This window comes from Vigna unguiculata, chromosome 2 (genome assembly GCF_004118075.2).
Source record: "Vigna unguiculata cultivar IT97K-499-35 chromosome 2, ASM411807v1, whole genome shotgun sequence".
NCBI lineage: Eukaryota > Viridiplantae > Streptophyta > Magnoliopsida > Fabales > Fabaceae > Vigna > Vigna unguiculata.
The window spans coordinates 20,607,850-20,679,938 of record NC_040280.1 but is presented as its reverse complement, the minus strand read 5'-3'; the positions used below and the strand labels follow the sequence as shown (position 1 = coordinate 20,679,938).

At 31.1% G+C, this 72,089-nt stretch overlaps 5 protein-coding genes and 2 long non-coding RNA genes across 11 annotated transcripts; 2 read left to right on the top strand and 5 right to left on the bottom strand.

Moving 5' to 3' along the window:
- Nucleotides 1–4,679: 4,679 nt before the first annotated feature.
- Nucleotides 4,680–6,431, bottom strand: LOC114166578 (60S ribosomal protein L34-like). The gene is made up of 4 exons (XM_028051329.1): nucleotides 6,199–6,431; nucleotides 6,002–6,081; nucleotides 5,129–5,238; nucleotides 4,680–5,020 (listed from the first exon to the last, which is right to left on the bottom strand). Exons 1-4 carry the CDS (start codon nucleotides 6,275–6,277, stop codon nucleotides 4,927–4,929), a joined length of 363 nt encoding a protein of 120 aa, XP_027907130.1. The 5' UTR covers nucleotides 6,278–6,431; the 3' UTR covers nucleotides 4,680–4,926.
- Nucleotides 6,432–12,717: 6,286 nt separating this feature from the next.
- LOC114173364 lies at nucleotides 12,718–17,235 on the bottom strand. Its single transcript, XM_028057702.1, has 5 exons — nucleotides 16,753–17,235; nucleotides 14,713–16,667; nucleotides 13,561–13,980; nucleotides 13,262–13,476; nucleotides 12,718–13,022 (listed from the first exon to the last, which is right to left on the bottom strand). Exons 1-5 carry the CDS (start codon nucleotides 16,920–16,922, stop codon nucleotides 12,768–12,770), a joined length of 3,015 nt encoding a protein of 1,004 aa, XP_027913503.1. The 5' UTR covers nucleotides 16,923–17,235; the 3' UTR covers nucleotides 12,718–12,767.
- Nucleotides 17,236–17,627: 392 nt separating this feature from the next.
- On the top strand, nucleotides 17,628–18,862 carry LOC114173366. Its single transcript, XR_003602497.1, has 3 exons — nucleotides 17,628–17,725; nucleotides 17,867–17,994; nucleotides 18,738–18,862. It is a non-coding gene; the product is annotated as an uncharacterized LOC114173366 (long non-coding RNA).
- A 5,588-nt stretch (nucleotides 18,863–24,450) lies between these two features.
- LOC114169647 lies at nucleotides 24,451–27,270 on the bottom strand. Of its 5 annotated transcripts, XR_003600978.1 has the most exons (3): nucleotides 26,288–27,270; nucleotides 24,799–25,622; nucleotides 24,451–24,690 (listed from the first exon to the last, which is right to left on the bottom strand). XR_003600978.1 is itself a non-coding variant. In XM_028054895.1 (2 exons), the coding sequence occupies exon 2, from the start codon at nucleotides 25,421–25,423 to the stop codon at nucleotides 24,812–24,814; it is 612 nt and encodes a 203-aa protein (XP_027910696.1). In that variant the 5' UTR covers nucleotides 25,424–25,622; nucleotides 26,288–27,267; the 3' UTR covers nucleotides 24,455–24,811. The 5 variants fall into 5 exon arrangements, 4 of the variants coding, with proteins under 4 accessions (XP_027910696.1, XP_027910712.1, XP_027910704.1 ...); XM_028054895.1 differs by having other exon boundaries at nucleotides 24,455–25,622; nucleotides 26,288–27,267; XM_028054911.1 differs by having other exon boundaries at nucleotides 24,455–25,622; nucleotides 26,352–27,267.
- A 4,373-nt stretch (nucleotides 27,271–31,643) lies between these two features.
- LOC114174566 (protein FAR1-RELATED SEQUENCE 5-like) lies at nucleotides 31,644–33,879 on the bottom strand. Its single transcript, XM_028059401.1, has 2 exons — nucleotides 32,955–33,879; nucleotides 31,644–31,753 (listed from the first exon to the last, which is right to left on the bottom strand). The coding sequence occupies exons 1-2, from the start codon at nucleotides 33,877–33,879 to the stop codon at nucleotides 31,644–31,646; spliced, it is 1,035 nt and encodes a 344-aa protein (XP_027915202.1).
- A 10,689-nt stretch (nucleotides 33,880–44,568) lies between these two features.
- Nucleotides 44,569–47,581, bottom strand: LOC114173093 (zinc-finger homeodomain protein 11-like). Its single transcript, XM_028057316.1, has 2 exons — nucleotides 45,804–47,581; nucleotides 44,569–45,277 (listed from the first exon to the last, which is right to left on the bottom strand). The coding sequence occupies exon 1, from the start codon at nucleotides 46,652–46,654 to the stop codon at nucleotides 45,815–45,817; it is 840 nt and encodes a 279-aa protein (XP_027913117.1). The 5' UTR covers nucleotides 46,655–47,581; the 3' UTR covers nucleotides 44,569–45,277; nucleotides 45,804–45,814.
- Nucleotides 47,582–58,151: 10,570 nt separating this feature from the next.
- Nucleotides 58,152–61,312, top strand: LOC114167054. Its single transcript, XR_003600095.1, has 2 exons — nucleotides 58,152–58,308; nucleotides 59,794–61,312. It is a non-coding gene; the product is annotated as an uncharacterized LOC114167054 (long non-coding RNA).
- The last annotated feature ends 10,777 nt before the right edge of the window (nucleotides 61,313–72,089 follow it).

The window sequence follows — 72,089 nt, the reverse complement described above, 5'->3', positions numbered from 1 at the left end:
GGTAAAAGAGAAAAGAAAAAAATGAATTTGAAAAGGCAAAAGAAATGATAAATGGAGATATTTGCTAAAACCATAATGACATAATAGAAAAGAAAGAAAAATAAAGTCATCTTAATTTTTAATAAATTCGATGAACTAACAATGAAAAAAAAAATACACACAAAAACCTTACATATAGAAACTAAAAAACAAGTTGACAGAAAAATTGTAAAGTGCTGTGGAAAAAAAAAAATACACATACACATACATTCTGATTAGGCCTTCTGCCTTAGTAAGTGAGAAATACACGGGGGTTTCTCCCTACACTTCCAAAGAGTTGTACTACACCCCAAAAATTTCAAAATTCCAATAGTATTCTTTTGAACCTTTCACTATTCAACGGTAAAAAAGTTAAATAGATTTGGATTGTGCACCGGTATTTGAAATCCGGTTAAGTGATTAAACGGAATTCAAATTCCGTTTTCTTTGTGTACCGACATTCGAAGTCCGGTTTAATTTTCTACCTGCATTCGAAGCTTGGTTTCGAAACTCGGTTAGGAAATTCAAAATCAGCTTCTTCTTTTTAACCGGCATTGGTAGTCCGCTAATGATTTAAATTTTTGTATTTTTTTATTCATTTGTTTATAAAATTTAATTTCTATTATTTTATAATTTATGTATTAATTATTTAATTTTAGATTATTTATATTTTATATAAGTACATTAAATAAAATTTTATTATTTTAAATTTTGTAGTTATTTTTACTTTATTAATTTTTAGTTAATAATAATAAAATTTTATTTAAAATATTTTACTTTATAATATGTAGATTAATTATATTTAATTATTTTCAAATAATTTTGACTTATTTATTATTTGTTAGCTTTTTAATGTATTTATTTATTTATTTATATGATTTTATTTATAAGATTTAATTTCAAATTTTTTATATTATATATTAATTATTTAATTTTAGATTTTATATTAAATAAAATTATATGCCGACGATGGAAATCCGGTACGTTAACTATTTTTTTATTTAAAATTGATATTTGTATACCGGTATTCCAATTCCGCTAACTTACTTCTTTTATTTATTTTACATATAAAATTTAATCTCATATTAGTATTATTAAGTTACTGTTTAATTATTTTAAGAATATATTTTATTAATATTTCTTATGTTTTTATTCATTTTATTACTTTAATTTTAATTTAATTTTTCATATATTTTTTTAGTTATATATTTTATAGTTATTTTTACTTTGTTAATTAATTAATAATGATAAATTTTTATTTAAAATATTTGCCTTTATAATATCTAGATTAATTATATTTAATTATTCTAAAGTTATTTTTACTTATTTATTAGTTGTTAGCTTTTAATGTTTTTATTTATTTATTTAATTTTATTTATAAGATTTAATTTCAATTTTTTATATTTATATATTATTTATTTAATTTTAGATTGTTTATATTATATATAATTATATTAAATAAAATTATATACCGGTAATCGAAGTCCGGTTGTTAAACTCAATTTTTGTTTAAAGTTACCGGCATTCTAATTCCGTTAATTTACTTTTTTTATGTATTTTACATATAAAATTTAGGTTTAATTACTCGGATCATACCCATTTTGGTTCGTAAATTTCAAAATGGTATCCACTTTGAACTTTGTCTCAATTTAGTACCCAATTTTGATTATTGCATCAATGTAGTACCCTCCGTTAAGTCTTCACAAACGACGTTAACTACCTTGCCACGTGTCAGCCTCTGGATTTTTTAATTTTTAAATTTTTTTTTTCAATTTTTAAAAAATTTTAAAATTTTTTTTTTGAATTTAAAAAAAAAATAAAATTACCACGTGTCAAATCCTTGATGTGCATGTGGCAAGGTATCGCCACGTGTCAAGGTATCGCCACGTGTCAAGGTACATGACAAGTGTCATTGTTTTCATTTCAACTTAGTCCCCACATGTGTCTATTTGTTTCAATTTAGTACCCATATATATTTATTTGTTTCAATTTAGTACCCAATTTATTTGTTTGAATTTTATTCAAATATTTTTTTTAAATGGAGAAATATTGTATCTCTTTTAAGACAAAATTTATTATTTATATAAATGTTATAGTGATATTTATAAAATTAAGTATTGAAATTTATATTAAAGTTAATAGTAAAAGTCATGAATAACATATTTGTAAGTCATTTTTAATAACAAATATAAATATAACATTTATATAAATAATAAATTTGGTCTTAAGGGAGACACAATATTTCTCTATTTTGTAAAAAATTATTCAGACAAAATTAAAACAAATAAATTGGGTACTAAATTGAAACCAATAAACATATAAGGGTACTAAATTGAAACAAATAGACACATGTGGGGACTAAGTTGAAATGAAGACAATGACACTTGCCAGGTACCATGACACTTGTCAGGTACCTTGACATGTGGCGATACCTTGCCACGTGTCATATCAAAAATTTGACATGTGACAATTTTATTTTTTTTAAATTCAAAAAAAAAAATAAAAATTAAAAAATTTAAAAAATTCAGAGGCTGACACGTGGCAAGGTAGTTAACGTCGTTTGTGAAGACTTAACGGAGGGTACTACATTGATGCAATAATCAAAATTGGGTACTAAATTGAGACAAAGTTCAAAGTAGGTACCATTTTGAAATTTTTGAACCAAAATAGGTATGACCCGAGTAATTAAGCCTAAAATTTAATTTCAATTTGATTAATATTATTTAGTTATTGTTTAATTGTTTTTAGAATATATTTTATTAATATTTATTATTTTTTGAATTTTAAACTTCAGCTTTTATGTATTTTTTTTATTTTTTTAAATTTGTTAATGTTTTTATTCATTTTATTACTTTATTTTTAATTTAATTTTTCATATATCTTTTAGTTATATATATTTATAGTTATTTTTACTTTGTTAATTTTTAATTAATAATGATAAATTTTTATTTAAAATATTTGTCTTTATAATATCTAGATTAATTATATTTAATTATTTTAATTAAATATAATTAATTTAAAAAAAATAACAAAAAAAATATTATTAAAAAACTATTTAACATTAAATTAAAAAGAAATTAAATTTTCAACCAATTGATAAAATTAAAAATAAAAATATAAAACAAATACGTTAAATAAATAAAATATTATACCTAAAGCTAACACAACACAACTAACAAAATATTCAAAATAATTGAAAAAAGCATTTCAAAAATATAAAAAAATTCAATAAAGCAAAATAAAAACCGTATTTCGATTTCCGGTTTGTGTAAAATGAATTCCGTGGTTATCCTTACACTGGAAGTTGGTTTGTATTAAAAACAAATTTAAAATGAAAAATTAAAGATTTAACAAAATATTTTACTTTTAAAAGTTGGAAAAAAATATAAATTAAATAAAATATATAATGAATCACAAAAAATATAAACAATTTTAAAATTTAACAATTGAACCGTTTTCATGAAAACCGGATATCGAAATTCGTTTAATTTGTGAAGCGGATTTCTAAATCCGTTTTCGGCAACCGGATGTCGAAAGCCGGTGAATGTGTACAAATTTGTTTTCTGGAAAATCGGATGTCAAAATCCGTTTAATTTTTGAACCGGATTTTTAAATCTGTTTTTGGGCAGAATCGGATGTCGAAACACCTAACGCAGTAACTATTTTAATTACTTTTACCTACTTAAGACAGAGGTGAGTCAAAAAGGGTAAAATGGACTGCGCAATTAATATTTGGGGGTGCAGTAGAAGTTTTTGGAGGTGTAAGGAGAAGCCCCCAAAATACACATACACTTACATTCTGATTAGGCCTTTATGCCTTAGTAAGTGATTGGGTTTTTTTTTCTGAGAAGCAATCTTCCCCTTGAATTACCAAAAACAAAAAGTTTCTGGAAAGCTTCCTGATGGGTGGATTTAAAATTTGACGGGGTGTAAGAAGCAACAGCCTCAGTTGCTCTTACCAATTTACAAGACAACAATGTTATAATTTTTACTTCATGAAAAGATTGGAAAAATTACTACAAAAACTCATTATTATCAGCATACTAGTTACCTTCATTCAAAAGTTTACCAAGTTCGTGGTGAGGTTCAAGTGACTACTTTTTTTACACTATGATAGCATAGTTGCTGATGATTCACCTTTTCATTTTAATGTATGTCAAGAAATCAACTCATATTAAGTGACAAAGACGGTGACCACATGGATTGGATCATGCGAAAAATGTAAGACAACATGTGAAAAATCTAAGTGACGTGAGATGGATCTCGAACACTTGAACAACTTTTTTTACATTAAACCCATCATTTGTGATAGATATTTTTTTTAAGAAATCCTTGTCTTTCTTTTTTTAATTATTTATTTTTGTATAAATTGATGAAACAACGGTTACCTATATATAGATCCAATAGTCTTGACACATGTTCAGGTTCAACAAGCCAACAGATACTAATTTTAAAGAATTTTTTTTATCTTTCCAATAGACCTTAAGATAACTATTTCTAAATAATTAACATGCATAAATGCTGCTAATCCAACAAACTGCAACACGAACTTCCACCGATTACGAACATCATGGAAATATTGTTTGCTATTGTTGCTAGCAAAAATTAAGCATCTAGATGACTACAACCGGATATGCAGTCAGAATTGAGATATATCACAATTCGAGTAGAATTTCGTAGTCCTATTGCAGAAACATGGTAAACATAAACCATCAAGAGAAAATTTGAGACAAACAAAACTGTATCACAATGGCATTGTCGACGAAGTTAACAATAGCTCTAGAATGAGTTCAAATCAAACCAAATAATAAAAGCACAATTAACATCTCTAATAAAACTTGTGATTTACTATAACCACTCAAACCTAACAGCCCTCCAAAAAGATGTGTCTCGTTTTGCTGTCCAAATTTAACCCTTCAAGGCCTGCTTTTCCTTGGCCTTCTGGATCTTCAAGACCTTCTTCACAATCTTCTGCTCCTCAACTAAGAAAGCTCGGATAATCCTGTTGAACCAGAGACAAATATAAGCAAGTTATAAGCTAACTCAGACCAAACAATTAAATCAAAAAAGTTATTATAAATATAACTAGCTGTTAAAAGTGAAGACAAACCTCTCCCTGACAGCACTTCCAGACAAAACTCCACCATATGCACGGTTTACAGTCCTACGGTTTCTAGGTAGCCTTGACCTCTTGTATTCCGCAGGCCTCAAATGTGGAATCTGCAATTATCAGGCAAAATTTAGAATTCAGAGCTAAAAGCTTATTCAATTTAATCAAAACTCAAGAAACATAACATGCTTCTATAATACAAAAAACACCTAGTAATCCAATGCTTAGAGATATACTTAAATAGAGTATTCACTAAGGATAAGATACATCGTACAGAACAGTCTGTATCATATATCCACGGAATGCCAACAAACTAAACTGAGACTGAACCACACATCATTCCACATTTCATCAACCAAATTACAATAAAAAATATTCATCACAAGCCAATCTTACAAGGTTTCAAACGCCCTAAAACAGTCATAACCCTGTTCACAGGCTTGGAAGGTAAAAAATAATATACGTGAAACTCTATTATAAACCATTTTCAAAGCAATAAAGAACATAAACCCATCTGGCCAAGCCAAACATTGAATACCTATCACATTACAATAACAATAAATCTGAACTATTTGACTCCAATTAAACACAAATAAAAATCCAAACTATGACCAAGTAGAAGTTCCACCCTTCTCCCCTATACGCACTAATGTCCAATAGTTCGTCGTTTAGCCCCACGAAGTTTCATTATATACACCACCTGGATTGAATCTAATAAGCCATCATTAACAATGTTTATAGCTAGTCCGACGCAAAGTAACATGTGAGAAGAGAGAGAAAAATAACGTCAAACAAACTAAGCCAATAACAGAACACTGAAAACTACACAACACAATAAAAAAGAAGGAATTGAAAGGGTAAAAGAAAGCACACCCCCTGGATCCTCTTGCCAGTGACGGGGCACTTGGGTCCGCTAGCCCTCTTCTTGGTGCTCTGATAAACGAGCTTCCCACCTGCATTATATCAACAACAGCGAACACAGACCCGTTAGAATCGAATTGAAATCGGAAACAAAAAGGTTTGGATCGGAAGCAGAATCAAAGAATGAATGTTCCAATGGGAAAAATTACCAGGGGTCTTGACAACCCTGTGTTGGTTGGACTTTGTGGCATAACTGTGCCTCTTGCGATAGGTGAGACGCTGCACCATCTTCTTCTTCGATCACTCTGCTCCTGCGTCTGTTTTTTTAGGGTTTTCCGAAGAAAGAAGAAGATGCGCCGCAAGAAGCTATAAAAGGGGATTGAGGGCTTCTGTTTAGATGCCCTACATCTAACGGCTCTAAAGACAAGGTCATCCGTCACCGTTCGATGAATTCTTCTATCCCAAAAGAAAAAATAATAACCTATTATAATTGCAAAATTACTGATAAAAACACAGATGATAATAAAAGGTAATAAAAATATTATTATTATTATTATAAAAATAAATTTAATAATTTTACTATAAATAGTTTTTTATTTATTTTATAGGTATTTTTGTAATTAAAAGTTAATTAATTGAAAATAAAATCAAATTAAAAGAATATAATAAATTTCATAATTTTATTATAAATAGTTTTTATTTATTTTATAGGTATTTTATAATTAAATAAATTAATTAAAAATAAATAAACTAAAAAATCTGTAAAAATAATAAAATAATTACTTTAATTTAAAAAAATATATTTTATAGGTATTTTCGTAATTAAAAATAATTAATTTTAAAAAATCAAATAAAAAAACTTTAAATTAATAAAATAATTATTTTAATTTAAAAAAATTATTTAAAGATGAATTTAAAAAACAAATATAGACTTAAAAAAATAATAGTAATACAAATGATAAAAAGAATATTGAATAATACAATCAAAATAAAATATTAGAATATATATATATATATATATATATATATAGGTTAAAATACTTCGTTGGTCCTCATTTTTGTTGCAGAATCTCAATTTCGTCCTCGTATTTTTATTAGTCTCAATTAGGTCCTCATTTTTGTAAATTAGTATCAATTAGGTCCTTTCCGTTAGTAGATAACTAACACCGTTAAGTAGGTGCCACGTGTCACCTTCTCGTTTTTTTGAATTTTTTGAATTTTTTTGAATTTTTTTTGAATTTTTTTGAATTTTTTTTTAAAATATTTATGCCATGTATCACTTCTGTAGTGCGCCACGTGTCAATCTAATATGGTGACACGTGTCAAATTAATGTATGAATCTCAATTTTGTCCTCATATTTGTTAAATTGATTTGATTTAAGTCCCAATTTTTTTAAAAAAATTTCAATTTTAGGCACTCCAAATTTAGACCAAATTTTACTTTTATATAATGTTATGATTATTTTTATTAAAATTGATATTTTTATTAAATATTTTAATTATATGAATTATATTTAATATTAAAATTTTAAATATATTTATTTAATTTTTTATAAAATTATTTAAAAATTTTACATTTGAATTTATAAAATTGTTATTTTTAAGCCAACTCTAAAATATTGTTGATATTGAATATTATACAAATATTTCGAATATAAATTTATTAATCTATATATTTATAATTTTAAAATAAAATTTAAATAAAGTTTAATGTAAAATATAAATTTAAATAAATTAAATGTTGCTAAAAATATGTAATAGAAATATCACTTGTAATAAAAGTATCATCATTACATTTATAAAAAAATTAAATTTGTTCTAAATTTGGAGCACATGAAATTAAAATTATTTTAAAAAAATTTGGGACTGAAATCAAATCAAATTAACAAATATGAGGACTAAATTGAGATTCATACAATAATTTGACATGTGTCACCATATTAGATTGATACGTGGCACACTACAAACTTGACACGTGGCATAAATATTTTCTTAAAAAAATTTAAAAAAAAAATTAAAAAAAAAATAAAAAATTCAAAAAAATTCAAAAAAACGAGAAGCTGACACGTGGCACCTACTTAACGGTGTTAGTTCTCTACTAACGGAAAGGACCTAATTGATACTAATTTACAAAAATGAGGACCTAATTGAGACTAATAAAAATACGAGGACCAAATTGAGATTTTGCTACAAAAACGAGGACCAACGGAGTATTTTAACCATATATATATATATATATATATATATATTAATTATTGAATGTTATTAAGTTCTTAAGTAAGCAATAAATTATTACTCCTATAAAAAAATCGTAGAATTATCAAAACTCCCATGATTAAAAGTAATTATTATGCATTTTAAATATTATGTCATATTTTATTATTGATATATAAAATGATGAATTAAGATAATAAGATTGTTCCTAAAATAAAATTATAATATTAATTATTTGAAATTGAAATAATGATTACATTAGCAAAAATGACAAAAATATTTAATTATTCGGATGATATCTATTTTGATAGTTTTGTTATTTTAATTTGGTATTCATGGCTAAAAAAGTGTCAATTATTTGGATGATATCTATTTTGATATCTTTTTTCATTCATTATACATCTTAATAGTATAAAGTTTTTTGAGAGCGATAAGTCTTTGTTATCGAGAGTTTTAAGGATTAAGATTTCTCTTGAAAAAGGTTTTATTTACGTGTATTCTTTCAAAATTAAGAATCCATTTTCCTATTTAATCTTTTTATGTTGGAAAGATCTTTTAAGGAAGCAAAACTTCTTCATGAAATTATTGATGACAAAACTTCTCATAGTGTAATCTTTTTAACCTCTTCTGATACAAATATCCATAACATTGAGTAATCAATTTCTTTATTCAATGACAATCGATCCAAATGAGTCTAGATCTATTTGATCTCCTCAAGGTTATTCTCTTCTAACACATTTAAAGAAGGAATTTCTATTTTCACATGGAGTAATTCCACCATCTTATACACTAATAGTGTGTTTGGTTGAGTCAATTTAAGAGGACAATTCATTTATTTAAAAAATTTGAAATTATTTGAAGAAAAATGATATGTTTGGATGAGGAAATTAAAAAAAATGAAATTGAGATTCTCCAAGTTGTAGAATTGCTCATTGGTTAGGACAATAGAAGTCTACAGATCCAAAAAGTTGAGTTGGGTCGTGCCGAAGGTCGAGTTAGGTCAAAGGTTGAGTCGGGTCGAGCCGAGTTGGACCAAATGTCGAGTTAGACGAAGGTCAAGTCGGACCAGGCCAAACCGAAGGTCGAGCCGAGTTGGGTCAGGCCAAAGGTTGAGCTTGGTCAGGTTAGACCAAAGGTCGAGCCAGGTCAGATCAAAGGTCTAGTTAGGTCGAGCTAGGCCGAGGGTTGAGTCAAGTCGGTCCCAATCGAAAGTCGAGTTGGGCCAAAGGTCAAGTCGAGTTAGGCCAAAAGTTGAGTCAAGTCGTCCTAGACCTAGGGTCGAACCGTCCCAACACAAGCCGAAGGTCGACTTGAACCAAAAATCAAGACGAATCGTACCGAATTGAAGGTCGAGCTAAGCTAAGATAGACTCAAAGGTATAATTGAGTTCACCGTAAAATAAAAATAAAATTGCTTTATCCAAATAAGAAAATTGAAATTGAAAATTTTCAACTACTTCATCCAAACTAATTATTTAAGAAATGAAGAAAATTCAATTGCAGGTAATTCAATTTCTATATATTGAAATTGTTGAAATCCTTCATCCAAACCCTAGGTTAAGGATGTGAAGTTTTCCCAATAGAAGTACAAACAAAAGTACAACCGTCATGTAACGTTAAAGGAAGAATCTCATGTCAATCACTATGCATTATCACCATCTTTTGGATAATCTTCTTAATGTTGTTATTTGTTGCTTCCACTACCTCATTCATCTTTAAGTGATACGGTGAAAAATTATGATGTTAAATCTTAAAATCATCACAACTATTTTATCATTTTGTTGTACAAATTGTTTTCATTGTTTGAAATTATCTTACTTGGCACGTAATGCCATTATATTTTTATTAATGAACTTGATCACTATATTATTTGTCACATTGACATATGATTTCACTCCGATCTATTAGGTGAAGTAATCAATGATAATCGAATGTCCATTTCATGCCTTAAGATTAATTGGGCCAATCACATCCATATCCCAAATTGTGAATGGTCATGGTATAGCCAAGACGATCAAAGATGTTTGAGGAACATGAAAATTATCATCATGTGTCTAACATTTACGACATATCCTTACATAATTACCAAAATAGACTTTTATACTTCATCAATAATACACATTCCTCAATATTTTTCTCTTTATTGCATATCCATATACGTGAGCTAAATTTGAAACTCTTCCATTTATCTTTACATCCTCGACTACATCAAGACATATGAGTAACATCATGTAATGATTTCTCTTATAAAATACACAATGTAACACTCCAACCACAATATAAATAATAATTATTTAATTAAAAATTGAGAATAAATTTTCTTTGTTAATGATGACTTTCTTATAAAAAAAATTAATCATAACATAATCGTAGACAGGTATGATAATTTGACAAGAGTGGTTGTTGAAAAAATTATAAATGGCAATGCTATAATTCGATTTCAATGTCCAAAAGGAAGTTCAATTATTGGGAATGATAATTTGAACATTTATGCACCTAATTAAAATAACTTTTCTTAAAAACAATTATATTTGATAAAAAAAATATGTTTTGTGATTAGAGATGATAAAAATACTTATGTTCGCGGGTATCCATATATAAAATTCATGACGGAATGTTAGTATTTGTGGATAGTGAATATTTTAATACCTGTTTATAAATGGGTCGAGTGTAGGTATCATACTACTCGTATTGGTGAGTATCCGTTACTAGCAAAAAAATAAAAATAAAAATAAATTTATATTTTATTAAGTTAAATTTAATTAAAACTAAATTTAACTTATATTTTATTAGGTTAAATTTAATTAAAATTATATTTATATTTATATTTTAATTTATTTATAACTTTTAAAAAATTTCAAAAAATTCAGGAAGTGACATGTGACATCACATTTAACGTTGTTACTATATCACTGATAGAAAGGACTTGATTGCATCAAATTTTCCAAAATAGAGACCAAATTGAGATAAAAAAAATAGAGGGACCAAATTGATATTTTGCTACGAAAATTAGAACCAAAAATATAATTTAACCAAAATTATTTTATTGCGTTGGGAAAAACACACCCATTTTTCTTACAAAATCACCTTACAAGTATATAAATAATAACACCACACTCAATATAAGATTAAAATGTGGAAACTCCAATTTAGAGAGAAAAACCACAATCAAGAATAATATTATTTAAAAAATCTTACAACACATAAATAATACTCTAAAACCTCAACCAAAGTACACTCATACTCTCCAAAACTAGAATTTAATTTAAAACCTCATAATATTCTACTACAACAATATAAGAAAAGTCAAATAAACTTAAAGTGTTTTTGACTTGAAACAAGAAATATCATGAACTTTTAAATTCATTAAATAATCACAGTCACTCGTACAAGACATATCTTAGATAATATGGACTTTAATAATCTATATTCATCAAATCAACACATTGTTACGTTAAAAAAAAAACTAAATCATATTATAACATATAATCTTGTACAAAGTACCAATAATAATATAATTTGTAATGCATTTATAATCATGGTTTAGAAAATTATACAATTGTCTCACAAGTGTAAATGTATGACCCACTGATGGATAACTATTTCCAGCATGCTAAGAATTTTCTTTATTATATTAGTTAACTGATTTTGCAACAACAACTCCTATAAGTATAAACTAAATTTTTAACAATAAATTAGGTATAATACTAAATGCACGTATAAGTAAGCAGATTGTTAATTTAAAGAAACAGAAACACCAAACTTTTATGGTGCGCAATACTTTTTTAACCATGAATGTTTTCTCTTATTGAAATTGAATTTTTTAGCTTATTATGGAAGTGGATAACTTACAATATATATTAAAGCAAGAGTAAAGGATTTTTTATTAAAATTAATACTGCTTTCTCTTGAAAGGAAAATAACTTCTAAGAATCACGAGATCAGACAAAACAATTTTAAAATTATTACATTGATAACGTAGAACAAATTTGGAAAGATATATATTATGCATTTTATTTCATTTATAATAACTTGGTTGGACTATATTATTAAATAAAGGTTGATTTTAACATTTATTTGTCACTAAAAATATTTAAGTTAGATTAAAGCATGTGTTTTATATAAATACAAGGCTTTATATTTACAAGGCTCTATATATTCCACTGAGCAAAATTTGTAAGAAAAATATTTAAATATAGACTTGTGTATCTTTGATGAACGATTTGAGATGACCCTTCTTGCATAGCAATACAAGTGACAAATTTAAATTTGTGAGAGAATTTTAAATAGCTATTTTTATGTTAAATACAAAATTTAGGACAAAAATAGAAAACAACTCACATATTCTGAAGTAACCAAGCTTGCCATTTATTATATTACCATGATGTATAAACTGCAACTTATGTATACATATATAAATATAAATATATACACTGAGAATTTTGTGATGTGTGTCCCAATTTCTGTGTAATCTAGGATAACATTTTCTGTGAAAAGGTATCCCTATCCCTATTCCTCTACCATTTTTTTTTCTTCCTCTACAATTCAGAACAAATTGATTTGAATCAACATGGAAAAAGCAAGAAGGAAGGTTCCACCTGCACAATCTTCCTGCTCAAAAACTTGATTCTGTGTAACTTTTCATTACACCATATTACCTGTTCTTTTTTCAATTTGGACATGTTTAACACCCTTGAAATCAATCTCAACCCCACTTGAGCAACCAATTGCTCATGATCAAGTTCATCTTCATGGTGCTTTTGGAACTTCTTCACTATGCAATTCCCGGTTCTCACTATGTCCTTCAACCTTCTCTCCTTCTGCAACATATAACCCAAGATAAGTGTTGCTTCCAAGATGTTTGTTTAATGTACAAGCATATTTGTATGGAGTAACTGAACTGAGTTAGAAAAAAAGTAGTTTTTATCATTTGTCTTTTTTTTCTTCTTCCTATCTGTTAAGGTTAAGGACTAGCATTGATCATGTTTTCTTAGTAACTAATATAACTAAATCATATACTGTTAAGGACCAAAAGAGGGTTAGTCATAAAAGAACATACTTTCTGTAGTTGTGCTTTAATCTCCACCATAAGACCAGGAATCATAGGGTCGTTAAGATCAATTCTGTGGTGCTGAGAAGCTTTAAAGATAACATTCCCATAATCTTTATCTGCTCGAACAAATTCCCAGAACACCCGCATTGATTCCTTGATGATCTCTGCCAACCTTCCACTTGCAATAGCAGCATCCTCTTCCTCATACCCTTTATCATCTTCTGCAAAACATTCACAACAGAAAGTAAGAATCTCACTCAAGTGGCACCTTGTGAAGGAATGAAACAATGGACCATTTTGTTCACCTTTAATGCCTGGAACATGGAGCAAGTTGCGAATCACGCATCTGTTCTTGACATAGTTCTGTAGCCTAGGGCCTTGAAATGGTTCATTCTCTATGAATCTCTGAACTAGGACTTGAAAAAGTTGAAACTCACCAGCTACGTGATTATACCTATGGCTATGAGACCCTTCTGAATCATATTGCTGTAACTCAAGGGCTTTCTTGTGTTGCCAACACAGGATTTCCCAAGAGAGGCAAACCTGGCCAACATATACCAACTCCAAATCTCTATGCAGTTCATGCGCCAACTTTATCAATGGGTCAGATGAGTTCTTTGATGCTTTGCGTGGCCACAAGTTCTGAGATATTACAGGTTTTGCACCTTGGATGGAGGATTTTGGTGTTGAAATTAATTTGAGAGGGTCTTTTAGTTGGAGCAGACCTGCAATTGACGACAAAGAAAATTACTTAATCATAATACAAACATGATCATTGCTAAATAAACAAGTTTTCTTTGCTTAGAGTGTAATATTAGAAACCATTAAGCAAACAAAAATTTCGAACATAGTCAAAACTCTAAAAGTAATATTGAAGGTTCCCTTAACTTTATTGAATGCTTTGTACAGTAGAAGATGGAGAATCGATCTTATTCGCTAATATTTTAATGTATAAAGTTGAACTCGAGGGAAAGTAGGGAAAAGATTGGTAGAGAATAGAATTGAAATTTATGATGCAGACTTCTCACTATCACTGGCTTTATTATTGAAAAATAAACAAGACAGGAATAGCTTTATGCCCACATAATTAGCAAATATGATGGGGTAATATATGCAATGGCCCACCATGTCATGATTGTATCCAGGAGCATTTTTAAAAAATTTCTTCCCGTTGATTGAATGTCACCAAATTCATGAAAAAATTTGTGTAATCATAAAATATTACAAGAATGACCAAGAACAAACTCCAATCTGCAGTCTTGGAAATCTGAGAAATAGAACTTCTAACTGGGCATAAGGGATCATCAGCTGGTGAAGATTGAAGATTGGAGACTCAAGACTTCATGTTCTTTATTTTAAGAAACTTGATTAAGAATTTACCAAAATATTGAAATTGTTCAAATCTGAAATGTTCTTCTGCAAGAGTTTAACATAGAAGAAGTTAATTTAGTTCTCACCTAATCCATGCATGGTCTGGTAATTCAAGATATCAAGTTTCTTCATCTTCTCTTCATAGCTCTTGTAAACCTTTAGAATTTCATCAATTTGATCCTTGTATTCAATCTTCTCTTCAATTTCCACTGGGTTTGGATCTTCAACCACTCTTGAGGATACTCTTTCCTCCTCCTCCTCCACCACCACCACCTCTTCCTCTTCTTTTTCCTCTTCATCTACCTCCTCTTCTTCTAAAATTGTGGCAAGCCCTCCTTGCCTTGAATTTTTCAATTCCAATCTCAGTTGTTCCACCAGATCATCATGCTCCCATTCAAAGTCACCCTCATCAGATTCTGAATAACTCAATTCATCCTCCCACCTAGTTTCTTCTCTTTTCTCCAATTCATTCCTGAATTCCTCTTCTTTTTTGTCTCTGACCACTACTTTGCCATGTGCATTGAAGGGCTTCAAACCCTTCATGCAGGGTTCCATTTCCACATACCTATCTTCAGAATAAATGCCATGAGCACTCAATTCTGAAATCTTTCCATCACATGAAGATTGTTTTGCCTCTGCATCTCCTTCCCTTTCCTCTCTCATTATCAGCTTCAGAATCTCAGGTTCAAACCCTTCACCCCCATTTTTACCACCCAGAAACTGGTACACAATTGAATCATCAATTTTGTTGCTGTTGCCCCAGATTACACCGCTTGAGCTTGATGACTCTGACTCTGAATCAGAAGTGACCGAGTTTTCGTTGTAAAGAAAATAATCTTCATCGGATGAATCGGATCCACCAAACATTTCACTCTCAAAGTGAAGTGGAATATGGGTGGAAGAAGCTGAAACCTGATCTTGAACAGAGTTCTCTGTCTGTGCTTGAGACACAGGGCCTTTCTCTGAACCAAACTCTGAAAATTCCTTGTCGGCAATAATTTCGGTGCTGGCATGTGCATTATCAGAAACGGCTAAAACATCTGGACCCATGTAAAATTCTCGAAAACTGAACCTCAACATTGTTGGTTCCTCCATGAACCCACTTATATCTTTTCCTGATAAGTACTCGCACTTACTTGTGGTTGTTACAGAGTTCGTGTTCAAAGATACACACCCATACGTTTCTTCTTCTTTTTCTTCTTTCACTGTATCATCACCATGAGCAATGGACTCTTGTTCCTCGAAAACAGAGCCCTCATTTTCTTTTGTTTTCTCCCCATCGCCATTTACAGTTTCTTCAGAGACATTCTCCATTAAAACATCACTGCTCGTTTCATTTCCATCGTTTTTCATCACTTCTTTATGAACAACAGGGTCAATCTCCCCTGACACAGGTTCTTCTATTTCTTCTTCTCTCTCCACTTCTCTCTCTACACTCCCTTGATCGAGATCAGAGTTATACTCTGTTGAAACAGAGATCTCGGATTCATCATCATCACCAAGCTTTTGAACATGTTGATGAACATCTGAGTTAGTTTCCATGGAAACAAACTCCTCTGTTTCTTTTTCTGTTTCCGTGCCATCTTCATGAGTAACAGAGTTGATGGAGCTATTTTTCATAAAAATATAACCCTCTTCTACTATTCCCTTACTCATACCAGCTTCACCAATGTCAAACTCAATTTCTTTTGAAACAAAGCTCTCCTCGGGCACCTCTGTTTTCACCCCATCTTCATGAACATCACAGTGGGTGTCCATCAGAACCGAGCACTTATTTTCTCCATCTCTTTTCTCACTTTCACGAGCAATCTCCATGGAAAAAACAGATTTCTCCGTTTTTCCACCTCTTCTCCCACTTTCAGGAGCAACCTCCATGGAAAAGGTAGAACACTCTGTTTCCTCAAAATCATCACTCCAAAACAGAAAACTTGCCAGCTCCTCTCGGAACCCATCAATCTCGGAATCAGAAAGCTGGTTCCTCTCAACATGTGGTACTTTCTGATCAATAGTCTCATCTTTTGCATCTCCCACATGAAGAAACCTGAAGTTAAGAAAAATTACTCATACTCATTAACTCTTATCATAACAGAAAACATTTCAAAAACAAAAACAGAAGTTAGCCAAACCTGAAGATGTATCTGAGCACCAATCCCAAAGCATAGAGCACATATTTACAAAGGAACATCCGCAGAGAACCAAAGGCCCACGACATGTTCACACAAACAAAATCATTCACAACTCGTAGGTTGATGGAATCAATGTGGGTCTTAGCCATAAAGAGTCTCCTTGTTCCCATCCAATCCAAATCAACCTTGGGAATTGAAAGGTCCTGTTTTCATGGCCTGGAAAATTCCAAACCAAATTACAAGGTAAAGAATACTTTGGTCATGGAAATTTCCATTTCAAACATTCATTGTTGGAGAGTGGACTCTTCCCACTTGAGGACAGTGAAATCAGTGGCAGAACGAGATCTGGGCAGTGATGATTTGTTTTTGGACCAAAAGAGCGGGATTTTGGGAGAAGATTGTGCTCTTTCTGTACACTGGATACTATTTTGTTCTAGTCTGATAAGACTTGTTATTCGAGAAAGATAAGATTATTAGGAATAATGTTCGAGTTAGATATAACAATTATCAACTAGACAAAGCTATAACATAGGAGCTTTTAGTAGACAACTAAAGAGAAATTTGATTGCACTTGTTTCGGTTTGGTAGCAGTTAAAGTAGTTTCCATAACAGTTATGTGGGTTTTCGTGGTGGTACGTGCTATTCTGCTTGACACGTGTGAGAGTCGAAGTGGACACTGTGCTTGTCTTTATGGCAATTTTTTTCTTTTCTGTATTTGTTCACTAACTTGGAATTAGTGGGTGGTGATCGGATTCTGTGAGTCAATTTCTTGCATGGTTAGCAACAATGAAAGTTTTTCTTCTTTGAGTTGGCAGGGATAAGAGGACTCAGGATTTGTTTTAGTTGTTAATATACCATAAATCCAAGTACAAATTTTGCTCTCACTGCCACTGATTTGTGGTTATGAAACCAAACCCACCTGCTAGAAGAAAAATAATAGAATGATGAATCGGTGTGAGAAGAAAGATCCTGGGTCAGTATGTCGATTCTTAATGCTTTTTTATTTATATAAAATGAAACGTGAAACGTTTAAATTTGGTCATTGATTAAACATGATTTGATTAATGAATCCATACTGTGCATGCAAATAATATATTTGTGCTTATGCGTGTAGTTGTTAAGACAAAAAACACGAACAACTTCAAATTATACCATGTGATCATGGATTCAGTGACTAACCAGACTTCTAAGAGTGTGAAGTGAAGATTTGGAATATAGCATCGTGTCTACAAATACGAAAAGGTTAGATAAACTTCATTATCAATGTTGAAGCCACGTTGTTTTGTTCTTTTATAAAATTGCATTATGTTATTTTATTATATGTTATTATAATTATTTCAAGATTCACATATATTTGTAAACCATGTTGCCAAACTTGAGAAAATGAAAACATAATAAGGTTTTGTATGGGAAAATAATTTTTAACAACTAAGTTTTGATAACTTTTTCTTACAATATGAGATGTCAGACATCTTTTAAACGGTTTTTCATTTTTTTATTTTTTTATTTTTCTATATTTTAAAATTATTTAGAAGATATCTGTCACCTCAGATTGTAAGAGAAAATTGTCAAAATTTAGTTATCAAAATATCATTACCCGTAAGAAAATGATTCCTTTTTTTCTTTAATTTCTTACAATTCACCAATAGCAAAAGGCTGTTAATTTTGGACGTGGTTATGCATAGTTAAGAAGTGGTTGTTTGTGGCGTGACGAAGGAAGATGACACACAATAGCTTTCTGAAAAGCTCATTCCACCTGCAAACAATATACACTTCAACTACACCATATCTGTTGTTGTAAATGTTTAATCGTGAAGGAAAACTTTAAATGAAGGGTTCTTAATTGTAGATTCTTCTTTGGTGTGAATGTGGACATGGAAAAAAAAATTAGGGTTCCTCTCGTCAATTTGTGGCATAATTCATGCGTAGTGCATGCTGAATTCCGTCATCTTATTCTCTTCTTTGGACGGTGTGTTTTTTGGCAGGTGGTGCGTGTCACTTTCAATGCATCAAAGTCTTAAGTGGTTTAACAATCATTTAATTTGTGAAAAACATGACTTAGTGGTAAGAAAAGAAAGTTTATGTGAAAAAAATTATCAAAATACAAAGTATATAGAAGCTAATTGATTTAGATCTTTCATTATTGTAAAGCTTTTTTTTTCTAACTTGGATTATAAGTTTCACATGTTTATTAAATTCCTTATCAACCAAGCTACCTTTTTCTTTCTGTTTTTTTTTCTTCAAAATTTGTTCAATAATTAGGAATTTAAGAAATGTAACTAAAAATTTGGTCTACGAAAAGTGGGTGACTAATGGTGCCGACTACACTAATTAGCATAATAAATCCAAATCTGAACGTGTTTTGGTGACGGTTCATGGGTCACATGAGACATGGAGTCAAAGGAAGAACTTTAGTTGCAGTTCCATAATACGACAGGGTTTGGGTGAAGACTCTTTAAAAAGGAAAAAATAGTTGCAATTGGAAGACTTTTTCTTTTGCTTTTTCTTTAAATTGGAAAGAAAAAGTTTTTGGAACTCGTTAGGAATGGGTTGACGAGTAAAGCACGCAGAGCAATTCAATTGATGAGGTCTTACTCATAACATGCGTAAAGAAGAAAAACAACTTCACTACCAACAATTATAACTATACTTTATCAAATTCTTACTTTCACAAAATATTAACGCTTTTAGTTTGTGCAAAAACATTAAGTATGGAAAGAGAAAAAAAAAGTTTCTAAAATGAAAAGTTAAAGTGACAATTTTAATAAAGTTTAAAGTAAAGTTGGTTATGCTTATGATCTTACTAAGTGAATCAGGGTCGAACAAAAAAATATCTAATAATTTATGAATTCAATACATCCTGTTTAGTAGAAAGACATATATTCCTTGCTAATTATCAGACAATTACTTATTCACACACCTTGTGGAGAGCTAATAGTTTACATTTCCCATCTCATGGAAAACCCTGGAAAACCCTTTTCGCTCCGCTTAGCCCTACCTCTCCCTAGTAGGAATATTTTAGTGATAGGTTCTATAGAAACTGGACGATCCTATTTGGTCAAATACCTAGCGACAAACTCCTAACAAAGATGACTGTTGTTACAAAAGTTTGATGAGTCTATCTCGTTAATTTCTTCAAATAAATAAAAGGAAAGAAAAATTGAAATTAACTTTTTTACAAGTTAAGATTAGTTTACAAATTTTTTTTTCTGTCTCAAAAGTTCTTATAAATAAATTAATCTAAAACAATATATATATATATATATATATATATATATATATATATATATATATGAATATTTTGAACCTCCTTGTTAACAATTTTATTTTATTGAATGTTTACGTTTTTTTTAGTTGAATCTTTACAAACTGCTGAGAGTGATGTGACAATTTAATTGTGTAGTCTTGAGAATAACATTACAAATTTTTACGATGAAAAAGAAGAAGAAAAGACATCGTTATTGTGTGTTTTTATGTGATTGATTTAATTTTGTTTTTGTATTTAATTTATAAAATGAAATGATGTTGCTTTTTTCTAAAGATAATTTGGATTTTATAACTTCATTTTTGTTTTATTATCCAACTTCATAGTATTACATTTGAGACACCAAAACCAAATCATCATATATCAACTAAATTGATCATAAAGACATGATTGATATTTATAAAAAGTTTAGATGTCCGATAAAGTATTTCTTTGAAATTTTGACCCAATTAAAGATATTTAAATTTATAAAAAACTTAAAATTTAATTAAATCATTTTATATTTTCCATTTGAAGATAGGAAAATCATAATAAATGCAAAGTAACAATTATGTTCCTCCAATCATATTTTCTTAAAAAATATATGTAAGCATAAACGCAGAATATGATCCTATTATTCATTCTAACAATTAATTATAAACAATATTCCATACTGATAATCATGCTGTAAAAGTAAACGGAAGCGTACCTGAATTGGCCATAACGATAATATTAGAGAACACTAATGATAAAGTGATTTTCCTCCTGTAAAGCACCTTTATTTCCCTTTGGTTTTCTCTCTTGATGGGGATAGGGAGAAAGGAACAGGAAAAGTACGTTATGACTCTCTCTGTGTGTGCTCTCAGAAGGGGACAACGACCATTTATAAACTGAATTACTTAAGTTTTAGTATTTCTAATTTGGCCCCTCATCAAATTAGAAATTACTAAATGGTCTCTCCAAAATATTTATTTTTATGACATATGCCTTTAGGCAAATGTTTAATTTAGTCAGATCACTTTATTATTTGGCTTTATAAATAATGGCCCTAACACATTTAATTATGTATCATATATATGCATGACCCAAAATTACTAACAATCTCCCACTGGTCACAAATATATATGTCTTTACAACCTTATAAATGTGTTAGACTTTATGAGCTCAAAATTGCCATTATATTACTCGAGCATACTCCAAAAGTCCCGTCCATTGATTATATCAGTATGTAGAACCAAACCAGTTTTTCATTGTATGAATCGCAACTAAAACCAACAATGATCACTAATCCTGACACAACCAGATGACATGGATTCATCATGAAATGTGTAGCATGAAAAATTATGTGAAGGTGATCTGTATATACACATCTATTTTCAACTGGTCCAAACTTTAACTTAATGAGATCAATATAAAAACTTAATGTACAAAGTGAAAAATTAAAACCACATATATAAATAACTAAATATGTCTGAAAGTTTAATGTATGCATGCAAGAAATTAAACATAGAACATAAAACATATAAAAATAACTATCTCCCACTAAACCTCAGATTCCTCAAACTGTAAAACACCCATGCGAGCAACATGCTCATGAAAGATCTTGGGTGGAAGTCCTTTAGTTAGAAGATCTGCAATAATGGAGTTTGTCCCTAAATGTTCTATGGAAATCTGTCCACTCTGTACTCTTTCTTTAACAACTAGGAACTTAATGTCGATGTGCTTCGACTTAGTCGAGCTCCTATTGTTGTTGGAATACAATACAGCTGATTTATTGTCACAATATAACTTAAGTGGTCTTTCAATGCTTTCCACAATTTTTAGCCCTGTAACAAAATTTCTCAGCCATATCCCGTGATTAGATGCCTCATAACATGCTACAAATTCTGCTGCCATGGTGGATGAAGCTGTAAGGGTTTGCTTGACACTGCGCCAAGAAACCGCACCACCTGCCAACATAAAAATGTAACCTGAAGTAGATTTTAAGCTATCTTGACATTCTGCAAAATCTGAGTCAGAAAACCCAGTGATCTCCAACTGGTCTGACCTCTTGTATGTGAGCATATAACCTCTTGTTCTCTTTAAATATCTCATGACCCTCTTTGCTGCTATCCAATGGTCCATTCCTGGATTGCTTAAGTATCTGCCTAGAACCCCAACTATGTATGCTATGTCTGGACACGTACATACTTGGGCATACATCAAACTCCCTACAGCTAACGTATAAAGAATCTTCTGCATTTCCTCAATTTCCAAATTTCCCTTTGGGCACTGATTGAGACTGAACTTGTCTCCCTTAGCAACTGAAGTATCCCCGGATTTACATTCATGCATGCTAAACCTTTTAAGAACTTTATCGATATATCTCCTTTGTGATAATCCTAGAATACCCCGAGATCGATCTCGATGTATCTGAATTCCTAATACAAAGGAGGCGTCACCAAGATCTTTCATTTCAAAATTCTTTGACAGAAATTTCTTAGTTTCGTGCAATATGCCTATATCATTAGTGGCAAGCAGAATGTCATCAACATACAAGATCAGGAAAATAAACTTGCTCCCCTTAAACTTGTGATACACACAATCATCAACAAGATTCATCTCGAAGCCAAATGAGAGAATTACTTGATGAAATTTATGGTACCATTGACGGGATGCTTGTTTTAGTCCATAAATAGATTTAGTCAATTTGCAAACCATATTCTTTGGGTCTCCTGACACAAAATTTTCTGGTTGCACCATATAGATCGTCTCGTCAATGCCACCATTGAGAAACGCCGTTTTGACATCCATTTGATGAAGCTCCAAATCATAATGTGCAACAAGAGTCATAATTGTTCTAAAAGAGTCTTTTGATGAAATTGGAGAAAAAGTCTCTTTAAAGTCAATCCCTTCTTTTTGAGTAAATCCCTTAGCTACAAGGCGAGCCTTATACCTCTCCACATTAGCGTTAGAATCCCGTTTGGTCTTAAATAACCATTTACAACCAATGGGTTTCACACCTTCTGGTAATGGGACAAGTTCCCAAACCTTATTGTCTTGCATGAATTTATACTCTTCCCTCATTGCTTCAATCAATTTTTCTGAATTAGGATACTGTATGGCTTGACGGACGGTGATTGGATCATCTTCCATCACACCATTGTTAGGATCTTCATTTTCTTGGAGAAATACAACATAATCATCTGAAATGGCACTTCTCCTTTCTCTCATGGATCTCCGCAAAGGTGCTGGCTCATGAAGCATAGGTTGTTGAGGATCTTGAGTTTGTTCTTCATGAAAAACCAAATCATCTTGAGTATGAGGTCCATCAGCAATGTTTTGTGGAGGTTCCGAACTTACTTCATTAAAAGTAATTGTTTGAATCGGTTCTGGAATTATTACCGATTCTTTATCCAAAACAAATTTCCTAATCTGATTCTTCTCCCCAAACTCAATATCCTCAAAGAATGTAGCAGTCTCTGTCTCAAAAATTGTCTTTAACATGGGATCATAAAATTTATATCCCCTAAATCTCTCAGAATAACCAATAAAGTAACTACTTACTGTTCGGGAGTCCAATTTCTTTTCATTTGGCTTATAAGGTCTTGCCTCAGCTGGACAACCCCACACATGGAAATGCTTTAGACTAGGCTTTCGTCCAATCCAAAGCTCATAAGGTGTTTTAGTAGCTGCTTTAGTTGGTACTCTGTTTAGAATATAAGCTGCCGTCTTTAGTGCCTCTCCCTAGAGTGACTCTGGTAAGGTGGAATGACAAATCATACTCCTTACCATATCCTTAAGAGTCCGGTTTCGTCTCTCAGCTACACCATTCATACTGGGTGATCCTGGCATGGTGTACTGTGGGACAATTCCACACTCCTCTAGGTACCTGGCAAAAGGTCCTAGACGCTGTTCACCTGATCCATCATATCTGCCATAGTACTCACCACCACGATCAGATCTAACAGACTTAATTCTTTTGTTGAGTTGATTTTCAACTTCAACTTTAAAAGATTTGAACACATCCAGAGACTGTGACTTTTCATGTATAAGAAATAAGTATGCATATCTTGAGTAATCTTCTATGAATGATATAAAGTATTGTTGACCATTCCAAGAAGGTGTAGGAAATGACCCACAAATATCCGTATGAATCAACTCTAAGACGTCTGAAGCTCTATATGCACCTAATCTCTTCGCTTTGGTCTGTTTGCCCTTAAAGCATTCAACACAAACATCAAAGTTTGTGAAGTCAATGGACTCTAAGATTCCATTGGACACAAGTCGTTCAACTCTATTTTTAGAGATGTGACCTAAGTGTTTGTGCCATAATGCTCCTGATTGAGTATTGTCAATTTTACGTTTAGTACCATGAGATTCCGTATTGAGGGTTTCATTATAGGTGATCACAGTATCAAGCAAATATAGATTATCATAAGCCAAAAGTGAACCAGTTCCAACAATATTTGAATTAAAAGACAAACTAAATTCATTGTTTCCAAATGAACAAGAATAACCGGATTTGTCCAAATAAGAAACTGAAATTAAATTTTGTCTAAATGACGGCACAACAAAAGTGTCTTTCAAATCCAAATAAAAACCAATACATAATAATAATCTAAAATGTCCAATAGCCTCCACCTCCACCGATTTGCCATCTCCAACATATATCCATCTTTCATAATCAATTGGCTTCCGGTAGTTTAGGGAACCTTTCATAGAAACACTGATGTTAGTAGTTGCACCTGAGTCTAACCACCAAGTGTTACTAGGTACTGACACTAAATTGACCTCAGAACAGACCAAAGTAAGAAACATACATTTCTTTGCACGCTAAGCATGATATTTGGCACATTTCTTCTTTATGTGTCCAGTCTTATTGCAAAAGAAACATTTGCTTTCCTGATATTGTTTCTTTTGTTCTGGACCCTTAGCAGCTTCCTTCTTGGGATCCTCCGATCTCTTTCTTTTGCCCTTAGCCTTTGAAGTGCTTGAAAAATGAGCCTTAGCCTTTGAAGTGCTTGAAAAATGAGCACTTTCTGTCTTGTCTTGCTTTTGTCTTTCTTCTTCTTGCACACAATATGAAATGAGCTCATTAAGAGACCATTTATCCTTTTGACAGTTATAAGATACTTTAAACTGATTAAACTGTGCAGGAAGAGAAATCAACACCAAATGAATGAGTAAGTCTTCTGAGATTTCAAGCTTTAGTGCCTTGAGTTTGAAGACAATATTAGACATGCTCATAATATATTCACTGATATTTCCTTTGCCTTGATATTTCATGGAGATCAAGTTCTGAAGAAGAGTACTTACCTCCGCCTTATCGCTTTTTGCAAAGCGCTTCTCAATCTCAGCAATGAATTCTTTGGCAGTTGTAATGTCTTCAAAAACGGTGCCCCTAAACACCTCTGGGATGCCGCGCCTAATGATCATTATGCTCATGCGGTTTGAGCGATCCCCCTTCTCATGATCCCTCCTCTGTTTAGGAGTACTATCCGTCGTAGGAGTAGGGGTTGCTCAGTCCTTAATGCAAGATCTAGATCCATGCAGCCAAGAATAATTTCAATATTCTCCTTCCAGTCCTTAAAATTTGTTCCATTGAGGATCGTAACAGAATTCACATTGGCAGATACAGAAGCAACTGAAGCGATATATAAAACAAGAAGAATAACTTATTATGCTCACATAATAAAATAAATCATTATAAAAAAAATTCAAATAATGGTTTAACCCATCCCAAAACACCCAATGCACCATTAATATCAAGTCTTTGGACAGTAATGTCAACTGCTAGAGGTATCTGGTTGTAATGATCAAACATTGATAATAAAGCACGTCCAACAACAAACCAATCTTTGGATTAATTTATCATCGACAAAGCAAATCCTTATAATTATCACACGTTTATCATCACATGTGTGTATGCAATTCGGCCAAATATTAATCTTCTTTTGGGCCGATCAATACTCGCATAAACGTAAATAAACACCAACATTTAACATTTTTCACGAACTATTTGCTCAAGAGAGGTCAATTTGGTGACTTCTTGATTCTATTAACTCATTTAAAATGTTAAATAAAACCAAAATTTGATTATTTATTTATTCCAAAATCAAATATATTTATTTTATATATTAAACAACCAAAAAAAATATATAAAATGAATAAAATTATTTATATTACAAAAATATAAATCCTTATGTATTTGAACCCAAAATAAAATTCAAAATTAATTTAATTAATTCAATTAGGTTTTTTTTTTTTTTATTATTATTATTATTATTATTATTATACTATCTCCTTCACCTCACACGAATAGAATCAGAAGAGAAACTCTAACCCTAGCCACCACAAAACTGCCATCGTGAACCTGATCGGCGTCGGCCACCACTACGACGCCGGCCACCTCCGCTGCGCCCTGCGCACCTCGCAAGGAAGAAGAAGATGCCGCGAACCAGATCGTCACCACCGTGACTGCAGATGCGGCGGAATAGGAAACAAAAACGCGAAACCCTCGCGACGCGAAACTGGCTTGATGCGAAACCACCATCGCAGGCCATCATCGGTGCCGCTGTTGCAGCCGGAGACGAAGCCATCGCCATTGATGCTGCCGTCGCGAGTCCAGGTCGCGCACCTGAGTCGCCGCTGACGCAACCAGATGCGACGCGATCGCCATCGCGCCTCCGACAACCACAACGAGCCACTGCGTGCCTCGCGCCTCTCGCCGGTCTGAACCACAAACTCAGCGGCGAAGATCTCACGGCAGAGAAACGCGAGAGAGGGAGAAGGTAACGCTGAATTAGGGTTTTAAGAAACTTTAGGATTATCAATTTGGGGTTTTTATCCCAAAATCAAAAATTGGGATTAAGGATTTCGTATTAGGAATTTAGGATTCTGAATTAAAATTAATTAAACTACTGAAAGACAAGCATGAATCAAATTTGGGTGGCTCTGATATCACATGTAAGCATAAACGTAAAATATGATCATATTATTGATTCTAACAATCAATCATAAACAATAAATAATATCCCATACTGATAATCATATGATCATATTATTGATTCTAACAATCAATCATAAACAATAAATAATATCCCATACTGATAATCATGTTGTAAATGTAAACGGAAACGTACCTGAATTGGCCATAACGATAATATTAGAGAACACTAATGATACAGTGATCTTCCTTTAGAGTACTTTTATTTCCCTTTGGTTCTCTCTCTTGATAGGGAGAAAAAGGATCAGAAAGAGTACGTTATGACTTTGTGTGCTCTCAGAAGGGGACAACGACCATTTATAAACTGAATTACTAAGTTTTAGTATTTCTAATTTGACTCCTCATCAAATTAGAAATTACTAAATGGTTTCTACACAATATTTGTTTTCATGACATATGCCTTTAATCAAATCTTTAATTTAGTCAGATCACTTTATTATTTGGCTTTATAAATAATGGTCCTAATACATTTAATTATATATCATATATATATGCATGACCCAAAATTACTAACAATATACTGACTCGTCTTAACTTCTTTTATCCATCGCATTAACTAGTTAGACAAAGTCAAGAGGATGAAGTGTCATCTTATTTCCGAATTTGGATTCTCTGCTGAATTTTTTTGTATTATTCTTCTATTATGTTTCTATAATACACTGATTACTACTAATTCTGACGTTTTAAAATATATTGAAAAGATATTTAAAATACCAATGCAGTATATTTTGTAATGCTCAGTAAAGAACAACACTCAAAGAATCAGTAAAGAATCTAGACTCCTTATTTTCCTAAATTAATAGTTTTACCATATAAACTCCAATTCATTATACATACTAAAGAGATGGCAAGTGAGAAAATGAGATGGAAAGTGAGAAAATTAAAAAAAAAAAAGAGAAAATGAAATCGTCTAGTTTTAATGAAAATAGTGAAAAAATAAAATCAATATAATTTTATTAGTTTTAATAGTTTCTTTTTGTAAATATTATTTAATATTTTCAATATTATTTTTAATTATTTATCATTATTATTATTATAATAGATAAGAAAAAAAACACCCACTGTCAATTATGAGTGCCTAAAATATGCATTTGTATCTTATATTACAAACAAACTACCACCATCCACTCGAATAATCTCTTCTTTTTCCTCGATCTTCTTCCACAACAATCACATGAATGTAAACAAAGTGTAAAGAAGAATGAGAAAAGATATTTTTCATAACTATTACCATTTGACAATTCATATTTTATTAAGAACGGATCTATAAATAAAAAATAATAATTTTATAATTATACTATCTATAAAGTCAATCAAATAAGTCACTCTAATTTTTTTTTTTTTAAGAAATGCCAAAATAACAATACAGTTATTAGACCAGACTATGATGAACCCATGACCTCTTCACATGCTTAACCCTATGCATGTCCAAACAAGTTGAATGAGCTATGCTATCCCCACACAAAAGCCACCTATTTCACCTCATTTTATTTCTTATCATTTTTCTCAAAAATATATATTACCATATATATATATATATATATATATATATATATATAAATCATATTTTTGTTATCTTAGGGCTGCATTCTCCATACACAATGCAAACACAATATAATAGCATGTTTGTAACAAATAATTTAATTTAAATCAATGTCAATATTCATATCTATTTTTCGTTTATAAGTAAATTTGTATTTGATATTATGCTGGATCCTCCATATATTCAACCCTTCAACTTTTAGATTATGAAAATGAGAAGTTCATTAGCTTAACCATGACTTTGCTCCAAAAGTTCATTTTCCTATTAAGAACGATTTATTCTTTTTCACCCTAAGTCAATTTCACACTTCCACAGTTTTCAAGACTCATTTTCAGGTGAAAATAATATTTGTAGTGTCTAAAGTAAAAATATAATAGACATGTCAAAAATAATAAATAATGCTTATCCACTATTCGATTCGCAACAAAAAAATTCACCATTTATATATTTTGTTATCCATTGAATATTTGTTTAAAAAATAATCAAAGGTTTTTTAAAACCTGTTATACATGTAGATACTTGTGAATATTTAAAAAAAATATTTATAAATTTAAAAAATAAAATTTAAATGAATTTACAAAACAATATATAAAATAAAATATAAATTAAACAAAATATAAGATACATTTTAATTTTAATTAAATTTAACCTAATAAAATATAAATTAAATTTTTAATTAAATTTAACTTAATAGAAATTAAATTTTAATTTTAATTTTTTGCAGGTGACGAGTACTTGTGTGTATGATTAGTATGATACCACACCCGACTCGTTTATAAATGGGTATTAGAATAATCACTACTTGCAAGTATTTATAATTCGCGAGTACCAACTATCTGTCGTAGATTTTATTCGTGAATACCCACAAACACGAGTATTTTTGTCATCCTAATCAAAAGACCTAGAATAGAGATATGGTGGAGATCTCATGTTAAATTATTAATATTAATTAATATATTATACCTTTTAAATTAAATTAATTTTAATTTTATTCCCTAAATAAATTCATTGTTTATTGAAAAATTAAATATTCATTTAGGACCAAAGATAAAGTCTATAGGTTTGGATATGAGTCAAGTGAAGCAATTGGAAGACAATCCTACATTTTCATTTGTGCAGTTCATAGGTCATGAGGGAGGAGATTAAACCATTAAAAAACAAGTTGTTGGCAGTTGAATTGAAACTCAAAGGAATTATCTTTGTGATAAAATGTTCAATTACGAGAGAAATTAAAAATAAAATAAAAAAATATTACATACTCTAAGGGTTAGGAAAATCATGATCGAGCTAGTTGACCAAAAGCTATGTAACTTATGAGTAGTTTATAGAAATGGAATGACCTTACTATTTTATGTTTTATTAAATTAATTGAGTATGCCCTAATCTTTTAATCCCCATTTTTTTATGCTTCCTTAGTCACGTTTGGAGTAGTGGAGCAAGTAAAGTAATATTAGCATGCACAAAAAAGTGTCCCCATTTTTTGTATGCTTCCTCACTGCCCAGGGTTTATCGCCGACATCCTGCTCAGGGTTCTAAGCTCAACTTGTCAACTAAACATGAGGGTTGCACTCGTTGTGGGACTTAACCCAACACCTTAGACACGAGTTGACGACAACCATACACCACCTGTGGCCACGTTCCCGGATGCACCTCTCTCTTTCAAGAGGATTTGCGGCATGTCAAGCCCTGACAAGGTGAAAGGATTCTTTTACTTATGCAATAAAAAAATTGTCAATTTCATTTGTTACAATACAAAAAAAATTATTTAGTGGACTTTTTTTTTTCAATTTGCTAGGGTTTTTACCCTCCGCAAATTCATTTGTGGGGGTTTTTTAAACCTCTACAGCTAAAATGGCCAAAAACTATTTGCGAAGGTTTTGGGAAACTTCTAGTATCCGAATTATATTGTGGAGGTTGTTTTGTGGAGAGTTTTAACCTTTTCTATTTGTGACTATTATTTTGTGGAGGTTTGAAACATACTTTATTTGTAATTACCCACCTACATTTAGGGCATGTTCGCTTCGAGGAATCCTTTCAATGCACTAAATTGTGACGACGGATTATTAAAAATATTTGTGTTCGTATTGAAAGATTAACGCGGATGGAATTGCGAGATAAGGTAAAATATTCATTCCTCCACTGCAAGGAAGATTTAAGAGCATCAATGAAAATTTTACCCGTATACCCTCATTATATTCAAAGCCAACAGTATACTTCTTACCCATATATATATATATATATATATATATATATATATATATATAATATTGATATATTAAATAATATATAATAATTAATAGTAATAATATTAATAATAATTTTAAGTGATAGTAATAATTAAAAAATAATAATAATAATTTAATATAATTTATTTTTATTAAAATTTATTAAATAATAGTTTTTAAAATATAATATTTTTAATTAATTTAAGAATTATTTTATATAATTTTATTATAGAGGATATTTTAGTAACTTTCAAATTTTATTTATTATAATTTTTTATTTAATCTATCACATCATTCAAATCATTCACTAACTTTCACAAAATTCATCTCTAAATCCACTCACTTTACCTTCTAAATCGTCTCAAAAAAACAAACATATTCATCCACTCAAATCTATACAAATCAATCCTCACATTCTCCCCCAAATTCATCTTCTAAAGTGAACAGAGTCTTGTAGTTTATTAATTTAATGAATTTATTTTTATAATAAAAATTAATAAATATATAAATTCAAAAAATACACAAAAATTAACCAAAATAATTTTATTGATGATTTGATAAAGTATTGACAATTACAATGTAAATATAAAAAAAGAAAATACATCATGTTAAAAAAAAAATACATAATGTTATATTTGAATGGCCTCTAATCCTTTAGCTTTAGCATGTCGTGGCTCAAAGACAATATTTATCCTAAGCTCTACTAATTCATAGGATTCTTCAAGATTTTTTTATAGGAAAACGATTGTTTGACAAAGTAAATGTTACAAAGTATTTGACAAACTGACGTGGCATATAATAAATGATTTTTTTGAGTTAAAAAATATGAAACTGCACGTGTGAGAGAGAAAATGAAGAAAAGGGACGTGGTTCAAAAAATGGGATTGTCTCTCATAGAACTGCTCCCGCGCTGGAGTTCATTTTTGGCCCGCTCTTAAAGCTTTTCTTCTCCACGGTGAGAGAACCATTGTTCTGCAAATTTCCATTGATTACAATTTCCGCTACATTTTCCCAAACCCATTATAGTTGCACATTGAATCCCACCTACAAGAAAGCAGTTTGTCCCGACGGTGGTAGACGAAATCACAGTGGAGCGGAACGTTCCCGACGGTGGTTGACGGAAAGCATTGAAGTTGCAGGTTAGGATTTTCGATTATAAATCAATTTGGGGTTTAGGGTTTTGATTGGAATCATGGCTTCTTGGAGTCGAATGTATTTTTGGGGTTTAGGGTTTTCACCGGAAACTGACGTGCTCCTTGTGATATCTGTGACAGCTTCGTGCCATTGCCGGAGGTGAGACAAATATTGAAGTGTGGTGTTTACGGAGCTCACTTATTTGCAGGTTAGTTTTCCATGGCTAACTTTTCCATTCATTACGTAATGGGTCGTCGTGTTCTTTTATAAAAATCTATAAATATTGAAAAATATTTTTATGTATCTCACAAAATAACACCACCCTTTTCACTTGTAAAGTTAGATAATTAATAATCTTGAGATACTTTCATCATCCTCTGTTGTACTCAATTTGGATTACTTTTGAACTAAGTATGCATATGGTTTACAATTTGAGAAATTAATTTAAAGTAACTTCGTTATACAATTGATATTAGTCAAAAGTGTGTGTGGTAGTCGATAGTTTTAGCTTTTAAAAGTGTTGTATTCAAGGTATTGTTGTATTCAAGGATGCAAAGTCAGCTTTGTACTCTTTTTCGGCTTTTTGTCGTAAGGCATTGTCGTATTGCACGACAAATTGTTCAAGTGTGGTACTTGAATTAATGAAGCCATCAAAAAATGCATTCATCCCCTCACTTTGTTGTGTTGAGGACATTCCAGCCCAAAATTCATTCTTCAAGTAACATGGTACCCATCTTTATCTCTCTTCGAACAACGAGGATAACCAATCATTTTTTTCTAATGCATGTGTGTTGATAAATTCAGCCCACCCAGACTCAAATGCTTCAGCATCAATGGAGTTGTACACCAACTGCTTAAATGCTTCTTTTATGGCATTGTAGTTACCATACCCAATCAACTTCTCTAGTATTTTTTTCATGATGTGCCAAAGGCACCATCAATGTCGAGTACTTGGAAACACACATTGTACTGCATTTTGCATTGCCTTACATTGGTCAGTAACTATACCATTTGGTGCCTTATTTGACATGCACTTCAGCCACACATTAAAGAGCCAAATAAAATTACTTGTGTCTTCCTTAGACAGTAATCCACATCCTAATAAAATTGATTGACCGTGGTGGTTAATCCCCACAAACGGTGCAAAGGGCATGTCATATTTGTTTGTTAGGTAAGTTGTATCAAAGGACACAACGTCTCCGAAATCATGACATGCAGATCGACTCCTTGCATCTGCCCAAAAAATGTTACGGATACGATCTTCGGAGTCCAAGTCAATCTCATAAAAGAAATTACTGTTTAGTTCTCTCATGCGGGAAAAGTGATTTAGCAATGCTTGGCCGTCCCCATTTTTTCCAAGAGCACGCCGCTTGACCCCTAAGTAGTTTCTAACGTCACGCTCAACAAACTCCAGGTTCTCATAACCGCCTGCATAAAAAACCAACGATCGAAAACTCTTGTTGATGCGCACTCCCGCCTCGTCATTTATGTCAAAGGTTCTCTTTGCATGCATACTGATGATTCTATTACCTCTAATTAGCCTTGACTTTCCTGGGCTAATATCGTGACTGTGTTCGTCCACCAAAGTTTTAATGCACCATTTTCCTTCTCTTTTAAATGCAGTCATTTGAGCAGGACAATTCTTCCTTTGGGTACGTAGTGTCTTCTTTTCTGGAGGGATTGCGGACACATATTTTCCTTCCCGCGAGCACACTAACTTCAAATACGAAATGTTCCCATCCAGATCCTTTTGTGAAGTTCTTATCCTCACTTCAAAACCTTTTCGAATAGCATAGTTCTTGTAAATTTTTTTTACCTCGTCCTCTGTTTCGAACCACATCCTAACAGTGGGGTGCCTATGTTGGTCTAAGTCACCACCTTTGTTATTACAGCTATTGGGTACCAACGTCGCAGTGGTTGCTTGACTTTGGTCGTCCCCGTACAAGGAAATGTCATTTAGTCCTAATGTATGGGTGGCTTCCACATTTTCCATGGTCATACTTGTTGAAGATGTCATTGCTCACACATAAATTTCTTGTGCATTAAAAATTAATGAAAAATAAAATAAAAATCAGCTTGTTACTAGACATTTATTGGTACCACAAGCATGTACGCCAATACCCACACATTAAAAACTAGAAGAACCATATCTTTATGGGTGTCTTTATGAATCAACTTTAAATCTTTCGCAAAACTCTATGCTTGTTGAACTATAGATTAAAGATTATCTTTTTAGCTATTTTCTGCAACTATTTTAGATGGAGTGCATTATATTAAATGCTTCATTTAATATAGCAATGAATGATGTACTTACCTTGTCTATGAAGCACTTCCGAGGTTGAAGAAAGTTGGGTGAGATAATGAATGAGGTAAGCGCGAACTCACTGTTGCATAATAACTGGGAGATGAAATGTTATGTTGGTTGCATCTGTGCGCATTGAATGATCCAATGAAGCACCATAGAGGTTGAAGAAAGTTGGGTGAGTTAAGGAAGAAAGGTGGCGCGAACTCACTGTTCCATAATAAATGGGAGATGAATTGCTATGTTGGTTGCATCCGTTCGCATTCAATGACCCAACTGGTGGATGGGACATGAATAGTTATTACAATACAACAGTACGTTTCGGTCATATGAAAGCGTGATGAGGAAGTAAGTATTAGGGCAAATTGGGAATTTTGTCCATAGTCAATTAAAGTGATTTAAATAGAGTTCCCCTTCATCAAATTTTAAAGTGCAGATAAGTATATGACTTGAGTCGAGTATCCTTTCACCATCAAATTTTCTTTTCACCAATCTATATTATTAAAAAATAATTACAACTAATTTTGTGTAACCAAAATATGGGAAGCACATGAAGTTCAAAAATAATTTGGTTTGACTAAGGTTGCAACTTTAAATGGCAATGACTAACTACCTATATGGCGAACACTTTAAAGATTTTTGCACAACAAGTTTTCACGGACATGTGGCAACTTCATTTGCATTTTCTTTTCACTAAAGTTTTTTATTAAAAAAACAGTACAACTTTTTTTGTGTAACCAACATATGGGAAACACATAAAGTTCAAAAATAATTTACGAAGACTAAGGCTGCAACTTTAAATGGCAATGACAAAGTACTTAAATGGCAAACACTGTAAAGGGTTTTGCACAAATTGTCCTCAGACAGGTGCCCATTTGAATTGGAACAAAATTTAATCAGGGATACATGTCTAACTTTCTTATCCAAATATTAGTGCATCATTTATATGCCTGGGTATGTCCTTTAAACATTTTGGAAAAAAAAAATTCAAATTTTAGTTGGAGATTACAGTGGACATTGACAACTTAAATGGCAAATGAAGTTATTGTTTTTAGACCAATACATATGTACATATTTGTGACACATCAAACCTCATAAATGACACTAATTTGGTCAACACAAAGTATCTATCTTATACATAGTAAGTACTTGAACATAATATTGTAGCAAAAGCTCTAACTGATGTCCCATAACAAGGTCTTGCAATGTCATAATAACATAAATACATCAACTATTTTGTCCACAAATTTGAAAAAAACAAGTACACACATCTATTTACGAAACTTTCGTCTCTGATATGTGGCAAATGGAGTTCGAATTCTTGCACTCTTCAAACGTAATCGTGGTTGATGCTTCATTCGATCATACATATTGTTTTCTTCACATTCATTTGTGTCTTCATTATCAAACTTTGCTGCTTTTTGAACTTTCTCATCATGGTCCATATCTTTACCAAAAACGGGATAACTGTGTTGACCACTGCAACAACCGTTGACATCCGCAACACCATCGCCAATTATGTCATCAAAATACTCATGACTTTGATGGGAACGCCCTTCAGATCCCTCATTAAATTCACTTGTCCTATCAGCAATATGCCTTTTCAATTCCTTCAATTGAGCTTCTAATTCATCAATGAGCTGTTCTTGTTGATCTACCGCAAGTTCTAACCCAGCGTTGTTTGTCACGTATGCCTTCTCAGCAAAACCATGACCAAAGGCTTCAAAAGCTTCTCTAACAATTACATAACCAAACTCTTCTGGTGAGGCAACTACATCAAAAACAACCTGCATACCATTCCAAAATCAAACCAAAAATCAGTGCATGTAATAAATAAACCATGTAATAATTACAAAAACAAAAATAACTGAATTGAAAATTACCAAATTCTTATTGAAACTTCGACTGATGACAAAATCGCCCACTTTCACATTCATCCAATGCAAAAGACGTGGGAATTTGGTTGACAAACATCGACCCTTTGGGGACCACATAAGCAGATGGTCATAAGCCCATAACTACAAAACATATGAATGAAGAAGATTTGTCGATCAACAACAAATATTACAACATCATTCAAATAAAGTAAATACTAAATCAAAAATTCATACCTGTAGCAAATATACACATCCATCTACATGGAAATGTCTTTTAGTTCCACCACTCTTAAACAAGAAAGAAGCACGACATATGCTCCCAACCAAGTATTCATACACAACAACACCCCAATTCAAATTTCCAAGACCTTCAATATCATCTACCAGCTTAAACAGAATTGGGAAAACCCTACCAATACGATTTGGCAACAAAAATTCACAAATACCCAACAATATATAAACTCTAAAAAAGTCAAGTACAAAAATTTCTTTCCTATTTCGCATTAGGAAGTCATACAACGTGCTTAAGTCGACGTTCTTACTTTGAAACATTTTCCTACAATTACTCTTCACTTCGATTTCGTTTAAATTGAATTTTGGACCAACCACCCTAAGACCAAGACCTACACAAACATCCAATAAAGAAAATCGAACTGATTGGGATCTAATTTGAAAACATACACTCTTTTCATCCCATCTAGAACATAATTTACTAAGAAGGTTTCTAGACAATTTCGTAGGCTCCTTCAACATTGTTAACCATCTGAAACATGTCCCTTCAATAAATAATTTTTGCTCTGCTGTTAACTGGTTGTTAATAGATGCAAGATATTTTGTTTCACAAGAATGCCTCAAATGTATCTACAAAGAAAATTAAACAGCTACACTAATGGGACTTATTAAAATGTCAAATACAAATCAAATGTATGGTAACACTATTCATACCTTATTTTCAATGGAGTCATTACCTTGTTGCATATCCATACTTAGTAGAGTTATCAACAAACACTCACCAACGCCCTAAAACCTAAAAATGACCACATAAAAAACCAATCATAAAAACCAAAAAAGCTCATCACCAAAACGGATAAAACACACAACACCACATGATCAAATAAAGTAATCAAACTAATAAAATAAGGAACAAAGTATTAAACAACAAACTGTAACTGTTTATGTGGCAAACACAGTGCAACTTTTAGAATTCAAATAATATAAAAAATACGAAACATTTTAACCAAATTATTAGCACAATAGAATGTGCTTGGAAATAGAGTTCGAATCTAAATTCTTAAATGGTGTTAACTAGGTTCATGTTATTCACCATTGACACTAGTACCGAAGTGATACAAAATGTGCAAGGGGAGTTTTCAAAAGTTCCAATATTCTTACAGAATCATAACTACAGAATTTAATCTCATTTTTTGTCATAAAACATATGTAGCATATATGATTCGGGTAAAACTTTGATTCATAGGTTCATTCAACAAAATAATATGAAATCAATTACTAACATACAAATTAACATGAGTTCAGAATAAAAAGAAACAACGTTACAATGTAAACATATAATAACAACTGTAACAAAATCAAAATGAAAAGATGAAGAATATGACAAATGGAGAATACATCACTTAAATATGAACCAAAGTATTAAACACCAAACTGTAACTGTTTATGTGGCAAATGCATTGCAACATTTAGTATGCAAATAATATAAAGCTTTCAACTAATAGAATTCATTCAACGAGTGTGTAAGACTAAGCCATCCAATCATACTTTCATCAAACACCACAACACAACAAACCATTTCAAATCAAATAAGGGATTCACAAAGAACAAAACTCAAACTAAAGGAGGCTAGTTTCAAATGACACTCACAAAAGCAAAATTGAAATAACCTACAAATAAGTGAGCTCCGTAAACACCACACTTCAATATTCGTCTCACCTCCGGCAATGGCATGAAGCTGTCACAGATATCACAAGGAGCACGTCAGTTTTCGGTGAAAACCCTAAACCCCAAAAATACATTCGACTCCAAGAAGCCATGATTCCAATCAAAACCCTAAACCCCAAATTGATTTATAATCAAAAATCCTAACCTGCAACTTCAATGCTTTCCGTCAACCACCGTCGGGAACGTTCTGCTCCGCTGTGATTTCGTCTACCACCGTCCGGACGAACTGCTTTCTTGTAGGTGGGATTCGATGTGCAACGATAATGGGTTTGGGAAAATGCAGCGGAAATTGTAATCAATGGAAATTTGCAGAACAATGGTTCTCTCACCGTGGAGAAGAAAAGCTTTAAGAGCGGGCCAAAAATGAACTCCAGTGCGGGAGCAGTTCTGTGAGAGACAATCCCATTTTTTGAACCACGTCCCTTTTCTTCATTTTCTCTCTCACACATGCAGTTTCACATTTTTTAACTCCAAAAAATCATTTATTATATGCCACGTCAGTTTGTCAAATACTTTGTAATATTTACTTTGTCAAACAATCGTTTTCCTTTTTTTATAAGACTCCCAATCCCTTCATCTGATCCCGCAAGCTTCATCTGCACCATTTCAATTATAACTTCAGCACCATGTAAGCACCTTGACGAAAAAGAAAGAAGAAACATGAATAGTTTTCATAGAGTCTCTGCACCTATCCCTTTTATATTATGTTTTCCTTGTTTTCGAAAAACAGGATTGCTTATTGGGAATCTTTGGGTTTCTATTACTTTGGTAAATACCAAAACTCAATTCAATTAAGTCTGTAGTGTCTACCAATTTCACCATATCTCCATTTTTTTTAATTTGAATATGATTATAATAGAACACTTTTTTTTTTCATTTTTGTTATAAGAATTATGCGGAAACTTTTGAATTCATTAAATACATTTTATTATATTAAATCGTCATCTCTATTTTCAAATAAAGTATTTTCAACGTTTGCACCATGAATAACGAATAGTAGTCTAGTGTCCAATACACCAACAATTCTTATCATATGAAATGAATTTAATATCCAATGATGAAATCCTTAAAAAAGAAGGATGAATCGAAATATAGTTGCTACACCAAAATTAAAAACAAATAATCAGTCAGACTGATCTAATGAATAAATAAGAAATACAGAAACAAACATAGCAATTGGACCTGAGAATGCAATTGCATTATAAGGTTGCAATTGAACAATTTTAAACTATCAAAAGAAAAGAATAATGATTTTTCAATTTTATTAAAAAAGCGGCAAAGGCAACCTTTTTTAAAAAAAAATTCCAAATAATTATTTTTCGTTCTTGAGCATGGATAGATTCTTTGATGATTTCTCTTCCAACATCTAGGTGTTGAAATAACATCTTAAAGTCAATTTTTTTTTTCAGCATTTTCAGTTTCTCCAAAATCATTATAAATAAAATATTTATCTTTATTAGTGAAAATGCTCTTGATGAAGAAGATGGACTTTCGATCTCTCCTGAGGCATGAATTAACACTTTATTCTCCTTACTTATTTTTCTTCTTATTGTTGTATATGTAAGAACATTATCAATTTTTTTTTGGATGATTTTATTATTAAAAAATATTTATTTAAAACTAGCGTAATTATGATGAAATTTTAATATATATATATATATATATATATATATATATATATATATATAATTCATCATGTATACATTATTTAAACAAATAAATTGAAAAATAAAACTGAAAAGCGTCAGTGATCAATTTAGTGGCGGAATCAATATTTTAAAACCGGTATTAAATTGGTTATTGTTTATAGTCACTCTTTTTGTTATTAATTTTAGTTACAGTTTAGTTATTAATTTTATTCACAAATTCAGTTATTGATGAGAGTCAAAAATTTACTAATTTTTTTCATCATTATTTCGATCACTAATAATATTATTCACAGATTTGGCTACTAAATCCGGTTACTATGAATTAGTAACGATTAAAATAGTACTGTATGTTGTTTAGTTACTAAATTATCTATTATTATTTTTTATTAATGACTAGTTTTAATGATTGAAGTTTTTATTATGGTTTTTCTTTTATATATGTATATATAGAAAGAAAGTGCAGTAACACATCTTTATATGGACATAGAGAGATCATGACTACCAAAACTTTTTATATTTATAATTTGATGTATGAATTTAAATATTTATTTTAAAAATTAAATATATTTTATATAATTGGTATTTTTGAAAATTTTTAAATATCTACATTTATATATATAAAAAAACATTTATTTTAGTATTTTAACTTTTAAATAATCTTTTTTAGAATTAAAATAATTATTTTATTAATATTTTAAGTTACCATTTGTTAATTTAACTATTTGTTTGTTTTTTCAATTTGATTGATTTTGTACACATAATCATAATAAATAGAAATTAATTACAGTAAAATTATAAAAATTATTTATATTTAATTTTGTAATTATAAAAATGACAATAATAATATTTTTACTTATTTATATAAAAGTTATTTTGTGTTTAGTTATTATCTTTTATTTTTATTTTCGTTCAAAAATATCAAGTTGATCTTTCCATTTTTTTTTAGTTTTAGTTTGGTCTCGATTTTTGAAAACTTGATAGAATTTGGTTTTTCTGATTTAATTTTTTGAAATAGACTAATGTTTTTCTATCAAAATTAAAATTATGAATAAGAATAGTTTTCTTTATTAACATAATTAACATAATCATAATTTCAATTTTGATAAAATTTTTTTAATTCATTTCAAAAAATTTAATAAAAAAAACAAATTGTATTAATATTATATTTATATTTGTTATCTATCGCAACATTTATTATTAAAAATGCTAATGTAACAAAACGTTCTTAAAGGTATACTCTTAATAAATATAACTAAGAAAATGTTATTAAATATATTAAATAATGTAGTAAATATATAAATAAGTGCAACTTCAACTTCACCTTTATACGTGCAACAGTTAACTTCCCAAGTTTTGGCAGCATAGAAACACTACTTGGCAGTTCAAGCAGCATTTTGCATCTATTCATTGCCAGGATTTTGAGCCCAACAAGATTCCCAAATGAAAAAGGCAAGCCATTTATGACACTACAAACCAAATTAAGGTATTTTATGTTTTCCATCTTCCCCAAGATTTCGAAACTCATGAGGCTGTGCAATTCCTAAGAGACATGTTTTGCAGTTATGAAGGTTTAGTTTCTTCAAGTCAAGTACTTTCACAACTACTTATCTTCATTTTTGTCCAAGACTTAAATTTCTGCAAAATGCTAAGATGATTAACTAATATTCAAGACCATGATCAGTGGATTCTTGAAGGTGAAGAATCCCTAAGACAAGTCCAATATCACAAGTTTTTTGACATCAAAATGATCAGTTTTTTGCTTACTTTTTCCTAGTTTCATAAGAAATTTGGCTTAGCTTTTGAAGAATAGAGTTGCTGCTTGAGAACAAATAAACTAAGGGAAGTTTCATGGAACAAACAGAAGGCATGCTAAACATTTTTTTGATCGAAAACGTTTGTCGCTGACTTTAGTTAGTTCGTGGAGTCATTAACCAAACAACCCATGTTCTGCATAGAAAGTACCTCCCAAAAGGGCAATTCAGAAAAGATTGTGTCAGATACGTAATGTACCATGTGACATGGAAAAACACGCTTTTCATTCAGCATTTTCAATCCACCATTGTTACTTCAGAAAATGGAAACAGACTTATAAATAATGTTTGATTTGCTTCTGAAAAATGATCATGGATACTTGTTTTAATCATTACATGGAATAGAAGGTAGGATCGGTAGATCGTGCACATTTTGTTTTTTTTTTCTTTTCCATTTCAAATAGAAAATCCCCTGTTATGGATACAGAAATTGTTTCCTTTCTGTGATGAAGCTATATAAAACTACGAATCAGACGTAAAAATGAATATACTGGGATGGTTGAAGAAAAAAGTTTATATGTATAATAAATAATAGGCTTACTTAAATTTCAAGTAGATGATAACTTTGAGTATCTTCAATTCTATAGTGTCGAACATGATTTGGCAGCAAGTAACCCAGTATGTTCTTGTAGTGAAAAGAGAATCCCCTGAAAGTATGATATCATTTCCATAAACAAGTTTTTTCTATACTGTTTCAAGCCATAGACTTAACTAATTTGCAAAGTCGACCAGGTTTTGAAACAATCATACTGGTTGGTGGAAGCATATAAAGCTCTTTATTTAATTCCCCGTGCAAAACACCAGGTTAAGTACATACTGGATGTACTTAAAGTTGCTGCTTTAGAACAAATTAACTAACGAAACTTTCATGGAACAAATAGAAGCCATGCTAAACATTTCTTTTTATAGAAAATTATACTATAACAACTAAAATTTTTCTTTTACAACTTAAGTTGTCATATTTTAAGTGACCTTCATTTTTCTATTTTCTCATTTCTTATATTTCAAATCCATTTAAAATATGTTAACTTAGATCGTAAGAAAAAAATTATCAAAATTTAATTGTTATAATATAATTATTCATGACAAAAGAAATTAAAACATTATACTAATTTATTTCAAAAGTTTAAAATATATATTTGCAATAAAAAAAGTCACATTTCTTAATATTATAAATTTTGTTTTATATTCACAGAATTCATGTTTTACTATTTTTCAACTCCAAATTCAAAGAGTTGGTGACTTTACTAAGTAAAAACTAACATATTAATTGTCTTAAAAATTTTATTAATGTATATATATTGCCATCAAATGAGTCTAGAAATATATATTATACTTATATTGACCAGATGATTCTAACCATAAATATTAGATGAATATAAAAAAAAAATATTGAACAAAAATAACTTATATTTAAAATATTAATTCCTTTTTTACATTATTTTTTCATTTTAAATTTTATCCTTTTATGATTTCTATTTATTTGATCATTTAATAAATTTAAATTATAAAAATATATTTTATTTTTATTTTTTTTAAATGATACTATTTAAAAAATAAAAATAAAAGTAAAATATATTTATATTGTTGATACAAATTGTTTTACACTTTCATATAAAAAATTTGTCATGTAATAATTTTATATTATAAAAAACATTGTCAACAATTCGTTTTACATTAAATTATAATATAAATATTTTTAATATTAAATATTTTTTATATTTTAAGTATATAAGACGAGTTTAACTATATACATTAAACAAGTTATTCATATATTGATTAAATGACTCTAGCAATATATATATTAGACAAATATTTTTACATACAAATTAGACGAGTCTATTAAAATATATTAAACAAGTTTGTTCATTAACTAACTAAATAAATATTCTAATACACATTAGACGAATTTGTTCATGCATTGGTTAGATGAATATAGTGAAAAACATTAAAGGGGTCTAACAATACATATCAAATGAATATTGTCTATATACTAATTAGATGAGTATAGCAAAAAATATTTGATGATGCATTTCATACATTAATTAGATAAGTCTAAGAATACACATTAGATGAGTATGTCCATATACATATCAGATGAGTCTTGCAACACACATTAGACGAGTTTATTAATACATTTATCCAAATGAGTCTATTAATACACATTAGATGTTTCTATCAATTCTTTGATTACACGAGTCTTTTGCAATATACATTAGACAAATTTATTTATATACTAATTAGAAGAGTCTACCAATACACATTAAACGAGTATATTAATATACTCATTAGAAGAGTCTAACGACATATATTAGAGGAGTTTGTCAATGCACCAATTAGATGAGTATAACAATACACATTACATCACTTTGTTCCATACACTAATTTATACTTTTAGCAAATCAGCTCCACATTATATTTTAAGAGAGTCTACTTTATATACTTTATATGTTTACACATGTTTTATCCTTTATACTTTTACAAAGTTTTATCCTTTATACTTTTACAAAGTTTATTATTTATATATTTTTATAAACATATTTACTTTCTAAACTTATAAATAATTTCTCATGTTGATTTTATTCAAAACTTAATTATAATTTATAATTTTTTTTCTCAACCTCTACATCTTTTTTAAAAAAGACACAAACAAACATCATACCCAAACATCAAACACATGCATAGATACAAATTTAAAACTAATTTATTTATTAAAAAGTAAAAAATAATTTTACATTTTCTAAATTTTTTTAAAAGAAAATATAATTTTTTTCCGTTGTATTAATGTCACAATTTAGCTGATACCAATATTTGAAAACTAAATTTTGTATTTTCTTGTACATTTTCATCTTAAGTGGTAAAAGAAATAGAGGAAAAAAAATGAAATAGAAAAGAGGTCTACAATTCTAGAAAATAATTATTAAAAAATATATAAGCATTGGCATGTTTTTCATGGAGATGATATTTTACATAGTTATATTTGTTTGTGTAATTTTTTTGGATAAGTAAACTAAATAATCGTCCATGAGACATAGACTAAATTGAACGAAAATGAGTTACATATTTGAGAATAAATTACCAACTTAGTCTAATTTGAGACCCAATTAACCAATTACAATACAATGTAAGAGAAATGGCAATGAACTATACTTATATTAACTCTAAAACAAGATTGGATTAAACACATATGATTCAGCTTTGATTGAAAAGTTGTGCTTAGAATGAGGCGACAATCTTAAAATGTGGATGATCCCAGCCCAAGAAAGCGATTACAAAAGTTGAAAGAGAAGAGAAAAAGGACACGTGTCACTGATTTTGCAATGGAAGAAAGTGAGTGCTTGATTAGAATTGTTAAATAATGGAATATAGTATCTTAGAGAAGAGTTATGATTAGGTGTTGATAAAATAAAAGAAAAGTTGGTGTTCCACTGAACCAAGCCCAATATGGAAAGGTGACACTGTGACAGATTGGCCTAAGCCAATGTCTCCACTACGCACAGACACACCAAAGATTCCCAATCTGTGTTACACATAACTGTCATTCTCAATTCCAAATTTCATCTTCTCTCTTCCTTTTTATACCCTTAATTCATAAACAAACCCTTCCAATTAGGTTTCACACATTAGTTTATAAAGCCAACTTTGTATTTTACTTATATATTTATATTATCTTCATCTTCTCCATCACGTACCAATCAACACAAAATCTTCCATCCACCTTTCCTTCTCAAATCTCTTAATAAATAATATTCCAGTAAATGATGTCTCCAACTTTTTTTCAACGTAAGAAATCCTGCATTAATTAGTGCAGTGATAGCAAGAGGGAGAATTTGGACAAAACCAGAGATTGCATTTCTAAGATTGACGAAACTATGGTGTCTGGGGACAAACAAGTATGGACATTTGGAGAAGATGCACTGTTTTTACCAGAAGTAAATGCATTGTTTTAAATACAACAAACAAAACTACTTCAATAGAACCTGTCCTTATCAAGAGATGAACGTGACAGCAATAAGAGGGTGAAACATTTATGGAACCACATTAACTTCAGAGCCTATGATTCTTATCAACAAAAACAACCCTTTCATGTCACATTTCAATAGCTTCTAAAAAAAAAAAAAAAAAAAACTAGATCTCTCTGCACCCTCACCTCAAATAATAACCCCAAAAAATAATTATTCAAACATAAGCTATCACATTTTGAATTTTCTACTTGATTCTAAGCTTCTCGAGGGATCAAAATTAAGACGATTAACTATGACCCATGATCAGAAATATGAAAGTAGAAAAAAAAAAAAAAAAAAAAAAAAAAAAACTACCTTAATTAATCTCAATGAGTGTCATCGTTGTAAGGATTGTTATTATGTGTATCAGAAGCATTGCCATTGATCTTTTCATCAGGCTCCAACGATCTCTTCCTGCTGCTGTTGTTCTTATTGTTGTGCATCCACACCTTGAAGACCCCTCTTGAAACGCCAATCTCATTGCAGAAATCTTGCACCAACCCTTCATCCCCTTTCTGCATTCTCCACCCCAAACTCTCAGAGAAATTCTGCATCTTTTCCTTCTGCTCTTGGCTGAACTTGGTCCTGAACCTCTTCTTTCCACTGGGGCTCTCGGAGAGATTGAAACTCCTGTGGTGATGCTCGCTTCCCTGGCCGAAGAGCCCCTGGACCGGTCTCGGACCTGGGAAACGGTGGGAGAGAGGCGGCGGGCTTGGGCTTGACAGCGGACTTGGGCTTGGACTCGGTCCTGGGCTTGAGCTAGTACACAGGCCCGTGCCATGATGGGATGGCGGCGGTGAGTGGTAGAAGCTTATGAAATTGGGCCTGGGGTTGGAGTGATTATTTTGATAGTGCTGTGTGTCACGGCGGTGGAAGTTACGGTGGCATCCACAGGCGGCGCACGTTAGCGAGCGCGGTTCTGTGGGATTGGAGGAAGAGGAGGGCATGAACTCACCGCATCCATCAAGCGCGTGGCCACCTATGCCGGCAGCGTGGTTTTTGAGGCACTCCCTGTAGAAAACCACCGCGGACGGTGGTTGTGAGGGCGGAGGAACGGTGGTGGGGCGGTGGCGCTTGAGGGATCCGTTGGTGGTGGTGGTGGCGGTGGGGTGTTGGGGGGTTTGAGTTTGAGAATCTGTGTCGTTGGCGTTGTTGGTGAGGTCCATATGTATGTGAGTTTGTGCAAAGTGTGAGTGATTGATATAAAAGGGAAAAGACAGAGAAACAGGGGTTATTAGAGTTTTGACATGATTAAAGCGTTGTTTGGAGAGTTGAATTGTGTCATTAGAAAGGGGAAAGGAATCTAAAGCTAAGAGTTTGGAAAGGGGGTGAGTGGCGGTGGAACGTGACGGTGGTGACGATGATGATGATATGTAATGTGAAGTGATGACAAAATCTTAGGTTTAAATGGGGTTGTGGGGAATGGGGAATGAGATTCACAAAGCGAATCCAAAGGGTCCGAAAATCTCTAACAATGATTTGAGATAAGAAGAAGGCAAAGAAGAAGTGAAGTTAAGACACGATGTGTCTGTAAAATTATGGTGGTAATTAAGGTTTAGTTTCGATTTTACTTTTGAAAGTTGACGTGAGTTAGTTGGGGGCAATAAATTTGTTTGATTCGTGTTGAAGGGACAGAGAGTTTGGTGTGAGTGTTGGAGGGTACGTGGCGGCCTGTGGGAAGTGCTGCGTAGAAGGAAGGAGGGCCAGCTCAGACATCTGCAAATAAATACCAAATGCAATGTTTCCCGACAAATATTCATTTCATTCTTCGTGTTCCTTTCTCCACCCAAAAACCTTCTCTTCATTTGCTTCAACCCTAACATCAATTTAGATTCATCAAAGGATTCAAACCTCTTACGTGGTGTAATTAAGAAGTTGCAGAGATCTAGATGAAAAAGTTAACTACATTTTATGGCAAACGATATGGATAAAGCGGTCAATGTGAGTTACTTTGTGGAGCAAGGGTCAAGCGTCAATGGTGGAATAATCAGACCAAAAACACTGTTACTATTAGTTAATTAGACTCTGTTATTGTTAGTTTTGGTTTAGCTTTGACTTTATATTAGAAAATATATATTGCTAATTTCGTAGGTTAATTATAATTATCACCCACTTATTTTTGTTATTTTAATATGGGTTAAATATGTTTTTGGTTCCTTAAATTTAAGTAAAATTTGGAATTAGTCCCTTTTCGAAATTTTTGACCCATTTAGTCTTTCATCTTTAGATATTTGTGAATTTAGTCCTTTTAACAAGATTTTATTAAGTTTATCTGACGATTCAAGCACATTTTATGATACTATTTGAATTGTTTACATCGTTTGACCCATTTTTGCTTCAATGCTAACTCAAATATTATCATAAAATGCGTTCAAACTTTAAATAAATTTAACAAAATTTGATTAAAAGGACTAAATCCACACATTTCTAAAAATGAAAAACTAAATTGGTAAAAAATTTCCATGAGGGATTAATTTCAAATTTTATTAAAATTTAAGGGACAAAAAACGTATTTAACCCTTTTAATATTAATATAACACATAGGTTGGGTTGATTCTTATATTTTGTAAAAGTAATTTATTTGAAATGGGGGGCTGATTAATAAGAATATTTTGGCTTCTTTAACGATAGTAACGCGACTTGAAAGGTCTCTCTACCACTAACCCATTTGTAGTGAGAAAAATCAAAAGTTAAGTCTCGTGTTCTTTAATGCGGTTCTACATTTGTGGTGATTATTAAGAATGGAAGTTCAAATCCAACAGTTCTTGTTTCCTTCACGTGACGGGGATTAGTGATAGAATAACAATGTTCATTAATTCAAATCAAACTTTGACTAAGGAAATGTGCACTTAGCTACCTAGGTCCTCCTTAATCCACGTAACCATTCAAATAATTAATTATCCCACCCTTGGAAAATCTCATCAATAGTTACGCATCACTTTGCTTTAATCAGATATCGTGAATAAATCTGTCTTTTGGAGATACTTTTTGAATACGTTCTAATTTTAATACATAATTTCTATATTAACCAAGTGTAATGGATGTACGATTAATATTTAATTTTTTAAATGGGGTATAAGGATAAATATTGGTATATGTATATTTATTATGTATTTGTCTTTATATTTATCTTAGTACCCATTAACATAAACATTGTTTTCGACAAAACTTTATTTCTGTTTGAAGTAAAAATAATAGACCTAAAAGTATGAAATGACATTTTTGTAAATAAGTGAAAAACTTATGAGTCAACATAAATAAGATAAATTACATTGGATATTGAACTACTCAATGTAAATTATCTCTTTTATTTAGTATATAAGTGGTGTGATGTAAATTTCTTTTTATGTTTATATCCAAAGGTTCTTTTCCTCATCCTCACTACATAAATACACATCGGAACACTCTTGCGACTTAAGATTTCATCTCTTGTGACGAAATGGTGATGGTTTGGTAGTACTTTTTACCAAGTCTTCTTCTTTAGTGACGGGGCATCTCATGTGGAATATCGTTGTGATTGGTTTTGTGGTTGATGTTTGTTTACTAAATTTTTTTCATTTTTATTTGTGATCGTGATTGTTTTTTTGGAGAACTCAATCATAACTTTGCATGAATATCCCATTTTTTTTTGTATACCATGTTTGTCAAAATCAAACATCGGTTCTCACCTTGGTTAATCTTTTTAACCAATGAAAAAAACTACAATGAAATGGATATTTTTGAATGTGTTTCAGTTTTTTGTGTTGCGTATCAAATGAATGATTGCTAATAAAGTTGAAGAAAAGTTTGTGATTAGAAAAGTCAAAATTGAAGCGAGAAGTTGAGCCACTCGGGAAAAAATTGAGTTGTACATGTTCAAGGGTACTTAAGCAAAGAAAGAACTTCATGTTGAATGTCCTTGAATCTGTACAACTCAATCTTCTTCTTGAGTGGTCCAATCTTTGTTCCAAGTTTGACTTCTCTATTCACCAACTCTTATTCAACTTTGTCAAAATCCTTCGTTTGATAAAAACACACAAAACTGTAAAGTTTAGAAATGTTCATTTCATTGTAATTTTTTATTGCATGGAGAACTTTTTATGTCGGTCCTTGTAAGAAACCAACATTGGACGTGTTCGACATAAATCTATGTTTGTCATTGGAAGTGTCCGATATAAATTTACATCGAATAATACACTCTGATATAAAATTATGTCCCTCGATATGATGTCATACCTAAAACAAACACAAAAAACCCAAAATAACAGACGTAAAAAGCAATTTTTGTGTTAGTGACCCATCTCTTTCTTTGTTCATGTCGCTAACTTCATCTTAAATTAGGTTTAATATCACTTTGAATTCTAATATTTGTAGAAATTATTTAATATGATTCTTCAATTTTTTTTAGCTAAATACAATTTCCTTGTTAGAAATAGTCATGGTTGATGAGTACATTTTCAATTACGTTTAAAACACTTAATATTAGCTTTCTTTAATTATAATTGATTTTAAACTCACCATGTTAAATAGAATTTGTCCCATTAAAATTAATTGAGTGTTAACGAAAATCATTGATTATAATTAGTTTTTAAAGCCTTAGTAAAGACTAGACAGTTCAAATAAATGACCCTCATTAGACTGTCCACACAAACGAGTCTAATTAGACGATTTAGTCTATTGAACTTCACTAGACGATCTAATGGACTATCTATGAGGTAAGTTTTGATGATATGATGTAATGCATAAATACTTCATGAATGTTCTAATTTGTGCTTTGTGCAACTAAAGTTTAAGCAAGCTCATATGTCGTTTATAGTTGATACATAGATACATATAATCTAATGTACCTATGGACAATGCTAGCATATTGATTTAATGATTTTCTAGTGATTGTAAGAAGTTAGGACTATAATTTTAATGAAGAAATAAAGTATTTTGAAGATTGAAAAGTCAAGTTTATTCATGGCAAGTTCATTGTAAAAGATGTTTACTCTATGAACTACTACACATCTAATATATGGACCATAGTCTTGTCTAATATGAACAACTGACTTGTCTGATCTTTGCACAACAGATTCATATGAGAATTGTATCACAAACTCGTCTAATATTTGTATAATAGACTTGTTTGATGTATGGATCATAGCCTTGTCTAAGATGTTTGAATTTGAAGGGTCTATTGCTTTGGAGGCTCAACAGATCGTCTCCCATGTTGGACCTTCTATAACAAAATTTATTACTTTAGAGTGTCTTATGTGCCTAATATTTGTTAATCTAGATTGTTTGTTGTGTTAAATCTCTACAAAAAAATTGGTAGCTTTGGATAATGTGACATCCCATTTAAATAGATTAATCTACTAAACAAAACATCGCATAGCTATAATATTAAGGAGCAAAGCTGATAGAAGAAACCAGAGTTAAAGAATGTACTTTAACAGTCATCCATAGGAGTGCTTAGAGGAAAACTTGGGCATACAACCATGCCATAAACAACACAAATCTAAAGTTTAACAGTTGTGCAAAAGAAATGCTCTAAGAGCATGGAATTTCAAGGCACTAGGGCCATAGAACTTCTTCGAAAGTCATATCAACGGGCCCACTAGGCTGCACTGCTACCACCATTAGGCCTACCACCAGAAGTATTCCCATCTGCTCCCACCAATGGTGATCATCGCAAAAGAGAAAACACAACAGGAACATACACAAAACGCAAGGGTAAGCTAGTGTAATATGAAACTTATCATAGTGTAAAAGAACAAGTACATAAACATTCTCAGGCATACAACACAGAGACACATAAGTCATGTTATGGCAAACAAGCAAGACACTATGACTCAATTATCCGGATACATATACTAAGATCGGATTCATTGGACGCTTGCACTTGTGGTGGCCTCTACTGCTCTGCAGAGCCATTGCCAATGGGTTTCACCCTACCACACACAAGGTTAGCCTTTAAGCGTCTAAGGCCATTATCCTGCCAGAGACTAGGGTCTCCCGCTGCTCTCACCACTTGGGTCAGTTTGCTCTACTTGAGACTCACTGACCCCTTTAGAGCTTCGGGATGCAATCCTTACTTGAATCCATATCTCAATATATACACTACACACCACCATGAAGTCTCCCCAAGAGACTCATGGAATTACGTCTATCACATACAAATTTCATGTTCATCACATCCCAACCACCACTTCCATCTCATACATTAAATTCTCATTTCACCCAACTATAACATAAGAATTCCATGTCATTACTCATACCAAACATACCAATCCCAGTGCATATAACTCATACAGTTACCCCATAATTGCACATGTTCGAGACAAATAGCTACACACAATGTAAATGGAGATGTAACACATAAATCTGCACGATTCTCGCCCAGGCTAGAAGTCCTCGCCTAAGCTACAACAACTGTCTCGCTTAGGCTAGGCCTTCTCACCTAGGCGAGGCCTGGAACAGTAACACTTTGTGAGCATCTCGCTTGGGCGAGATCGCCCTTCGCCCAACAATGAAACACCTCGCCTGGACGAGGTTGTGAGCAGAGCCAACCAGAATTTTCCTCGAGAACTCGCTTGGGCGAGTCACTCTCGCCTGAGCGAGACAACGCGTCGCTCAAGACCAGAGCCCTCCGCCTAGGCGAGTTGCTCTAGCAAAACCTGGGCGAGTTTCTGAGACTCTCGCCTAGGCGAGACAAGCTCGCCTGGGCGAGAATGACAGTTCTCGCCACTGTTCACGTACATGCATCAGAGCCACAGTTCACACCAACATCCAAACACGCATGCAACTCAGTTTCATTCGATTAAACATGCTTCTCAAGCTCATAAACATGGAACAAACCAACAAGACATCCAACAACAAAAAGAACGGTTAAATTTAGCTTCCCTTACCTTGCTTAGATGCTAAAACGCAAAAGACCCGCAACTAAGAAGTATTTCAGCTTCAAGGGCTAGAGCAGTGAGCTGAAACATGGAAATCAACACAGAACGAGGTAAATAAACGGAACCCTAACTGACCAACATGCTCAAACAGCAGGAAAAGGGGAATGAATGGATCAGAAGCTCTAAGGTTCAACTTACCTGGAAAAAGGATGGTTTTTGCTAGCTTTGAGACGGATAACCTTGTGCCCTAGCAAGACACCTTGTAGGGGACCAGAGGGAAGAGGAAGCTGCTATTTCTGAAAAGGGAGACAAGAGACAACTGTGAGCTGAGAGGGGGTATTGGGGTTCTACTGCTGGCCTTGGGCCTACGAAGAGGCTAGGCCCAACAAATACACTGAAAATGGGGCTTACAGATAATGAAAGCCAAGATTATATGATTCTGAAAAACAAATTCAGTTAACTAGAGGAACCTATAAGTGGACATTCATCAGTGCTCAATCATTCATCATACTATGTCCTATTTTCTTATTTTTAATGTTTTTATTGTTTTTCGCACTAAACCTTTATAGGTTGATTTTTTTGTGAATTCATAGTTGATTATGAGATTATATGCAATTAAAGTACTGCTCTTCAATTTATATAAACAAAGTCCACTTCATATATTCCTTTTTAGTTCTAATTTTTACTCTTAGGATTGTCTTACAATGCTCGTTGATAACTCAATTATGTTCTCTAATTAAGAATTGTTGTTAGTTTGCATAATTATATTAAGTTTTTGTTTGTTTAATTTAAGAGGTAAAAGAATAAAGCATTTCATGTATATGCTTGGAACATGTGAGGAACTTAATGAATTAATTGATGTCTATTTTGGTTAATTGATATGTGTAGAAAGGAATGAATGATAATCATATGATAATTGATAAAAAATTCAACTATGAATAAATTGGATAATAAATTTGTCTTTATCTAATTGTTCTATTCTTACAATGTTTACAACATACCCATTTTTCTATTATTTCTAATTTTATGCTTCTTGTAGACACTTATAAGTGTTAGCTCATTGAGATTCCAATTGAATTCGTTGGGAGGTGACTTGTGTTGAGTGACTATACCTATGCTTACACTTTTAATATAGTAGATGATCCCTTACTACATATTGGACATTTTAATCAAGGATTAGTGCTCTACCCTAGAAGTAGACAATTTGTCCTTTCTTAGACGATATACTTCTACATAATTTGATTGTGGAAACAACACTGATCAAATTTAAAGCATGTCGAGAGTTGTACTTGAGTCACCCGCATGTAATCTCATTAGATTGTCTAGACACATGAATATGTGGTATCTTCCATTAAATTGGTGTTGACGTCGTTCAAAGAGTGACATCGTGACAATGTAAATGACACATGACATTGTCCAACGTGGTTGAGTTATCAAACATGGTACTGAATTTTCATTGTCACATGTCATTTTATATTGTCATGTTGTGACTTTCTAAACGATATAAACATCAAAATAATGAAAGGGATTACAATGACTCTTTTTAACAGATATATAGCCTAAATGGAGACAGAAAAAAAGACTCTAGTGAGTAATTTTAATAAATATTGAGATCAAAAGTAGTATTAAACCTTTAAATTACTAAAACAATTTTAGTTTATCATATATCTTAAAAAACTTAGATTTTTTAAATTGAATCCTTTACAATATCTTATTTTATTGTTGTGATTTTGTTTTAAAAGCTTATTTAGTCAATTATGTAAAATTATGTAAGAGTAAATGATTTATATTCATATACACTCATTACTCCACGAGATAAAAATGTGACAAAAATTACACATTTATTAAGTATTATGATACAAATAAAATTAACTTTTTTTATTTTGAAGATAGAGATGGAAAAGGGAAATTCACTCCTCTATAATTCCTTATATTATATTTTCCTATTTTCTAATTTTTGTCTCTATATAGTCATATATGCTAATTAGTCTTCGCACACAAAAAAAAAAACACACACACACGTAAAGACAATAAGGTAGCTATACACTACTCTATCAAATCAAGCACAATGAGTGATCATAGTGATAAATGCTAAATGCTAATTACAATGGGTGGGTTAGCGATTGTTTCATAGCATAGATAAGACGTGTTAAGATTAAGGCGTGTCCAATTTGATGGATTATGAAGTGTATGGCTAAATGACACAAACTTTTAAATTACCAATCAAACGAGTGGTTGTGGTGTGAGGAACAGAAAGCACTTGAGCCACGAAATTTGGGATTTTGTAATTAGCATTGTGTGAAAGAGTCAAAGCCACCCTCAATTGAATGAAGCAGTCCTCTGACATGTGTGTCACGATCAAACCAAAGCATGCGAGTAGTGAGTGACACAAAGTAGCGTAGCATAGGCACCGATTATTTCACCTAATCAATTTTTTTTTTCCCCTCAATGCACAGCTTTAACTCGTAGGAGTAATGTTGTCTCTCTCTGTAAACCCTAAAAATAGGAAATTGAAACCTCAATCCTCAGCATGAGGAGGAACAATCATGGTTTTCTTTTCCTCCTCAAGCTTTGTTTGGAAGAAACCATCTATAATTGTTTTGGCTTTTATTACACTTTTTTCGTTTGGGATACAGATGTTAAAGGAAATGGCCAACGTGTTTTTACCATCACGGCTGAGTTTAGGTTAGAAGTTGTAAAATTAAGGTGGAATTGAAATTAATTTTGTAAACTCTTCTTTACAGTAAATGTATATCGTAGCTAAAGAAAAAGAAAAATGCAAAAAGAGGAAGAAAAGAAGAGAGTTATTACTTCAGAAGAGAGTTAAAGAGATTATTTTCTATGTGATATATCATGCAATCATACAAAGAAAAAAGATATAACATGTCTTACGTTATTAAATAAACTATACCTTACATAATTTCTCGTTTATAAAATTTAAATCGATAAAGTGTTTTTATTGAAATATTATGTCTTTTGAAAGAAAATATATTTTCATTTTATCTTTTATTACAAAAATAACACTTTGTTTTCAATTTGTTTCCTGCTTTAAATACTATTTATCTTTCACTTTTAAATATTCATAAAGAAAATAATGATTCTTTTCATTTCATTTTTCTTTTTTTTAATGCTCTATCTCACATTTTCATTAGGATATTTTTTTTCCGTAACCATGGTTTCTTCTTGAATTTCTATGATGCACGTAAAAGATAGAAGACAATGATATTTTGACTACTAAATTTTGATAACTTTTTTTTTAGAATATAAGATGTCATCTTCTAAGTAGTCTTAGAATATTGAAAATGAGAAAAATAAAAAATAAAAAATCACTTAGAAGATGACACCTAAGATTGTAAGAGAAAATTATCAAAATTTAGCAGTAAAAAATCATTTTCCAAAGGTAAAAATGTATTTAATCTTTGCTATTTCCTTTATCATTCTTTCCTTCTTCCTCGGTCATCCCTCCAATGTCCCTTGTATATAGAATCTGAAGTAAGACTCTAAATCCTAATGTGTATGGTCTCGCATTCGGTGTGAATATATCAGTTTATGACAACAAGATCTTGAATCAGGTCAACACCAATATCTACCTTACTGTCCAAAATTATATATTCCAAAAAATAGATTATATAATTCAAAAGTTAAAAAAATAAAAAAAAGGATTACGCAGTTAGGAAGTCGTATGTTTAAAGTAGAGATTTTAGTACTTTTGAGGGTGTAGAAGGAAATTACATAGGTGCAAAAGAAATTTATTTCTCATTATAGTCTCGGAACAGGGCTCTACATCTTGCACCATGTTTTTCTCCTTGCACACCCTAATTTCAAAAAAATAGATTATATTCTAGATTGGATATTTTAAAATGTATTTTTAAATCTAAAAATACTTTTCAGAATATATAATATGAAACATATTAAAAAAAAATTGAAACGAGTGTTACAAAAAGAATTTGTAGATTCAGAAAATACATTCTAGAATAGGTTTTCTGAAAAAAACAATTGTTCTAAAATGGCCATTCTACAATATTAAAAAAAAAAAATCCAGAACAAATGTTTCTGAAACGTATTTTTCAGATTCGAAAATATTCTCTGTAATACTTGTTTTGTATTTTTTATTTTCCAAATTCATAAAAACTTATTCGAAATTATTCTCTGTAATACTTGTTTTGTATTTTTTTATTTTCCAAATTCATAAAAACTTTTCAGAACAGTCGTTTCAATATATAAAAATAACTTTTAGAACGAATAGTTCACAAAATATTTTCGGTTCAGAAATATTTTCCACACTCATTGTGAAATATACTTTTTTATATTTTTGATTGTGTATTCCAGAATGAATTTTTAGATTAGATATACTTTTCTAAATATCCAATCTGAAAATATTAAAAGGCTTAATTAGTGATTGAGTTTTTTAATTTGTTAGATTTTTTATAATTTTTGGATAAATATTGTTTTTTAAAACAGTTCAATTTTATCTTTCATGTTAAATTGACATTATGAAATTTTAACTTTTTTAAATATTTTTATTTTTTTCTTTTTTTTAATTTAAATAAAATGTTATGTGTCAGTATATCGTTGGTTGTTTTAAATTTAGTTCCTCTATTTAAAATTTTGATTCAATTTAGTTTTCTATTTTTTAAAATAATTCAATTTTATCTTCTTTTGAGATAAGATCAGTAATTAAGCTTGATTAAAATTTATATATCCTTGTTAAAATAATTTTTGTATCATTAATACATCAAATCACTCTCTAAATACTCATTATTTTTTTTGAATTACAATTTTTTACACTTGTCGAAAATAAAATAATTTAAATATTTGGGTAGAGTAATTTGATGTATAAATTCTAAAATGTCATTTTAACATGTATATGTCTATAATTATATACAAAGAGGATTCTTTTTTGTGTCTACATTTCATAATTCCAACTTTACCCTTTACAATGTAATTATTTGTTAAATTTTTAAAAATTAACCGTTACTTTTACAAGTTTTATAAAACTATTTACTTATCTCCTTCTTTTTTCTCCTATTCATCAATAGTTATTTTCTCCATACATTTCACTTTATTTTTTATAAATATAATTTTATTTTGTTTATTAACTTAATAACATTACAATATGAATCATTACTAATATAATATCTTGCATATTCAAACTATGCATACACACATACGAGATAGCGCATGTGTTTACGCTAGTAAGTTATAATTTAGCTTAATTAGAAATTTGGTCTCAAATTAAGGACAACAAAATTAAATAGTCTTAAACATTAGGAGGACTAAATTGAATCAAAACTTTAAATAGATATACCAAATTGAAAATAACCACTTTAATGATGACAAGTGACATGACCTGATATGTGACAATTTATGTTTTTTAAAGATAAATTAAAATAATTTAAAAAATTTCATGAAGTGACAAGTGGCATGACCATGTAGTAGTATATGTTTTTTTAAATAAAAATAAAAAAATGGAAAATTTCACAAAATAACACATGACATATGCAGAACATTGATATCAACTTAACAGAAATGACCTAATTGAACTTAAAAAAAAATAAAAGACTAAATTAAACCCAAAAATAATAAATAGACAAAAATTGAACTAAATAAAAAAAAAGTTAGGACTAAATCACTCATTGAACTTATTTAAAAAATAAGAGAGGTAAGAATTTTTATTATAATTTTAACGAGGGGTAGTTTGGAAATCCAACATTTTATGATGGTGTACGAAGAGAAAAGTTTGGTTCAGGAAGAAATACCCTTGGAGAGTCTAATATCAATAAAGCAAACCCAATTCCTTCAATGGGTTGGGTCACTAATATGGCCCGTTGATTTTTGGGGACCTAACCGCAACGTCTTCAGGTTCGACGTTAGCCGGAAGCGAAGAACTCTTCGAGCCGGTGTTGGAATGTGGAATGAATTTATGGAAGCTAAATTTTGAAGTTGCTATCTGCATCTTGGTATTACCTTCATTATTTTTCCATTTTCTATTTTTTTTTTCAGTGGAAAATTTGTTTGACCTCTATTATCCTCTGCTGAATCTTCTGTTAAAATTGTTTTATTCGGTTTCAATTTTCTTAAAGTCTATGATATTGGGATGCTTTCATTCGATTATTATGTTTAGAAAAATTGGTTCCTGCGCATCTTCCTCATGCTCCAAGAGAAAAAGGAATTAAATTCACTTTACTTGCACATTGTTAGAAAATAAGGATTAGGAAAATTAGAAATTTAATATTCCCAAATTTACTTCTCTTTAACGTTACAAGAAATAAACGTTGTTGATGGGGTATTGTATGCAATTATGGTAAATATATGTTGCTAGTTTTGAATAATGGCAATTTTTATAACTTTTGCAAATTGGGGATATGAACTAATGGCATTACACATATAAATGGGTCATTAAAAGGCTATCTAGACTCTAATTTATCTAGTCAGAGCTTACAATTTTACCATCACAATCAGAAACATCTGCACAGTGAACATGTTGCTCTGTCTGAATTTACTAAGAACAATTTCCTTCTTAAACTTGGATGTTACCACCTCTGCTTGTGCTTCCAAGAACTATTTCAATAAGATTATTATTCTATCCATCAACCTTTTAACTATACTTACACAGTTACAATAACGTATGAACAACTGGGATAATAAAGAAAATATCATGATGCATGCATGGCTGCAACCAGAGTAATCTGTGTACAAGCAAATAGGTCTAAGATGGATTTTGTTGCTTTGGGTCATAGCAATGGATAGTTCTTCAGTCTAGCCTCTATACAGATTTGGGCACAGGAACCAGAAAGATTTGGAATAAATGAAATGAATAAGTAGATTCCGCTTTAAGCATGAATAGGTGATTAGAACTTTTAGTTCAATCATGCTTCTTAACCCTTAACCGATCTAGGATGACCATGCTTCAATCCCAATAATGTTATGCTTTTGACACCAATAATGTTCACATCCGCATTCGTCATTGCAATCTGTCACATCTTAGGAACATTCATTAAGAATCTTAGTGTATGTTAATTATGAAAAGGATATTAACTTTCATTTCTTGGTTCTCACTCTTCCCCACATTGTACATTCAGGGAATGTTGAAGCATCACTTTCTTAAGTTTGTATGCTACTACTAGTGCCTATACCCGTGCAATGCACGGGATTTTTTGGAATGACTTCGTGTTGGATGATATTTTAGTATTCCATTTTGATTTTAGAAGCAAATGAAGCATTACGAAACTGAAACTGTTCATCATTTCTTGAAAAAACAAAGGATGCCATGATGGGTTGACGGTTAACAATAACAACACCTTGATTTGGCAAGCTACTTGTCCTCTGGTGTACGGACGAGTTTGTCATTTTCTCTTTATATGCATGACTTATTTTTGTTGTTTGATAATATTACCAGTATTTTTCTTTCAAGTTTTCCTGAGCAAAACATTTTTCTTGTTCAGCAAATGCAACCCAGCATCGCAAGAAACAGGCAAAATAGTTGAGAGACTGAGACAAATTTCCATCCAGTACTTCTCTAAATGATATGATGAGACAATACAGATGTCCAGAGTTCTGTTATGTATAAATAATGCTCATCAACTTTACTTTTGTTTGTTAAGGGGCAAGACTTGTCTGTTGGATCGAGAAAATGATGGGAAAGATCATTAGATTTGAAATACTTCCAAAACACGACAGCATTACAAAAGAATGTCACTATAATCCTGCTGAAGCTGTTATACTAGTGCATATGGTTTTGTCCTTTCACTGAAGGAAACTAAAAGAAAACATTTTTACGTTGGAGGAGCTGGGATTATCATCTATACTGACGTTTTAGATGATGCTGCTTCACTGAATTGCTATCTATAAAAATTATGCAGTAGCTTGACTGTACAAAATACATGCCTCTCTTTGACAAAACTCTTAAAACTAGATTGAAAAGAAGGGGAAAACCAAACAACTGTTGTGAAGATATTTTCAGAATGCTGGTACATTTCGACCATATTTCTAACCTGCTCTTCTTTTTCAAGCTTCCATGTGTTGTTGTTCTCTTAGATGCCAGCTTAGTGTTGCTTTCTTTCGTAGTCAAAGGAACAGGATGAATTTGTTAAGTCCTGTTGTGGATAGGATCTGATCCTCTTGGCACTCTTCTTTTGCTGGACTGACTTGGATCAAACTCATGCTTGGAATTGGCTGAATTCTTCTCTGTGGGATCAAGCCGTTTGTTGCCATTTGCTGAATTCTTCTTTCTGTTCAATAATTCCTCTGTAGTCTTCGTGGCATGTTGATTCTGCAACAATATTCTTTGGTCCTTTTGGCTGTGTCTTAGTGCAATTTCTGAACTTCTCAGGCCTAACACATTCTCTGGATGAATTGATATTAAGAACACTACAAAGAGAAGAAGAATGATTTTTCTAGAAGGATGAAACACCATATTCCCTTCACCCTGAAACAAGAAGAGTAGATGGTGTGTTCTTTCTGTTTAGAGTGACAGGAGAATAAGCAGCTCTCCCCTAATCTGTGTTCTTATGGTCCATTCCTGTAGACATAACCTTGTTATATATGTGATACTAGATTTGGAGGGGGCCTTTTAAAGCTTAAAGCAGAGATGGCCTACAGGAATTTTTAGATTCATCTCGAATAACAAGCCTGAAATCTTAGCGAATTAAGGCTGTTACTGAAGAATCTGACAAGGATGAATAAAGGGGATTGGGACAATGTCCTTGAGAGGCCAAGTATATTTCTTTTTTCATTTCTTTCCCTACATGTCTATCATATGCCTGCTTTTTTCACCAAAAGAAGCCATACACCGTTGCCTGGACTCTGTCCAACTTGCCACATCATACTGCTATACTAGTGTATGGATAAATAGGTCTTACATTCTCCGGTGCTTAGGCTTGGTATTGGTGTACTTGGATAATTCAAAATATTTATCATTCTGGTATCTATATCTATTGAATTCTTTTGCTTACTTTTTGCCTATATGTTGCAACTATCTTTTATATTTGTGTATCAATTCAAGTGGAGTACTTCAATGATTGGATGATAGTATTTTATTATAACAACAAAAACTAACATATGTTAATGCTTTGTTCTTACTTTGGATTTCTGTTTTGTGTTTATATTATATTATATTACATTAATTTTATATGTTGAATCTTAATATCTACGTATGTCAGCTTAATACATGTTATCTCATAACAAGTTGCATTATAATTTTTCAAAAAGTGCGCAAGTTTTCGGCATATAAAACTCTGGTCTTATATGGGGTTAATGGTAAATTACAATTCCTTTGTTATTAAGAAAGAACCATGTTAAATATTATTTACTTTAATTAGCAAGACCATAACAGTGACAATGGGCCAGGCTGAAGCAGAAGATTGCAATAGTGCAAGCAGGTTATGTAAAGAATAGATAGGGGAATAGAACAGTTCCCAAAAGAAACAAACACTTGCTTTATGTACTTTTCTAACTTCTCTAAGATCTCCAAGTAACTTTAGAATTCCAAGCTCACTTCCCAAGGTAACAAAAACAACACTACTAGATTTCTTGGGCTGAATGTTACCTTTATGCTTTGTTCTACTTTTAGATTAGATGGGTTGCCAAACTCTATTTGTCCCTTCAAATTTTCTTGTTCTCTCTCTCTCTCTCTCTCTCTCTCCCTTTCTCTTATTTTACTTTATTTAACATTAAATATCACATGCAACTAGGAACTGTCGAAAGCATAAATTCCTTGGTTTATTCTTAAATCTGAAGGGTGACTGGTCATGGTCCAAGTGAAACAACCAGCGGATTGAAATTTATCTCCTCTTTTCTAGATTTTCTTTTCTTTTGTTAATATTAAAGTGAGAGTTAAAATGACTCGTTGCTTTCTTCCTCTATGGTTTGAAACTGCCTTTTGAGAGTGTCACGTCGTTTCTAATCATATCTCCTTAGAAGAATATGCTTTTTATTCTCTTCTGATTATTTATTACATTGATATGCCAAAGGCCTAACATGTTGCATGCTAATGTTAGGGATAATGGTTTGTGTTAGACAAGGTCATCTTTTCGTGGTACATGACCCATCAAATCGAGAGAAGCACAAGCTCCTTATCTTCAAATAGATGATAGCTTTGGGATCCTTACATGGTTAGTTTCAAAGGGGTCCAAACCAAACGGCTTACTTTTTCTTTTGCTGGTAAACTATTTCATTAGAAAGATTATGAAAATAATTGCACTCTTCTTGTGTCCCAAAAAAGTGTTGTCTATTGATCTTGCTGCAAGAACATCACCACCTTCGTTGATCCCTAGAGGATGCCAAGTGCCAAAATGCTTTACACGTACGCCAAATGTACATATTATACGGATATCAATATAATATCATATTCTCAAATGTTACTGTCTAAAAGGTAATTATATATGAATGATTATTTACTTTAAGTAATTGATCATTTGATATCATTACTCTTTTTAGACGATAACATTTCACAATTATAATGATCAATTACTCTGAATAGACTATTAGCACTTACAAGTTATGTTAATTACTTTGATATCACCTATTAAATTTATATTTTTCTTCTTCTCTTTATTTTCTTGGTGTCATCTAGAGTGTCCCCCCATTATTTTCTTTTTTAAGATCCTTTTGCCAAAATGGGAAATAAGTAAAAAAGAAAAATGCTTAGTGGGGTCTTATTAGTATAAAGGATCTATAGTACGGTATGTACAATGCTAAGGGCAACTTGTTGGGTACTCCTATTTTCCGTTAGAAAATGAGTGGCTCAATCTATCTAAACATCTTGGTGGCAACCCCTGGTTAACATTTTTACAGTATGAAACACAAAACAAAGATGAAAATGTTACACATTTAGGCTTTCCTAGATTCTGAAGACTGGTCTTAAAGGTGTAGGCTCTTTGTGAAATTGTTTTGAACCAAAGTGTGCCCCATAAGGCCAATGAGCACTCACTGAACAAGGCCACCACAAAACCACAAAAGACACCAAAAGAAGAATGACAAAGCAACTTAAAGAAGATAAAAGCAAAAAACGAGTTGTAATTGTTACAGATAGCATCCATCCCCTATCTTTGAATAGTTTGATTTTGGTTTTTAGATATTTGCTTTATATTAGTCTTGGATTTACTTGACAACAGCCTGGAACATAAGCACTTATGAACCATGGTCTTGCCAAATTGAGTAATCAAATTTTGTGAAAGAACTAGGGGAATAAGAAAAATGGTAGTAAAAGGATTATGAGGGAATTTTTAATATGAAAGAATGAATGAATTGCAAGTTTGGAACATATTTGCTATGCAGGAGCAATCAAAGTTGATGATAAGACTGGTTGGCTGCTATAAATTCTTTAGAAAAGAAAGGAAAAAAAGTTGAGCTACAAAGAGAATGTCACCAAAACATGAGCTAAAGTGAGATGCTTCTTTGCCATGGCTTTGATTTAAAATGGTTGGCCATCTTCGGTTATAATCATAACTAGGGTGTGTTAGAATATATGCTTATCTCTGCTTTGTTCAAAAGAGATAAAAACAAAAAATCTAATCAGACGCCAATTAATTTCCATGTTGCCCCACTGGTCCCTGTCTGTCAGAGACTGTTACTTCTTTCTCAATTTCGATACAATATCAGGTTCAAAAATCTCAACTGTTTGGTGCCTGTAAATGTCATATTCAAAGAAGAGTTCGTATTCTATAATACTTTTTTTTTCTCTCTTTTGTTTAAATTACACTGATTTTAATATATTAAAGATATTTTTATTATATTTTAAAGTAATAAAAAACAGTGTAATTTAAAGACATAGACATATAAAAAAACCTAGTAAAAAATAAATTAATAAAGCTTGTAGCCATAATTTAAGTTCTATTCATCATTTCCAAATGCTTTAGTAGAAAACTCTAATTTATATGGACAAAATTCCATGTCTTGGATACATCCATTCTATAGAAATAATATTAAACGTTTGAATTAAAAAAGAGAGAAGAGGAGATAGAAGTTAGAATTGATTTTATTATTTCTCACATTTTTATTAATTTTATCTTTTATTAAATTAATCAAATCACGTGACTTTTAAAACAATTGTTCTCTGTTTTTCACCTTTTTTATTTTATAAAATATCTAAACATTCAGTTTTATTTTATTTTGGGTTAAATATATTTTTTTGTCTTTGTACATGCTAAATTTGGAAATCGTCTATTTTCTAAAGTTCACATAAAAATGATTCTTATACTTTTAAAATATTGGAAAACATCTTTCATTTGAAACTCGATTAAGTTTGTAATGAGTTGACAAACAGTAGAGATGACTCTGTATATTTTTATGAGGTCAAGTGTTATTAAAATTTAAATGGCATTGTATTTATCATGATAGGAGTTTTTTTTGGGAGATATTGAATATGGTTGTATTCTTGGTTAGGTTTTATGTTTGTGAAAACCTTGTGTTGCCATTGTTGGTTAGGTTTTTTGTTCGTGAAAACCTTGTGTTGCCATTGCTGGTTGTCCATTATTACTTCACACTAGGAAAGGTTCGCACTAACTTGGGAAATTTATCTGTGAAAGGCGATCTGAACTTTGAGTGGGGTGGCAGTGAAAACCTGATAAGTGGATTTGATTTGGGATTTTATATTTGAATGGGTAAAGTTGTTTTATTTTTAGGGTTATTGGTAAACCATTGTTATGTCAGGTTTTGATGATGAAATTCCATAGCGAAAGCTCTACATATATTCGTAAAAGTACTGGAACGAAGAGTGTTGGTACATCAAAATTTGGGGCTTTAATCTTGCAAGTTGTTCCATTCCCAACTCTTTTCAATTATGCAATGTAATCAAATAGAAGTGAATATTGTTTAGCTCCATCTCCCTCTAGTACTTCCAATGCTTTATGCTTGGCTTGCAAAGTTATCCATGGATTGATTCCAATGTTGTGAGACTTCTAAATGTCATTCATTATCTGATTTGTTGACATATTACCCACATTTCTAAATTTATCCATCATAGCTTTGGATACTCACTCTATGTTGGCATTCTTGTTAAAAACTCTTGACATTAACTAATGTCTTAACTTTGAAGCTATGACATGAACCAATTTTACTAACCAAAATGATAGACCTACATCCTTTTTTTCAAATAGCTCTAATTTAAATGGTCATTTTTCACAAATTCAATCTATTTACCATTTAAAACTACGTTCTTTCTAATTGCTTGCTTAGCCTCTTTCAATGAACACAATTTCATTCCAATTTTGAACTTAAAGTTTTTACTTATATAATCACTTTTGTACTTTGAGAAGTTCTCATTCCCTTCAACATCACTACCCAAATGTTTGTTGTTATATTTCCATCTATTTCATGGTCCTTAACACGTTTATTTGTTTGGAAACCACCAGGACCAATACACAGTTAGTCCTTGTTTCAGATCCTCTTTTAAATCTTTCAGCAAATTGTCTCTATCTTTTTGAACTTCATCAATATATCTTTAAGGTCTATCATTCATTCCAAAATTGTCATTTCTATCTTCACATAATTTTGCATCACGACCATCCAAACCCACATCTTGAACCGACCATTCTTCATCAATATCAACACCCTGACCAACCTCTCCCTCATGTTCCTCACCTTGATCTTCCACACCAACATTAGCCTCTTCATCAGTCTCACTACCCTTACCTTCCGCACCAACATCAGCCTTTTCAGTAACCTCAACTTCTACACCAACATTATCCTTTTTAGCAACCTCACCTTCCACACCAACACTAACCTTTCCAACAACCTCACCTTCCACACAAACATCTCTTTCAACTTAACAACTTTTACCACCTTCAATGAACTTTAGAAACTCAATGTTTTGTGTTTCATTAATTATATGTTCAACATAAAAATCTACTTCATCTCTATTTTGCTCTGCATAATTGGCTAACTCTATGACATCCTTGTCCAAAATAAGGATTTTCAAATCACTATCCATGCTTCCCTTACTAGGCTTCCACCATAACTTGAATTTTCAACATATTTAAATTGTCTTACACTACAAGAAAATGCTTCATTAGTACCAATTTTAGTGACCAAAAATTGTTAGTTACTATAATTACTAATTTAGATAAAAGTTTCAAAGTAAAAAAATCATTGGTTACTAAAATAGTTACTATTATGAATAAAAAATTATAATTGGTCACTAAATTAGTTTTTAAAATTAGCTACCATAGTTTTGGCTACCAAAGAAAATTGGTCACTAAAAATTAGTTACCTAAGTTTTGGCTACCAAAATAACTTAGTTACTAAATTGCTCTCTAATTAATTAGTTATAAATTTAATGACCAATTATAGTTTTTTATTTACATTAGTGACTATTTTAGTAACCAATAAATTTTAATTTTGTAAATTGGTATCTAAATTGATCACTATAGTGACTAACAACCTTTAGTTACTAAAATTGGTTACTAATAAGACATTTTCTTGTAGTGTTAGGATACTTACAACTTCAAAATACAACCACATATCAGGTCAACATTGGGTATCTTATGTTTCTTCCCACCAATGTAACGCAACTTCTTGGCCCTCACAAATTGACCCATATGGTGAATTGTTATAGAGAACCTCATTTCCCTCATTTCCTAAAATTTAAAAAACTAATTCAAACAAAGAACCCCAAATTACAATTGGTTTCAAACAATTTCATTCATATGTGATAATATTTATTTTTACCTATTTTTATGTGTTTGTTGTCATGAATAAATCAACTCTTTCCTAGTTTTTATCTTGTTTTATCCTTAAGTTTAGTGTGTTTTGTATTGTTCTCTATTTTAGTTGTTTCGTTTTTGTTTTTCCTATAATCTCTTTGTTTAAGTGTTTGAAATAAATGAATAGGGAGCAATTCTAGTGGAGGATAATAAGCAAGAACTCAAGAAAGCATGTTTTGGCCAAGAAAAAAATCACTTTGAAGCAAATACCCATGTCGAACGCACTTGGATCACGTCCAGTGCTTTAATACAGAGTGATGTCAAAGTGTTTGGGGTTGAGTGCCACATTTGTTGGGTGGGGAATCACCAGTCCCTGCACAGGAAGTGTTGAGCGGTGGAAAAGTAGCGTTGAGCGCCAACTAATGTGAAATAATTGGTGTTGAACAGTTGAAAAAGGGGGTTGAGCGGTGGCGTCGCTAACATGTCAAAATTGGGTATTTATTCATGTTTTCCTTGAGGTATTAGGGTATTCTCTCCTCCTACACTTCATTCTTCACCTAGAGTGACTGGGAGAGGCCCTTGGAGATTGTTTGGGGTGTTAGGAAGCTCTCCCTCCTTGGGCTTTAATCTTCATCCTGGTGATTTTACCCCTTTTGGGTTGAGGAGGAAGATGATACATGTATTGGAGATGGAAATGTGAAGAGGAAGCGTGATTGGAGCATGTAGTAGAGGCAAAGAACCTTGGGAAGGGCGTGTATATCTTTTTGGTTTCAATTTCTTTCTTATCCCTTCAATTTGTAAACCCTAAGTTCTCCATCATGGAGAACTAACCCTATTTGTTGAGATCAGATGAAATAAACTAAATCTTCTGTATTTTGTGATGCTAATACATATGTTTTTCCATCTCAATGTTAATATTTGATTTCTATGCTTAATGCATGTTGTGGCTTGATCATCCATGACTTGATTGTTGGTTCTTGAGGGGTTTAAAAATGTCTTTTGAACCTAGAACTATGAAATTGAATACATAATGGAGTTTGTATCTAAGGATAGAACATGATTCATTAGTAATCTTAAGACTTTTAAACTTAATGCGTGGTTGTTTGTTGATGATCCAAGGGATTGGACTTTGATGACTTATCATATGCTTAAAGTTACTAAGAATACAATTTGAATAATCTTGTGAGTTGATTTTGACTTGAATTTGGAATTGAGATGTTTGTGAATTCATGAAAATGAAGTTAATGAAATATAGTCTTGATAATTGTATATATTATATCTTAAATTTATGTTGTGCACCAATTATTTGATAAAATACAAAAAAGAGTTTATTAGTGTTTTTGTGAACTTTGTTGTCCGGTTGAGTTATTAATTGTGAGAATTATCATGTTTGCACAAGTTCTTATGAAAAGAATGATATTTTTTACTTGCTACGTACGATTGGTATACTTGTCGTTTTTCACTAATAGTTTGCGACTAAATTAATTAATCATCAAATTTGTCCTCCTAAAAATCAAAGAATCATAAAAAAATATACTTTAATGTCGCAAACGAAAACCCTAGGTATTGTTGTCTCCACTGTCACACTTGCACTCGCAGTGGCACACCACCCTCGCACTAACGGTTGCTTTCTTCACAATAGAAGAGAAGATAAAGTCAAATATGCACACCAACCTTGTAGTCGCATACCATCCTCATAGTCGTAGATGACCTTCGTAATTTCTTCTTCTACCAATGTCAAAGTTTTACTACTTTACTTTAACAAAAACAAATTAAAAACATGTTTTTTAAAACCTAAATAATAAGTTTAAAGAAAACAAATTTAAAACACATCATGTTTTTTAAAACCTAAATATAAAGAAACAAATTAAAAGCACATGTTTTTTAATTCAGTAGATAATAATACCTGTGAAATAAAATATAGATCACGTTATTTCTACCGTTTGCCAACTCATCACAAATTTATTGACGTTTAAAATAGAAAATGTTTCCATCATTTTGAAAATATAAACGATTTTCAATTTTGCATGGAAGTAAAAAAATGAAAATCATACTTAACCCTTTTATTTTTCTCAATTTCTTTGTTATTTCAAAAATTAGATTGAGATTCTAATATTCTTCTCAAAATTAATGAAGAAATATTTTGAAAAACATATATTCTTTTAGTATGATTAACAAATTAATTAAAAGAAATTATTTTTTTTAATTAGCCTATTTTGTGTTGTTTATATTTAGGTTAGGAAGGAGTAATCTTTAATTGTAGAAAAGTACTAACATATTTCCTGTAACACAATCTCCTTTGGTATTAGGTAATGTGTAACGTCCCATTTAATAAAAACGCTTAATTAAATGAAATATCACACAGAAAGAGCAAAGTCATGGAGTATAATGTCACTCCTTACAGTTATCTAGAATAAATTAGGAAAGAAACTAAGGCACACCACGAGGCCAATAACAATACGAAAAAGAAGTTTAACAGTATACAAAATAAATGCTCCAAGAGCAAGGTAATACATAGGCTACAACCCTAAAAGAAAACTCGGAAAGTCGGGACCCAACCCAAGACGAGCTAAGCAGCAAAATCTCCATCACCCTAATGACCACGAGGAGTTCTCGCATCTGCTCACATCAATAAATTGATGATCATCGCGAAAGGAGAAAACCACACATAGAACATACAAACAAGCAGAAAGGGTAAGCTAGAGTAAAAAAGGGTTTTTATCATGCAATTGAACATACAATTTAAAAAGTCAAGCATACATAAATACACCAAACATATAATGACTGACAAGCAATACACTAAGACTCAAGACACGATTATCCAGATACATATAATTAGTCGGATTCATTGGATGCTTGCACTTGTGGTGGCCTCTACTACTCTGCAGTTCAGAGAGAGTGAGGGAAGCTGATTTCTAAAAAGTGTAAAGAATAGGATGGTTAAAACAGTTTAAAGTCTTGGACACCTTATAAGTCAGCTTAAGCTCAATTAATTAGGGTAGACCTTTAAAAATTAGGACAGAAAATAAAGTAAGTTTTACATAATTTCAACCAACATTCTTAAAACAGTGGTTTGTAAATAGAAAATAGTAAGAAAAAAATACATTTAAAAATACGATCAATGTGCCTCTGTTATGATTTCTAACATTAACTCTTAATGTATATCTCAATAAGAAAATACTTTTAGCAAAACACTAACTAAAATTTACTAAAAACTATAAAATCATGTGTTGTTGAAATAACTTTTTATTCAATTCAAAATTAACTTTAATATATTAACATTTTAAGTTTAACTCATCTTAGCATGAATTGTCATATTTTTCAACATTTATATTTTTAATGACTATATGCTAATAATGAAAAATTTATGATTACAAACATATTGTATGATATTGTTTAAAGTTGAAAATATACTTTAATTTTAATTTATACTTTTTTAATAAGTAAACCGTTGATTTAGTTCATCGGATTAGAATTACAAATATTTAAGTTTGGTTATCTTCATTTCCCTTTTGATAAGGACAGGGTAGGTTCATGGATTGGTTTAGAAGAGATAGATATAAAAATAAAACATATTCTCATCTTCATATAGGTTGGAAAATATCACCAGAAACCTGTACATATTTATTTAAAAAAATTGTTTTACTTGCATGTCATGTTAAATAAATTTTTAAATTTAAGTTTTTTGGATGTTTTATTTCAAACAGTATATAAAAATTAATAAACAACATATATGAAAAAGAAAAGGAAAAAATATATATTATATTTTAATATAAATTGTTAATTTCAATTTTATTATCTAACTGCTGTTACAATTGGAATTATTTAATTATTAAAGTGGTTAATTTATTGCTTTTTAATAATTTAAAAAATGTGTGTGTACCTGCGTGCATGTGCTTAAAAAGTGATGGATGACATTAACAAAAATTTACAGAACTAAACACCAGTTCTAATACTAACTAGAGATTACTTATAACAAAAATGTATAATATTCTTTATGGTTGAGATGATTTTTCGATTAATTGTGATTTGTCAGTATCAATTCTAATACTCTGTTCACTCCTATAGTAATATTCATTTTTTTTTTTATTTGTAAAACAAACACATACCACAAATCATACTTTTAAAATTTAAGATTAGGTAGCATAAACTAATGAACTCTGCTATAAAAAAATATATAGAGATACCAATTAACATACGAGTTTTAAAGCTACTTAAGCATAAAAAAATATATATAATATTTAACACAAATATTACATTATAATCATATTTCTACTTCATATATTTATTTCGTTTTCAGGATTTGTGCCTGTGGTGTATAATTCAATTACATTTGTTGGAACTAATTTTATATTAATAAAAATATTTGTATAGGTTGTTATATGTTTCAAATAAAAATAAGCAATTTAATAGCCTTTGACAAATATGTTAAACAAATATATTTATATTGGTTAATAAACAGGAGAGAACAAGTATATCAAGGTACCCCACCTCATGTGTATTCATTATTACACAATAGTTTTCTAACCTTGGAATTATTTTGAAAAAAATATTGATAAAACAATTAAAATTATGATTAAGTGTTTTATGAAAATATTTTTAATATTTCCACAAATAGACAAGGTGGACAAAGATAAACATACATTTACGTATCAAAATAACTGATTAAAATGTTTGTTCAGGACGATCAATCTTCTTGTTACAAGTATTAGATATATTTGAAGTTACCAAGAAAAATAGATCAAGTTTTTGTTCAATATTTTCTTTATAAAAGGCTACACCTAACCTAACTAATAGGATTTGTAAAAGAAATCATCTAATTAAGTAATCGTAAATCGTAGCACTATTAAACTATATATCTATGGAAAATCATCTCGTAAACTATATATTATCACGGAAAATTTTCAAGACTGAACATATATTCAAAATTATTTCTATCGAGAACCGTACAAGTATGCATAAGATTTCAATGTAATTTTCTCTAAAATATAATTGTATTCTATTTTTTCTCTAAAACTGATTCTTAAACCATTGGTTTAAGATTTAAATTTATTTATTTGCCTCTAATATATGTTCCTTTTGGATAAGCCCCTTTGAAA

Coding starts and splice junctions, on each gene's coding strand:
- LOC114166578 (XM_028051329.1), bottom strand. CDS start 6,277: ATGGTGCAGCGTCTCACCTATCGCAAGAGGCACAGTTATGCCACAAAG. Junction 6,082..6,198: donor CAGGGTTGTCAAGACCCCTG/GTAATTTTTCCC, acceptor GATATAATGCAG/GTGGGAAGCTCGTTTATCAG. Junction 5,239..6,001: donor CTGGCAAGAGGATCCAGGGG/GTGTGCTTTCTT, acceptor TGATAATTGCAG/ATTCCACATTTGAGGCCTGC.
- LOC114173364 (XM_028057702.1), bottom strand. CDS start 16,922: ATGGGAACAAGGAGACTCTTTATGGCTAAGACCCACATTGATTCCATC. Junction 16,668..16,752: donor GTGCTCAGATACATCTTCAG/GTTTGGCTAACT, acceptor TCTTAACTTCAG/GTTTCTTCATGTGGGAGATG. Junction 13,981..14,712: donor CCAGACCATGCATGGATTAG/GTGAGAACTAAA, acceptor CGTCAATTGCAG/GTCTGCTCCAACTAAAAGAC.
- LOC114169647 (XM_028054895.1), bottom strand. CDS start 25,423: ATGAGCATAATGATCATTAGGCGCGGCATCCCAGAGGTGTTTAGGGGC.
- LOC114174566 (XM_028059401.1), bottom strand. CDS start 33,879: ATGGAAAATGTGGAAGCCACCCATACATTAGGACTAAATGACATTTCC. Junction 31,754..32,954: donor ACTGTCTAAGGAAGACACAA/GTAATTTTATTT, acceptor GGGAAAATGTAG/CGGAAATTGTAATCAATGGA.
- LOC114173093 (XM_028057316.1), bottom strand. CDS start 46,654: ATGGACCTCACCAACAACGCCAACGACACAGATTCTCAAACTCAAACC.